General features: G+C 40.3%; 1 protein-coding gene across 4 annotated transcripts; it reads right to left on the bottom strand.

Moving 5' to 3' along the window:
• Positions 1-403: 403 nt before the first annotated feature.
• Positions 404-26,826, bottom strand: frmd4ba (FERM domain containing 4Ba). Of its 4 annotated transcripts, none has more exons than XM_085455803.1 (24): positions 26,568-26,826; positions 22,975-23,040; positions 22,767-22,861; positions 22,528-22,620; positions 22,172-22,256; positions 20,820-20,876; positions 20,413-20,435; positions 16,404-16,487; positions 15,576-15,641; positions 14,995-15,052; positions 14,480-14,566; positions 9,479-9,555; positions 7,943-8,081; positions 6,636-6,777; positions 6,404-6,537; positions 6,208-6,324; positions 5,588-5,816; positions 5,392-5,448; positions 5,169-5,304; positions 4,207-4,371; positions 3,348-4,111; positions 3,118-3,244; positions 2,511-2,743; positions 1,472-1,539 (listed from the first exon to the last, which is right to left on the bottom strand). In XM_085455803.1, exons 1-24 carry the CDS (start codon positions 26,727-26,729, stop codon positions 1,529-1,531), a joined length of 3,207 nt encoding a protein of 1,068 aa, XP_085311929.1. In that variant the 5' UTR covers positions 26,730-26,826; the 3' UTR covers positions 1,472-1,528. The 4 variants fall into 4 exon arrangements, with proteins under 4 accessions (XP_085311930.1, XP_085311929.1, XP_085311928.1 ...); XM_085455802.1 differs by having other exon boundaries at positions 1,476-1,539; positions 2,501-2,743; XM_085455804.1 differs by lacking the exon at positions 2,511-2,743 and having other exon boundaries at positions 404-1,539; positions 26,568-26,821.
• Between the last annotated feature and the right edge of the window lie 34,122 nt (positions 26,827-60,948).

Here is a 60,948-nt window from a genome sequence, read left to right as displayed (position 1 = left end):
ACTTGACTGTCATTATGAGTGATTGCAGCTCTGTATTCATTCATTCTTAAGATGCTCAAAAGAAAAAAACCCAGTACTTTAGAGTTATCTCTCTTACTATAATCTGCTTCCTTGAATGAACACCAGATAAGCAGCTTCCAAACCATTTATATGAGGAAAACTCATTTGTGTTGTGTTCTGCAGTCATTAAATGTAAATGACACTTTAGGTTTTCTACCTATTTTCCTTCTGGAAGTGGTGATTATTGCACTTTTATACCCAATTTCATTAACTGAATTGGCCCAGCAGACGTTCATTTAGCTAATTCAAAGGATTTGGATTTAAATCCTGTGTTGTCCTGCACTAAGGGGGATAAGACGCTTCGAAGGCTCAGTTTTAAATAAATATCACCCACAAACAAAAGCACTGGGAAATTCAATTTTTTTTAATCCAAACCATTGTAATTATACAAATTACTAAGAACCAGCTTAACAATAATTGTTTACTATATATTACATGCTTTTCAAATACATAAAAATGCTCTAAAATAATAAAAAAAGACTAAGCCAGTGTATTTACATACCAACATTTACACAGTTTTAATCTCTTGAGAGAAATTTGGAGCACCAGTCCATGATTTCCAGCATGGATGAAATAACCATGTTCAAAACAAAACAAAACTGGTTTTTCTGTCTTCCCACAGAGGCAGTAATATTCGAAACTGGTGACTCAGGTAATACTTAAGTGGTGCAACAAATAAGCATTTGGCTCAATTATGGTGCAAGTATTGACAGTGAAGCAAACTGAATACTTTGTAAATGACAAACGAGTGTAGAGACCGGAACGGTAACAGATGTTGTAATAGAAACGTGGATCAGGTGACTGCAGAATGTTTCCGGAAGTAGCCTTTTCTCTCGACTCCTATTTAACGAGTTCAGTGCTTCATTAATGACCTTATAAATCCGTGTCTAATCCTTCATGGTTACAGTGTTCATATGAGTGTGCAAGTAGCACAACAGGATCAGTCATGTTCTTTGTTCATTGCCGCTCGGTATCCTCTTAGAGAGACAGTTTTCGTCCTTGGTTCAGTATCTCTAAAGAGTAATGCTATACCCTTTGCTATACCATTCAGTCCACTGCAGGGCTTGGTATAGTTTCAGTGCACAGGTCCCATCACTACAAACACTCGCAACCCCATGATTAGACACTCCAATGGGGTTCTTGTTGTGATTTAAAATACAGGGATGGGCATCAGTTTGGCAACTGCGTTCAAGAGATCCAGAAATGAGAATACTTCATTTAACGTGCTGAGTTCCACAGAAGTTAAATTCCTTCATTCTTTGGGTTCCTTTTACAAGGAAATTACAAAACAGGTAAGTGCAGTTTAAGGCACAGTGACGTTTTGTCAAGGTGAAGTTTTTGCACAGTTGTAAGGTATCCGGCTAAACTATTGTTCCTGGTTTTGAGTCTTCATGCCAGTAAAGCTGTTCTTCGGGGTCCATGTTAGTGTGCATTTGGCTGTTGATGTGGGAGTCCATTTGGCTGACATCTATATAGGATCTGTAATGAACACACAAAACAAACACATTAGGCTGCAAACTGCTGACTGTGACTGACTACGGGGTTAGAATCGATTAACCCTGGGCTGTGCATCTAAACTACAAAGGTAAAATGTCAATATAAAACAGCAATGTGAGCCATCACCTGTGTTTCAGATTTTGTAATGTGAATGCTGATTTCAAAGCCAGGGTCAAACATTCTCACCCAGTTATAAGGCAGATGCACACAGACACAATAGCCGTCTATACACAAACACATGGCCTTCCAATGCAACAGTGCTCAGGGGTCACATTTTCCCTTTGCCACACAAGTGCTCTCCCACCACCACCACGAGGCACCAAAGTTCGTCAGTGAAATCAAATGATCTGGTGCTTTCTGTCAGTCCCTGCTATGCATAAAAATTAACACATCACCATCACCATGTGGGGAAGTTTTTACACTTTCTCACCCTTTCTTCTCTCCTGTGACTTTGATTATTGGGGGGGAGGAGATAATTTTCCTGGTCAGTAGCATAGGAAGCACCACCACACCTCTCTAAATACCCAGGGGGGCATGCCATCCTATCACATCCTCGCCACTCAAACTCTGGGAGACATCTGTGCATGAGAGGGGGGCAAAGGTCAGTGGTGAATGAAAGCGCATGGGCAAAGAGTGGAGGGAAAAAACAAACAAACAAAAACAAACAAAATCTTGACAGTAAAGGAAGACTGCGGAGAAATGTGACCACTGGATGACAATGTGGCAGTTGAGGAGGAAGTAGGACAAGCATATTTATATTTTTTTATATTTTTTCTTAAGGAAGCCATGCAATCACAGTATCAGACATGACACTGAATGATCAGTCAAACATCTCAAAAATGCAAAGTTCACTTCAAAACATCAACAAGCAGACTCACGAGTCAGACTGCGGGCACACTAAAAGAAGCAACTGCACGGGGTCTGGCCGATGCTGTTTACTTACTATGAGCTACCTTTAGAAAAAGACACCTTACTGAGCCTGTGCCCTCTGGAGGATTGTGGCTGCGCAGGGCTGGAGGCCACCTGCCTGACCCGACAGCCAGGGGAGTAGTAGGAGGAGGGGGAGGAGGAGGGAAAGGAAGAAGAGGGCAGGGAGGAAGTGGAAGGATAACCAGAGGAGGAAGAACTAGCAGGGATAAAGGCACAGCACCTCTGGCCATCAGGGCTGTGCCAGGAGTCGCCATATCTATAAGAGAGCAGGGGCCAGTGGACAGTTAGGGAGAGCAGAACCATTTTTAAGCTCTTAGGAGGAACTGACTGCGGGGAGCACAGATCCTCTAATCCCATCAATGAATACGGCTGTGAAATTAAACACTGGCCTGTTTGTGGATTCAGTTTCATAATTTATAGGTGAAGGTAAAGAAAAGATGAAATTGGCAACACATTATTTCACATTGCTGATGGGTGTAAGGGATAAAACACCAAATAGCAGCTCGTGTTTTCTGTAGCCATTCCCTCTAGGTAATTAAACACTAGCACTTAACTCTGAGGATAAGAAGGATCAGGGAGTGGCTTATTGGATAAGTAGAAGAGCTGAGGGCCAGGTTTTTCCCATCTTACCTGCTGTGGGTGGAGTGGGCGTAGGAGGCTGTGCTGTAAGAGAAAGACTGCGGTGCATGCACGGGCATGTCATATTCCAGCATAGCACTGCCGGTCATGTGACTGTGCCAGTTTCCACTGGAGGCTACTGAGGACATGGCAGAAAAATGGTACAAGTCAGAAAACAACCCACCAACATGTAGAACCAGTGTTAGAAACATAATTCAGAGGACATTGTGAAATTGTCTAACCTGACGAGTAGGAAAGGTTCCTGCTGCTGTAGGCTTGTGGTGCATGTGTGGTTGGATAGCCCAGACTCTGCTGGGAGCCTCTGTCATACTCATAGTCGTACGCAGCCTGTTTTTGTGCAGTGTTACGTTTGTACCAGCCTCTCAAGTGTTCAGCCACCAGGGCCTTCTGGATGTTCTTGTTGATCTGTTCGTTGCTTCGAGGCACTGGACGCTGCCTGGATGGCCGTATCGTGGCGTACACGTTCTGTGATGCACCGTCTATCTCGTCATTACCGTAGTGACCATACACGCTGGGGCTTTGATAAGCTGTTTGGGTGTGGTGGTAGGAAGGGTTAACATTATAGTGTCCCTCCATTTCATTGTCGTAAACATAGACTCCATTGGAGTAAGGCTCCGGTTCTGCGTAGTTGGGATAGCCTGTGACATAGTAGGCTGTTGTGGTGGGCCGAGCCCGAGGCTGGTAGCCATAGCACCGAGTGTCTGGCTGAGCCAGGTTGGGCATGCTGCCCGTGTTGGCGTACATGTCTTTTCTGTGGCGCCCGCGCACTCTGCGCCCGTGGGTGTGGTGGTTACCAGGGACGCTGTATTCCACACTAGACTGGCTTGTGTAGGAGGAACCGTCATCGAGCATCTCGGTGCTGTTGCTGCGTCGAGCTGACGGGACAGTCAGTGTTGGCATGGATGGTTTGGTCTCGATCATGAGCTGAGACTGTGACTCCAGACTCCCGCTACGCTGGCGGAAGTGTTGTGGAGAATCCTCTGATCTGCAATTAAAATTAAAGTTTAGTGAATGTAATGCATAAGAGCCGTTTATGAAGCGGGTCTTCAAAATAATGAAAGAACTACATAAAGCTCATACCTCAGCTGTGTGCTGCTGTATGCGTTGCGGGTGAGGAGGGGAGTGGGTGGCATGCTGCGTGCATCACGTGGCTGCCTGGAAGCTGCTTTACATGGGCTGCTGTAGACCGATAAGGTGTCATTGTGACTGTAATGGTGCGCTTCCTGGTCTTGGTCATAATGTAATCTAGAACACAGATAGGAAATATGTTCAGATGATTAACACCACTATCTTCTTGACAGTAAATCTAGGAAAGGAAGAAAAAAAAAAGGAAAAAACAAAACAGGGTTTGCTCGACTGCGGCACTTTAGTCATTCCTTACACCTGAATGAGTTCCACTGCATAGACCATTAATCTTTTCATGCAGCAGCAAGCATTATGACTTTTACCACCCTTCTTTTAAATGAACCTGAGAGTAAAACATCACCCGCACCACTCTAAACACTAACGCAGTAGCTGGTGTTTAAACAACATTTCCAGCACCGCCTTCTGTTTCCCTTTTCCTCTCAGCTTGGGATTGTTGTTTGCTCCTTTACAGGCAGAGACATGTTGTTTTTTCATCTATTTTTAAAGCCGGTGTGTTTGGGCTGATAAGCAGACTGTTGGAGAGGCAGGAGAAGGAGGGAGGAGGTTGACTGTCAGGAATGTAGCTCTGGATCTACTCTACAGGTCTGTACTAGCTTCACGCCCCTGGAGAAACAACAGGCATTGCGTATCTCCACAGAAAAACAGTTCAGCCATGTTTCCCTGTCATCAGTCATCATACCCATCAATCCAGTGGTTCTCTCAACTTGCCTACATGTATCTTTGTTTTTATTTTCTAGCATTTTACACGCATACTTCCAACTGCCTGTGTGTTGAGCTCTGCCTGTATACTGTGTCTGAACAGAGTTGTGTAGTTGCTCACATTCAGTCTCCTCTTCAGTCACAGTGTTAGGACACTAATAAAGTATGCTCCATGAGTGTGGGTGCTGGTCGCATACCTGCTGTCTGCGAGCTGGTCATTGGCAGAGGCTCGTCTGTCTTTATTGTAATGAGCATCCAGAGTGTCTGCGTGGTGTGGTCTGGGGGAGTATTGGACTGAACGAGACCGCTGCCTCTGGGAGCCAAGCTCATCATCTGGGAGTGAAAAGTCATTGTTTTAAGTATAACTCATTCATAAATGAGATGGGATTTAGGAAGCACATGCACACTGAGCACACTAACCATCATCCAGAGTGAGGCTGTCAGATAGCGAGCTGAGTTCTGAAGGCTGGGGATCATCTGGTCAGAGGACAGAGAGAGACAAGTGTTCTAAGAAATGTCTCTGATATTATTATCCACAGTCTTGTCTCACTATGACTAATGTTCTACAAGCTCTGATATGCAAGTATGTGTCACTGCCACTGTTCGTGAAATCTACCTCGTAAGATCAGTGAGGCTCTCTGAGTGGGTTTCTGTCCTTTTTTGACCCTGTAGTCGTTGATCTGTTTCTCAATCTCTTCCAGGTTTCTCATAGCGTCAAGATAGTTGTGCTTCCTTTTCCTTTTCACAGTCTTGCACAGGTCAGCCTCATTGGCTAGCTTCATGGCTGCTTCCACAATCTTTTGCTGCAAGGCAAACCGACTCTCCAGATTCCTCAGATGTGGATCCTGTAGGAAAACACAAGACTGACACAGTTAATGGGGACTTTCCAAAAAACACACAGATCTTGTTGGAGCAGAGGCACCCATATGAACAAAGAAACAGACATAAAGCACTCAAAGCTAAAAACACAAAGACATCAGTCTTTTAGAGTCATTTTATATACTCATCTTTAGTTAAAGACAGAAACTAGGTACAGCTCCCCATAAGAGTCTCATATGATATGTTACACAGTGTAGGCCTCAAAAACAGAACTGAACTCCAAAAGCCTCACTTTAAAAAGTCAGCTGATCTAAATGAGCCGTAGCTAAACAACAACAGTGGGGCACTAATGGTGTTTCAAGTGTCACAGCAGCCTCACACAGCAAAACCACAGCACAAACAAATATCTGCATTCACCTCATCATAGGGGAAAAGATCATCCAGTTTGAAGGCTGTCCCAACACGCCGTCGCACGTGAGGAACCTTCTCACCTGTGGCCAGGGGATATTCCTTAGGCAATCTTCCTGTAAGCTCCTGCAAATGAGAATAGCAGCCAGAAGTCAGCTGAGAATTTGACACTTTTGGAAACAAATCCAGTAAGACAGACACTCACAGCTTCTCTTAAGCAGATCTTTTTCAGTTCTTCAAGTTTCGCTGACAGTTTGTCTTGAAGTTCCTTTTCCTTCTTTTTCAATTCAGCGATCTTCTCTTTCTTCTGTTCCTCGCTGACTTCAGAGTCAGCAGAACCTGGAACAGGGACAAAATAAAATAAAAAAAATTAATACATTATCACCTATCAATCTGATGTAGAATAGAAGTCATTATTTGATTATCTGTCTGCTTACCAGTTGAGATTAGGCTTCCATTGCTGGCCATTATTAGGTGATTTTTGCTCTCAATACTGGAAAGTTTAGTGATCCGGGGGGCGGAGATCTCAGTGAGGTCTACTGCGATGTCTCCTGAACTCCTGGTAGTGGTCATCTTTGACTGTAAGTGAGGAAAGAGAAGATTAGGAGGAGAAAAGGGAAGGCGATAGTATTTAATTTTATTGATAGCACAGTGCATCATGACAGCTGCAGTGGCATGCTAAATATTTATCATCAATTGACTTCATTGACTTCCTGTGCATGGCATCAAACCTGACATGCCATGCGCCTCCAAGACATAGCCTGAATAACTTCATATAACTGCAACCGCACACACTCAACCATCTTAACTATGAAATGCACATAACACACATAACACCTGCCTCAGTGCTCAAGCCCAGTGTGCGTTTCCGGAAGAGTTGAACACTTGTTCCAGGATCTTTGCTTTTAATTCACAGTGTATTTTACTTTTCTGTGCTTTCCAAACTAAATACTTTCTTTGTGCACATGTGCCTTATCCCTTATCCCCCCACCTTAAGCTACAAATAAAACAAAAATACGTAAAATACTACAATTCTATAATGAATATTATATCCACAACATCATAAAAGTATTTCCTGGGGTGCAATTTCAAGCACTTTGTGCACTTTCAGTTTCATTTTGCAAAAGTGAATTAGAGAGGGTCTGGTTACATGAATTATAACAGCTTTTAAACTTAAGACCTAACAACCTTCCAACATAAAACTCAATGGCATGGAATCTGTTTACTTTAAAACTGGAAGCCCTCGATAAACTCTGAGTCAAGATATTTACACTAGTCACGAGTAAGGGACACGGATCAGGCAGTGTATCACATGAAGAACAGTCATTGTTGTAAAAGGCTGTGACACAACAAACCGTTTAAACATCATTCGGTCACTGTTCAAACTGAAAAAGACTGCAAGCTTTTCTTTGTTGCAATCCATCTAGAGGTTACTCCTTTTACAGCCTACTGAAAATAGGTCAACACCACAAGACAAACTAAAAACATGCAAATAACAAGAAGATTTAGCATTCAAAATTTAAAAACTAAAAACAAGGAAAAAGTCCATTATGGTCTCTTCAATCTTATGATTGACTCTACTCCGAGAAACCACCATGCATATTCTCTAAACACATCAAACAGTGTAAATTACTGGTGTAAACTGGTGTAGACTGTTTCTTTGTGTTTCACAATAGAAAAACTGGCAGACAGTGTGAACAAAGCAAAGTGAATCATGGAGGAGAAAAAACAGGCAGACACTCACTTTGCTTTGCTTCATGTCCAGGTAAAACTGGTGCTGACTGATGGCCATCACCCAGATGGTTTTAATTAGTGAATGGCTGGCATACCACGTGTGAATAACCAGGCCAGACTGTCCAAAGGTTCGCTTGGTCACTGCTCTTCTGTAGAAGATAAGATGGACATCCAATACTTGCTGTATTGCAGATACAATCTGTTTAATTGCTTAAATTCGAGTGCCTATAATATGTTCATTTAAAGATTCCTCATTTTATTTTGGGTGTGTACCTAAAGCCCAGTGTGCCCCAAACAGTCCCAGGAAATATAAGCCAAACTAATGCTGGTCTAAGATCTGTTGGCTGGTATCAACAGTATGAATCTGGTATGTATCCAGAAAAGACTACTCGTCATATCATCCCATAAAGCACAAGGTTTTAATCAACTTGTTTTTCATGTATTTATATTACAAATATATATTACAAGGGAATGACAGTAAAAAAGAAAAAAAAAATCCAGCCAAGTTTAGCTTCCACTATAGCACAAAGAGAAAAAACAGTAACCCACAGCCAATTCTTATTTATTGTTTTCAAATCAATCTTTAAGTCATTTTTGATTGTCCTTCAGTATTACGGTGCTCACTTAGCTCTGGCCTGTGGGCAAATGATCAAATGCTTACTTCAGCCACATTAGCTCGCAGCATAGTGCAACTACAGACTCTCCTATTCTTGTGAGGACACTGTCATCAAAAACTAATCCACCGGGTGCTCAGTTTCTCAGAGAGCATTAGAAACTTCTAAAAGTCAGCTCTTACTGGCAGCAAAAGAACATGCTTGTTTGTGGATGAAACATTTTAAAGTCAGACCTAGTGGACACAGCTCTAGCAAGTTGGCGAAAATGGAGAATGCGAGGCAGTCATTCTATGCTTAAGGGAGTGCCAAACTAGCTGCTAGCTAGTTAACCTGATTACAGAGCGATAACATGGATAACACATTTATATGGGTACATAAAGGAAGTAAGGGCTCAAGTGTCAACGAAGCATTTCACGTAGTTCAGCAACAGTGTTTGTTATCCAACTACAGAACCCGTTACATACATAACAGCTATATAACAAATCAAAGGAAATTAGAAATAACTAGACAGCACAAGGAGAACAAAAATATTATTAAATCTAATTAAAACTAATAATTAAAACTTCTAGATCTCTGTGTAATAATATACTAAGTAGATATGAGGAATAATTTTAAATCTGAAGCTGTCTGTTAGGTTTAATAATGGCTTTAACTGCTGGAAGTGGCACATTAAAGCTTGTGTTAAGGGCAGAGGGCTTATAACAACCTTAGAATAATAAACAGCCACTGAGCAGCAGGAAAAGACTCATTTAACAGACATGTTAAAAGGCTTTAACAAGGTGTCCTAAATGGGCCAGTGGCTGCAGATGACCTTCACAGTGTGTAAGGTGTAGGATAAGGAAGCAAGAGCAGTTGCTAAAATGGGAACACTTCAGAATACAAGGAAAGCAGCTATTAGGTTAAGTGAAGATAAAGTGGGTTTGTCTTCTGACCTGTGCGGGTCGTTCACTTCCACTGAAAACTTCTTCTCACGGAAATACAAATTCTCCAACTGCTTCCACTGAAACAACTGCAGAGACACAGAGAGGGTTCGGCGGAAAGGAGGGGAAGGGACAGACAGAGATAGATTACACATCACTGAGCACACATCAGCCAACACAACACTATAGAAATATGGATTTACATTACATGAACAAAAAAGAGGAATCAATACCACCAAAAGATACTAAGCAGAGAGGTGGGTATCTAGAAAACTGGCTTAGATTCAGCCACAGCAGCCTGCCTGTGAACACGGTTTATAACGTATACAAAATAACTGCTCAAGTCATGAATGGGACTCAGTGGGCCAGCCAGTCAGGTGTAAGTTCAGGCTAACAAAAGAGTAATTATGAAGCTGCTGCAACTGCAGGAACAAAACTGTGCCAGGCAGCAAGCCAGCTTTTCATTTCTCTCTGTTGAAGAGAACAGACACGACTTCTCTGTGTCAGAAGAAACATCTGTTCTACCGATACGGAAACAACTCAAACAGATTTAAAGTTTTTGTTGCCTTTCAAGAACTCTTTTCTGCTCACGTACAGGAAAAAACATAATAATAAGACCAAAACAATGGGGCTGCCAGTGTTCATAGAAACTGCTTTACCTGATACCAACTCACGAGACAAGGACTGAAACGCCCCATTGTACAAAAACGTATATATATACACACACACATGCTTCTCGGGCTAAGAATCCAGTATCCAGTTCCATTTTCAGAGTTTATTCTCAGTAAAACAAGTACAGCACATCACAGCAGTGACAGACACAATGCTTTACACATTACAGAAAGCACAGCACACTAACAATCTAGAGAAGAGCACAAAGATACTAAAACATGCCAACTTAAAGATTATTTAAATCAGCCTGACAGGTAACTAGTGGACACCACAACATGGCTTACCGTGAACGTTGTATCTGTGCTTATCAAATCTCTGAGGAATTCTCTGGACTTGTATTGAATCCTTTGACTTTCCCACAGGGCTTGAGCTTCTTCGAACAATACTCTCTCTTGTCTGTTGTGAAGCCAGATAGGTGTTGCAAGAGTTTTGGTTGAGATAGCCACGCCCCCCCACCCCCCTCCTTAACCCCAACCCCTCCTCCACCTCTCTCTCCTCCTACGATAGCAGGGACACCTCCTGCAGCCTCCAGTGCTTAGTACTGCTCTGCACTCTCTTTTCCCCCCCCCTTCTCTTCTACGCAGCTCTCTTCCTTTTTGGTCAAACCAGATAAGCAGGTTGTACACAACTATTTGATGAACCAGATATTTCACCTTTGCTCTGCTTACTGTCACTCACAGACATTTAAATGCCCCACACTAAATGTGGGAAGTGTTCTGCCGCCCTTACTGTAAACAGAAGACGGAGCACTGCCATGTATAATAATCCACTACAACCATCTCCCCCACCAAGAAAACATGCTGGCAATAAGTAACTTTGGGATAATCATTAATAGCAGTGGCTTTCTTTGCCATTGTGAGAGCAAGTGAGCACACAGCATGGCCCAAATTACCCTACAACCTGAGCCTACAATACTGAAACTGTACATAAATGCTTAGTTCAAACAGGGTATTCCAGCATGACAGATCATTCCACTAAATACTGCACTCCTAGCAGCTGGTAGACACATTTAAAGACCTAATTTTCTTGTGGAGGTCCTCACGAAAATTACCACTGTCTAGTCACCACCATTTAACATCAATCACACAGTAACAACTGATACTTGTGTTGGCTCACTCATTCTGCTAGAGAAACTTCACACCTGTGTGCCAGCGCATAATAAAACTCTAAGGCGGCTTCTGGTAGAACCACTGCTCGAAAAAATGTTAGAGATGTGACACACCTCAAACTCGGCAATCACGAGACCTCTCAAAGAGGAAACAGTCCATGAAATCACCCAGATCACATTTAGAGAAAGCAGAATCAGTTTGCTAAAACCAGAAAACTAACCGGAATTAACAGCACACAAAAATTTTCTGTCTTCATTTTCTGTCATCTTCCTTGTTTTTGCCAAATGTGTCATTACAGGCAGGTGGAAGTGTGCCAGAAATGCCTGTGGTTTCAGATGGGATCAGGCTGTTCTCATGGAGACACACCCACAAGCCCAAGGACCCCCAGGGCCACAAGTCCTCAAAAATCATACATGGATTTTAAAAAGGAGCCCTGACTCACATGCCAATACAGAAAAAGATCTGCCACACCCATCACAGAGTACGTCACATACCAGGGTTCTACTTGAACACTGTACATTTCCATGGCATGACACAACATGACACACAGCTCAAAGTAGTGATAAACTGATAAAAATGTAGCTCCTGGAACAAAAAACATCCTGTTTTATTTCATAACAGGAGTGAGGTGAGTTGAGTGAAAATAGGAAAACAACAAAAACACACACCATAGAAAAGAAGTTTGTTCAGTTTTTATTTTTCTTGAACAGAGAGTGAGAACACTTTTATACCCCCAGCTGACACTGTCTCGTAATGACCTGAAGACTGGTTTTGGTTCTGCTGGCTCATCGTACGTGTGGACCAGCATGAGGTCCCATTACATGAAGGGAGAGAGCCCAAGTGACGCAGAGAGAGAGAGAGGGAGACTGACTCCTGGTTTAATTTAAGAAGAAATTAAATGTCGACTTGCCATCTGCCTGAGTCCCAGAAACAGTTGTGGCACTCCAGTTTTGCTCCTTCATATTAAAGCATCACAGGCTTCCTAATTACAATTCTGCATCTTTTTCCTCCCATTCCACATTCAGATCTTTGGGATAGATAATCAGTGGGTGTTATCTACATGCTTATATACAGTTCCATTATGTATGCATAATGGAAGCGGGAGAGTATTCACTTTACTAAATATGTCACTTTTCTAAAGCACAGCAGGGAAAGGGGCCTTTTCAGTTTCAGGGTATTCAGTTAAAAGTGATCAAAGTGGGGTGTGTGGAAAGAAGATAATATTGGGTTAAGCTATCATAGCTGCTTTTTAGTTTTACTAGACTTATACAATCAAAAAATAAAAAAGCAGCACTGAGCAAATGTTTTGTCCTCTTTAAATCAGCACTACAACAATGGCAGCAAGTACTAATTTCCTATTATCTATTTAATGAAAAACTGTTCAAAGCAACATTGTTGAGAAGGGAAAATGTTCACACAGAATTGAAAATTACATTTAAAACTGCCGTGATGGTCAACTGACCTCCCCTTAATACTAAAATCCAGCACCTCACCCACATCCACAGATAACTGTTTTGTTTGATCAATTGTGTTCCCTCTGAGACACACACACACACACACACACACACACACACACACACACACACACACACACACACACACACACACACACACACACACACACACACACACACACCATAATGAATGCAGCATGCTGAGAGGGGATGGGCAGGAGGCAAGGAGGGATGGGATGGGTGGAATACAAGGGCTATGAACTAAGACAAGAATACTACCCGGATATAGAGACCTCCCTTCAAGGTAAAGGAAAATGAGGGAAACAGAGGCTTCTAATTACCAGCAAGAACAACAAAAAGAGTTATTAAGAAAAAAAAAGCCACATTCTCCCCCCCCAACAGGAAACTCTTATGAAGTTTTTATGCTCCTGCCCTGAGTAGAAGACTTAGAAAAGGCAAAAAGGCAGTCTTGCTTTGGATGAACATTTCCAACATCCCAAAATACAAATTCTACCTATCCACTTGGCTATCGAGGAGAAAACTCTGGTCCCAAAGCTTTGCTGCTTCCCTGGAGCACCATAATTACCCCTCCTATAGGACTGCTGGGAGAGCCACGCTGTGCGTCTGCCCATTAATGCCTTGCCTCAGTACTGCACACCCTGCTATGTCAACAGGTTCATACTGTATAAAAGCAGCTATGATGAGACTAAAGAAAGAGGCCAGTGAAAATGCCTGGGTAGAACATTATTAAATGACACCTCCCAGACAAAGGAGACAACAATCACGGACACAGCTACACATTAAGAACGTTTGCCCTATAAGCAGGGAATCTTTAAACTGCAATGGATACTATACAAACTACATTATTACCAGAGTGATGTTTTAAGACACACACCACTACAAATTCAGTACAAGTTATAAGTATAATTTTAAAGCCACTAATCTTATATAACTGGAGTAAGCTACAAATTATAGAAAAAAAACAGCTTTGCAAGAGCTGTTATTTTTATTTAACACACTGGCCTGGTGATATATTTTTAGAATTAATCAAAAAAGGACTATGACACTATTTTTTCAAAGTGTAGGTCTTTGTGTATTTTACCACTTAAACTTAGCAAGCAGATTTTATAATCCATACCACTCTGCATTCCACCCCTGCTAATACTGGTCCATACTGTATTTACTCCTGCAGCCTTGAAAGCACTACGCACATACTGACACTCCAAAATATTTTCCCCCCCCTATCTGTGTTCCTCTTTCTCCTGACTGGCATGGGAACCAGAGGCTTAATTACACCTATTTACAGTCTGGATGGATCATTAACCAGCCAGCAAGAAACACATGAGTGGAAGCAGAGTTGTCATCAGACAAAGTCTTTCAATGACCCTCAATGCATCATACTTCCACAAACTTAAGAGCTTTCAACTTTACATTCGATGAGTGACTTGATCAAGTATTAAATGGCACTTGTAAGAAAGCCAGGTCTATTTATAAAGCCCACACCCTAAGCTAGTCTGAGTAACTTTGCAAACCAAACAAAAGCAACAAACAAGTAAAACAAGTAAATTATAAATAGGAACGCAGATCCAAACCAAAATTTAACATATCCCTTTTTTAGTTCAGGCTCTGTGTCTCCATAAAGTTTCATGCAATTTGGCAAAGTAGATTCATCTGACAAACAGATGAATGCAGTACAAGTATACCTTCACCAAAGACAGGACAAGAGAAAGAAGAGCAACTGTGGCAAATACAGCAGCTATAACGAGAGGTCAACCCACCTGTCGAGGTTTCAGCTTATCCTGCCAATCGTACTGGCCAATGCCTTTATAGCTGACTCCCAGCCACCACGGTATTCCTTGCTTGTCCTGCAGGAAAGCACACACATGCAAATAAACCACACTTTCACTCCTTAGAGGTAACTTTATTGGTGTGTCTAAAAAAAAGAAAGAGGCCTGTTACCAAAGTAATTACCCTGTTAGGCTCACAACAATTGCAACTCAAGAAGAGATCAAATACATTTAAGCTCTTAAAACTTCAACACTGCTGTTTGATCTCCTCACACACCTTGATTTAATTAGGTTTGGTAAGGGAAAAATAAAACTGTGCATGAATAAGAAAGTGAGAAAAGCTGAATGGATAGATTGCTGTCTTAGCTGAATCAAAAAGCTCACATTTCAACCATCATAGGAAAAAAAAAGTAGGAATAGGGGTTAGATTGATGTGTTTAGACTAGATGTAGACGTAAGCTTGTTTTAATGTTAAGCTACTGTATGACACAAGGCACTGCCATTACCTTCACTGGGTAATAATGGACTCCATATGTTGGCAGGGACTCCACCAGGGCCAGATACCTTCAGTGAAAGAGGAACAGGTTAACAGGAATTCAGCCACTTACACTTCATCACTGTCATCTGGCTGTTGTAATACAACAGACTGAGTGGGATTTAAGCTACAGCCATTGAGAAGCCACAATCATTTGAAGTGGCAAGCTGATCGATTTGTTTCAGGGCTGTGACAGAGTCCATTGATCAGTTCAAGGGCAGAAATCATCGGAGTGTAAATGACCCAGGGTTGCACAGAATTACAGTCCTGGGAAAAACAGTGCAGGGCTGACACTCTCCCAAGGCTGGCTGGCAAACTGCCGACTCTAAGAGCACCTCCTCTAATTAATGACACATTCTGGCATGGTGACAGTCACCTCTTAAAACAACAGCCACCACAGAGCAGACATGTTAAGTTAAAGAGTAAGACCTGACGTAGAAGCTGCTGTAATGCAGAAGAGAAGTTCAGCCTTAAATCATTTTTAGTCTCACACACACACACACACACACACACACACACACACACACACACACAGTTGTTTTCATGACTTACTGAACAATGGCTTGCCCTCTGGTCAGTCCTATCAGCTTCTTGTAATGTTCAATCACTTTTTCCTCACTGTAAATGGATAGATAAAACATTTAATGAATAATCCATCAAGTGTAGCATATTGAAGCCACAGAGGGATTGCTGTGCGAGGGCCATTTCTCCAACACACTTTCTGACTGCTCATGCAGAAAATGCAGTCTGCCCTACTGGCTTGCTAATGGCTCTCATCTACCTCTCCTGCAAACGCCTCACATTTACATCCCATTGTAATCATTTCTTAACAGCCACACTGCAAGCATACTGAAACTTAACACACAGAGAAAGCGAGAACGACAGACGTGTACATGTGGTCACCCAAGCACCATAACAATGTAATTTTAATTAGGATATTAAACTGCTGTATCAGCTTCAGAGACTGTAGCAGCCTCAGATGACCAAGATAAGCAAGAGCAAAGTGGATTGAAGAGGCAGACAGTGATCTTTCAGACAGTCTGTGGCTGTCAGCACCTCCCAGTGCTCTCCAGGACTAATGAGCAAACGTAATTAACACGACCCAGACGCTAATGAGTCACACTGTCAGAGGAAAAAGCTTCTGACAATAAGAGACTAGGTCTGCATTCAACCTTGACACCTAAAAAAGCTCATCAGAAGAGTTAACTGCTGTGTTCAACCAGGCGTTGCTGACCAGTGAGCAGATTTGTTAGAGTCGTGAAGAAAGGGGCTGTGGTGTTGGCTAAAAGTTTCTTTGGTGCTAATCCGAAACTACTTAATCATTCATTATCCTCGTGCATTTTGTGGTTTTCTCAGACCACAAGATCTCAGATATCTTACCAGTAGTTGAGAGACGGGTGTTCCCTTAATACTCTGGTGGGCAGGACTGGTAGCTGTTTCAGGTCTGATGTAGCAGTTTCAGCACTGGAGTGGGGGAAAAAAATTCTGTTAATTTACAGTAACAGAAAAAGTTATTGTGCTATCCTTTATTGCTGGCAGTGTGACAGTAAACCACCAAAACTGCACCGATTATTGCCTGTTAACACACAATAGTGTACAAGACTTCCTATACATGGGAATCATGCTTAGAAGTCCAAGGTATCCTGTTTTGGCCTTAAAGTAAGTGGCCTGTGTTGACCATGAGTAAAGAAAATTTCAGTGTTTACGCAAAAATCTCAACCCAAAGTCTAAAAATGTGTCGAGAACATTTCTCCACATGTTCGGACTTTCACAGTGCGTTTTGGATTTCAATCTTAAGGCATGGCAGCAATAACTCACCCTTGTAGATCTTTAAAAAAGGTGCACTGTCAGGATATTGTTTTCATCTTTCTTATCTGAGGTAGAAAGAGTATAACGTCCCGCCAAGACAAAACTTGGGCTTTATTCATGTCTTGCCAGACTTCATTTGCGCAGCACATGCAGAGCTTTTAAGTCACAAAGGGCTTGGAGAAAAATAATCTCTTAAAAAATATCAAAGCCGTTCTATGCAGGTTCTCCGCAGTAAGCCACTTCAGTTATGTAATTTACTGCATGTAAATAATAGTATATCGATTCCTCTTCACGGGTAAGCCAAAGAAGGGGTGTTCTCATGCACAAACCAACCAACTGTTGTAATCACTTTATCTGTACAGAACTGTGGTGTTACTAACTGTCAAGGTCTCTGATACTGAACCATGAGTCACTGCAGCCTCTTGTAGATGGGAGCACTGGGTCTACAGTTTCTGTCAGACAAAAACGGCTCAGGCTTGGCGGGCCAGTCCACTGGAGACCTGAACAAAAGCCATTCACAAGCACTTGGCAGCCTCTGCCTGTGTTGAAAAGTACTGTATGGGCCAGTCCTATTACAAAACAATCCATGTCTTCTCAGACAGGCCTATAATATTAATATGTAGATCACACCATATTTAATATAAAGCTATTAGAACATCCTCAGCTCTTGTGCTATCTAACTAAATTACAATAACCTTGAAAATAAGTATTGAATGACTTTAAGATCATAACCATTTAACCTCAAGCTGACTTTGTGGTCATCACTTTAGCTCATCTTCAGAGAGTAATGGAATCAAACGGTAAGACGGAACCCTAACGATCCAGCTATGCGAACCTGCTCCCTAAACCAAAGGAAAAGAGTGAACCACCACAAGGACAGAGGCTCCTGACTCATTCTCCCCTGTAGTTACCTCTCCTAGGTTGACTGGGTTTTGCTGCCACGGCACTTAGCTGTGTGTTTGATGGCATACATTTTATGGGGAGCTGGGGCCTGGTGTTGTCGAGGTGATCTACTCTGCAGCCGCACTGCCGTGTCAGCAATCTGGAATTCATTACTATGTCTGTTATCTTCCCGCAGAATGCAGCGTGGGGGCAATTCCTACACCCAGTGCAGCCCAACCCGGAGCAGCCTACCCAGTGTGGGAGCGATAATGCTCATGTGTCAGCTGTTCCACAGGGCTGAGACATGGCGAGTTTGGAAGAGAGCACAATGAGAGAGCTGGTTGCTGTGAATCGACCACTAACTACAGGGTACACCTGCAAATAGAACTGAAGACCAAAACTGTCTGGGTGTAATGCCGGTTTATGCGCCGCACATTTTGAACTAAACAGACACTCAAGTTAACTCGAAATCATCAACAGATGAATAGACAAATGTCTGAAGATTACGTTTGAAGGTAATTACAATTACTCAAAAGAAAGAAAAAAAATCCCCAGCCGCTCTTTAAACTGTAAGGCATAATTAAAGCCATCAATCAGTTCAGTGATTTCCAATGCTTCCACCAAACCCCAGAGAACTGCTGAAACTTGTTGCTGTGAATTATACCTGCAGGTGCGGAGAGGACAGCAATAAAGTGTGAATCAGTATGCAATACTGCACAGGAAAAGGAATTCTAACACAGAACACAATGGGAGACCTGATGGCGCATTAATTCAAATCACAGCAGGGGGCCAGCCCACACCAAAACAAAAGCATGACTACAGTGAGTCCTCCTGACGCCAAGTTGTCTGCAATTGGACAGTGGGTCTGGCTCATCCCTCTTAAGGCAGCTGTGTCTGTATGCGGAGGGCTCCCTGACTCCTCCGCAGCTAATCTTTACTGCTCCAGGACCCTTCGCTGATACAGTATATGGGAGGCACATTCATATGCTTCCTGAGGGGATTTACTTGGCCTATTCTCTCACAGGAGTAGAAATAAAGGAGATCACTGACAGGGATGAGAAATACTTCCACAGAGAAGTGGGGGATGCACCAGGACAATAATAGTGGTAGATAAATGGGATGGGGGTGCTATGATCAAGTCAGACAAGGAAAAAAGTATTTTGCCACTGAGGGAAATCCATTCTATTTATTAATGTGTAAAGTAAACAAAATCTATTGTGTTTTACAGCCTAAAATCTAGCAACCACAATGCAAGTAGATATCCCTGCAAATACAGACTAACGAAACTCCCAAAAAACTAAAACAGAACTGTTTGATTTGGAAACTTCCCATCATCCTCTCTGATTCTTCCAGATTTGTTGGCCAGTTTTCTTTTATTGTGCTTTCAGAGTAAGGGCAAAGTACAGCCCATCCCTACACCCACATGAACTGAAAGTTCAGACAGTAAAGTGCATGTTACACTTTAAGGATATAACAAGCCTGAAATCAAAACACACTGAAATGAAACACAAGAGGAATAAATCTGCATTGAAGCTATAATAAATGGTAATTAATATTTATCAGGTCAGTCGCGCTTGTAAGAAAATGGAGCAAGTTAATGAGCACAAGCAGATGCAGCCAAGTTGTGTTTTTCCCTTTTTTTCCTGCAGGAGAACAAAGGCAAAGGTTTGACAAGAGGTTGAACTGCATTTTCAGCATTGCATATATATCGCCATTCAAACAACACAAGCGCACTCGCCTTACAAAGCACAAATCTTTGTTTCTGCACAATGGACGGAGAGGCCTTTAGAGGCAAAGCAAAGAGACAACACATGCAGGTTCAGGCTGCTTCAAGCTGCTTGCTCATTCAATCAGACAGGCCAGTGTTTACTAGTGGCAGCAAATGTCCTTCACTTCTATGACTGGAGGGGGAAAAAAACAAAAAAAAACAAACAGAAAAACAAACAACCCCCCCCCCACACACACTTTATCACTAGGCAGGCTTCTGAGAGCAAGTTGACTATGAAAGCATTATCACAACTAGTGAACAGATTATTGAGCTCTGGAACAGAATCTCCCACCAGTGTCATCGACCCAATCGTGTACACTACGTCCCATGTTTGTACATGTGTCATTCAGGCCATGTTTGTTAGGGTACGTGACATTTATTAATAGATGACGCCATCACTACATGCCAAAAAGTAAATCTGTAAAGTGTTCCATATGTTTAGAGCACAAACACATTGCATCATTGCAATTGCATACGCAAAGGCAGGAATTAATAGTAAATCTGTCTTTGAAAGCACTATGTGGATAATGCCAAGCCACATGAGGTTCAGGTAAATGCCACAAGAGCAACCAGAAAAAAAAAAAAAGAAAAGAAAAAACAAAATTATTAACTCAGATAAGTCCACCATAATACAAAATCTGAGCCAGCAAGTTGTACATTAACAGACAGCCATCGTTTAAACAAACAGAACTGACCAATGAACTTGGCAAACTCTGCTTCCTTTATAGATGACAGGAACAAATACTTTATAGATCATGCAAAGCCTGCATTCAAGTGCATAACTTAACTTATAAAAATGTGTATGGAAATCCGTTTATCCAATACATCAAAACATCTTTCTAAACTTCAACAGATAGTACTGTTTTGAATGAAAATCAACTTGATGTAATAAAGACCTTTGAGCCAGGCAATATTTCAAGGGGTTCTTACCTGCTGTAATCTCCTTTGGCCTCCTAAAAATGGGAAAACAAAGAAATTAGTGAAAATATTGCTAGAAAAGTCAAGACTTAATAAACTGTGCTAGTAGCTAACATTACCGCAGAGGTCAGTCACTACAAAGGCAACATTACATAGTAAACATCAACACGTTTAATTTTGAATTTCATTCATTTCAATAGCTAATAGCTAAAAGCAAGCATGTAGTCGAAGCATAAGGTGATTTTAGACGTCACTGTTGATATAAAAAGGCACAGTTTGGGTAACAACAGCTCCGACTGTAGCCCCCCCACCCCCTCAAGAGACAACTATTTTCAAATGTTGCGAGTCCACCGAGCGTCCTCGTTTGGGCTGAGTGACAACACTTTAGCCTGGAAAGGCTGCGACAAAATCTTTCTTACCTGCAATGCGAACGCGGCTAACTTGAACACATTTTCACTCTCCACTTCAATGGTCTCCTGTTGTTAAAAAAAGAAGAAGAAGAAGAAAAAATTGGCAAGGGTATTTAAAAAGACAATGTGTAGCCCGTTTGAAACACTTGACTTGAGAGAAAAACCTTCCCGTCCCGTACCTCGGTCCCACCGTTACCGACTGAACCACTCTCGCAAAGTCAACCCCGTGTTACAAAAAAAAAAAACTGCCCGTGAAGAGGATTTAACATGTTTTTCAGTCCCCGAATTTATCCTGTCGTTTACTCGTTAAAACTTAACGCACACACCGGAGTGCAGAGAGAGCCTGGGTTAATGCCCTGACTGAAGTTGCTGCCCCCTCGGCAAAGTGGTACGGTCCGAAAGCAGGTTCAACAGTCTGCGTCTCCCATGGAGATCAGTCTGCTCTCCCCGCGAAAAGAAAAAACGGCAACCGCAACGTTTGATCACGTGCTGCCTTCATGTGCTCCTCGTATACCCCACGTTCCCCTGTCCTCTTTTAGCAAATTTGCGCAGAACTTCACACATTTAAGTTTATTTCAAAATGATTAAAAATAATCAAACACCAGTATCTATTAACGTTTATTAACTCTTGTCAGCAAGTAGCACAATAATTTTGCTTAATTTTTTTTTATAAATAATTTAACTAAAATACAAAGGGAAAGTGACTCCGGAGCTCTGAGTTTTTCATTTCTGTGTTGAAACCTTTTGTTCTGTTTGAATGTACCCTAAACATTAACATTCGACTTTGATAACACCGTTAGTAAATTAGAACAACACTAGGTGGTTTCCAATTGCCACTGAAAGCAGCATTCTGCTCTTGAGCGGTGGTAGAGGGCCTACTGAGAGATATAACAGTATATTATGAATAAATATTACGTAGGCACAACAATTCAGTGTAAAGAACCATGAGCAAAGGAAATCAGCGCATAGCAGGCTATGGGAAGTTGTTACATCTGAAGCAAAATGATGGGAATTTGTGATTTGTCATGCTAAAACAATAGGGAATCAAAATGGGCAATATTAATTCTGTAGAAAAGTGCATGTTTTATTTTTAAAATGTGCATCATGTAGATTTTTTTTCTTAATATTTACTCAAAATTAAATTACCCAGAGCTGTTATGCACCTTCCCATAATGCAATCAGCTATTGTGTGCAATTTATTAAAATGCCAGTTTTGGATACCCTTATACAAAATATTAAAAATAATAATAATTTTTTAAAATATTTTGCTTCAGATGTAACAACTTCACATAGCCTGCTGTGAGCTGATTTTCTTTGCTCATATATATTATATAAAACACATTTTGCTCGCAAACACTTACATTAAACACTAGAGATTTAGCATTTAGGAAGAACAGCTCCACTGTTGTGTTGTCTTTCAAGAGGGTGATCTTCTCAATGTAAAACCTGTGAAAAGTTTATTTTGGGTCAGTAAGGCTTACTAGAAACAGATTGCCAGTGCAAGTCAGCCAGTGTTTGAGCATTAAGCACATCATCATGTTCAACACAGTAATGCTGTTTGGAAGACATACAGCTGGATTTAAACCATGTTCCATTACTGCCACCTGCTGGTCATGACGAAACAGTGGATGTTGCTTCAAAACGGGGCTCTCATTATTATAGTGTGTAGAACAATAAGACATGATAGGCTGATGCTTCCAGTAAAACACTCACTCACCTCACAAGGAACTTGAGCTCCAAAGGCCCCGAAGTCTTGGAGAAGTAATGATCGAGGACTTTACGATCTAGCTGGAGCCAGTTACTCTGGCCACTGAGCAGGGATTAATTGCAAAAGAAAAAAAAGAAAATCATTTTTGCAATACAGCTATTTTTCAATTATTTCCCTTTTATTGTTAAAGTAAATTTTCCTCAAGTGCACTTTTGCATTAAAGTGTACACATGTGGAAATGTACTTACGTGTCATCTATGAAGCACAATCCAAAGTACTCTTTCTCCTTCAGATTAAAATGTGACGCTACCAGATCTAGCAGTTCACGGGACAAAAGCTTGGGCTGTAAAGTTTTAAATAATATGCAGGAGCTCAGTTTAAACTACTACTACTATTATTTTTTTAAACATAAAACACCATAAATACAATGTGAAATAAATTAAAAGGGTGACGTACCTGAACCAGCAGCTCCAGCTTGCGGTCATCAAGGAGGTGAACTTGGCACAGGCGGCCCTCTGTCATCTAGAGGGGAGAAACAAAGACAACTCCTGTAAAACAACACCAGAACACCTCACTGTCTCCACATCCACCTGTGCGTCTCAGCTCAAAGCTGTGCCTCCACTGTTTCAGGCCTCTTTTCAGGTCCTCTTCAGTGTCACGATTGGCTTTGTGATGAAGGAGTGAATAGGTAAGAAAATCCACAAGCTAAGCACCCATTTGGGACCCACGCTCCCAAAGATCAAAGTCTTCACAAGATCATTCTCTTTACATGTCTGAAAACTATTGTTTAAAAGTCCACTGGCAACACTTTGGCCACAGGTCTGCTTTTTATAAGGCCACAGTGAATCTCAGAAAAAGACATGGAGATTCTTTTGCCGCCAGACAGGATCCCATATCCTGTCTGCTGGTGTGTCCTTTTCACCCACATATCCTTCCTCTGCATCAACACTAGTCCTATGAAAACATTTAAGATGTCGTCATCCCACTTTTTCCTCTGCTGTAAAGAAAGAGCAGTGAAAGACAATGATGTCCTCCTCCAGAGTTTAATTGAATTCCCAGTCTATTGTTTATGATGAATGGTTTGTAAGACTCATTATGTTGCAGTCAGCAGAACTGTCTTTCACTGCAGAGCACCGTAAACATTATTGTCTTGTGATAACTTATAACTTAATTTTTTAAGCTGCCACCAACACTTTGATCTGGTTCTGATCATTTGAGACGTGCACACTCCAAGTGCCATTAATACAGAAAAGGGATTTCTATGTAGCACTGAGGAATGCAGCGACACTGCTATATTCATTTCCTTGTGTTAACATATATTATTCCTTGCTAGTGGAGGCATCGGTCTGCTACAATGTACTATGAACACACTTCATATTTGCAGGCTTTATTCAAACACTCCTGTCTGTAGAGTAGCTGCATATAAGGCTGCCATGAGCAGCTGTTAGCTTAGCTTGGCATGATGATGGGAAACAATGGGAAGCAGCTAGCTTGGTACTGTCAAAAGGAAGTTCGACTACAAGCACAGCTGAAACATTGACATGGTTCAATGTTATTTCATCTTTCAAAAACTTCATTCCCTCTTAGTTTGACCAGCCCAAAGTGGTTTTTGTAATATCATGTAGTAGACTGAGCCTGTGAAACACACTAGAGGGAAGAAGCGCCAGCAAACACAATCTCAACATATAAGAAAGCTTATAGTGATAATGTTAAAGCTTCTCATTGGGGCTGGATCAGGTGATCATTTAGCTCATAGGGGTTGTCTGATTGTTGGGGGGTTTTCCTCTGTCATTGCAGGGTCTTTACCCTACTTGAGGTGACAACTTTTGGGATTTGGCCTCTTTGGAGGTAACTGAGGGTCACACTGACCTCCATTCAGGGAGACCACAGGCAGGGAAGACGTCTTGTGGCACTTTGTTAACCTTAAATGTACTAGGACATATCGTTCTCAGCACCACAACAGAGCAGTCATTTCACTTTTATACAGCACAGGCTGCTTTTCCAAGCTGCTGTTTTTCAACACCCAAAACCTCAGTGAGACTTACGCTTCCAGAGACAGCTGGATGTGTGTGTTCAGTTGTGTGTACGGTCATGCTAACTTTTTATTGTGCCATAATTTTGCTGAAAGCTGTAAAGTTCCAGATTTTAAAACGACCTCCTCAGTCTACTGTGCACGTGTCCAAAGGTTTAAGCCTCTGAATCTCTGCCAAAGACAAACATAAAGAATCACAGCAGCTCGACTGTATGAGAAACACATCTTTGGCAGCTTTGTTGTGGTCTGCCCATTATGTGGTTCTCTTTTCATACTTCTTTGTGTCTTGCTCTCTTTTGTCTTGTGTCTCCTGGGCTTTCTTGTCTGTGTCTGTCAGTGTTTCTTTCTTATCTTTTCGTGTGCGTCATGTCACGTTTTTACTCCCTCTTTTTGTTGTTGTTGGGGTTTTTTTTCTAGCCTTGTTATTGTCACATGCCTCTTGATTGCGTTGACCAGAGTCTCATTAATTCCCTGTGTATTTAGACTCCTGTCCTCCCTTTGTTAGTCATCAGTTTATCTGTTTACTGGCCACCTGTACGGTTGCCTTTCTGATTTGGTGTTGTGCTGTTTGACCTTCTGCTGGTTTATGTTTGAACTGTGTCTTGCAACAGTTTTGGTAAGTCTTATTAAAGCTGATATTGTTATATTACCTCTTAGCCACATTTTTGCATTTAGGACTCTCCTGAACTCCACACATAACAAGATTTGCCTTGATAAGAATTATAGTAGATGACAGTAATGTCCATTGTTTAAACAGGGATTAATCACTATAGCAACCCTTTTATGAGTTGTTGTTGCTGTCCAAGCCACAGTCCTTCCAAGAGCCTATCTATCAATGCTGTATTGTTGTAAGCCGGGGACATCAAAACAGAAAGAAAGGGACAAAGGTCTTTAGATAATGGTCCGATTTTAAACTCACAGCCAGTCGTTAAAGTGACCTCACTATCTAAAACTGCGTGGGACACAAAGCCTCTCATCCATAAGTTTTTACTCTCCGTGTCAATGTTTAATTATTTGTTAAAAGTGTCTATAACGGTATCCTGTCCTCCGTAAAATAATGTGCACAGCAGAAACAAGGTCTTGTATCGTTCTTTATGATGACTAAAATCAGGTTATCACCTCACTAAATTAACCCATGGTTTCCCAATCTAGTTATCAGTTCATTCAAATAATACAGGCTGTATTGACATGGATAAGTAGTGGTTATACAAAGGAAAACAAAATTATAATATTATAAATATATGAAGAGGTTAAACAAATAATACAGACTGAAAGCTACACAGACAGGCCCACTTTGATGCTTCAGAGATTAATTCTAGGAAACAACAAACTTTTCAGTGACATGGAGGAATGCTTACATTTAATTGTTGTATTATGTGCATTTTGGGGGTTGAGGAAGTCAATTTCAAGTACTATGAAAATAGCGCTGCTTTAAAATTAAAGGGATGTGATACCTGTCTTTTTTCAGAACTCCTTTTCAAAGAAGTCAGTGTCAGGTTTTCTGTTTGCTCTTTCAAAGACACAAATGAACTTTACCTTCACATGATAGCATGCAGGGAAAGAGCAAAACCCGAGAGAGAAACCTGAGTCTGCCCAGATGACGTCCATGAAAGTAAGATGCGTAAACCACGCAGACAGCGCTCAGGTGTTCCAGGAACCACGCATTTCAAAGAAAACTTTGGAAGTGCCCCTTGTTACCCGGACGCCGAGATCAAACGGCCGGTCACGCTGCTTTCCAAATGATTACCACGTGTCCTGGGAGAGGGACCCTTGTTAAAAAAACAGACTTTGTGACTCAGCATGAGGCAGCCTGTGCCTCCTCACGTTCACACAAATAAACACATGCATGCACTAATGAGCCAGATGAGGAAAAAGCACTGACTCACTTCAGTCAGAGGAAAGTTTGGCCATAAAAATCCAATACAGTAATTAATCACAAGTGCTGCCCAGGCAGCTAGTAAAATCAGCTTTATCTGACTTCCTCCCACTTGAGATATTTACACTAATGCCCTCATACCTGGTAGCATTTCCCAATCCTGAACCAGGCTTCTAGGAAGCGTCTGCATGGCATCAGCCCACGATTGTACCAGCTCCTCAGTGTCTGATGCGCCAGGCTCCAGACAAGCTGGCTACCCGATGCCACCAGATCCTCCATCCCACGTATGATACGCACAGTCATGTCCGAATGCTCTTTCTCTCCGCTGGCCACCTTTCTTTCTTCTTCTACTGGTGACACCTTGCACTTTCAGAATGAGTAGAAGAGCTGATCTGTGGACCACTTTGTTTTGCTTGAGAGCAACAAGCTTAAAGGGAGCACTTACACTCCAGTACACACAGACACACACACTAGTCTACTATGTCTCCCCCAGCTGATGTAATGTCAGTGAGAGTCGGCGCTCTGGAGAGGCTGGAGCAGAGCAGCGTGCCTCCGGCTTGGTCCTGGGCCCCAGTCCAAAACACTGCCTCACAGAGTGCAGGGGAGGGCAGGACAGAACCACAAAGCCCCTGCTGCAAAGGCTCCATCTCCCACCACATAAACACACTTGTATACTAATACAACTTACATGCGAACAAACCTCAGCTGGCCAGTCTAAAGTCCCACATTCGTTCATCTGTGGCTCACAGTAGTATAATGTTGAATTTTTTTTTTGAGGGGGGGGGATTGGGCAAAAGCGAATGACTACATCTCTCGCATAAATTTTTTATTTCAGCATTTATTTCAGTTTCATTGTCTGAGAAAGGGTGTGGGAATGGTCCGTCACTTTGTCTGGGATGTGGGGAGCAATTTCCTGAGGAGTCCAGACATTCCCACCCTCTATATTCTGCAGAAACACTAAAAATAATTGGTCCTGTTTGGATCAGCATGGCTGGCAAAACTGACGAGGCAAAACTAAAAGTGATACCGTCTGGGGAAAATCAGTTGGGAGGGCTTTGATGCAAACACGCCTTGTTTCTTCCTTTCATACGGCTGTAAATAATAGGTGAACTTCACGCGTGAGCTGAACACCTGAGTCAGACCTACAACTTGGAGAAGGTTGAGCAAAAACAGCACGAAAGGAGAGATGGGGGAGTGCTGCGGCTCACATCGAAGCAATATCCTGATGTTTGTCTATGTGATCCCAGTTTCTGAGAAATTTAAAAGTGGCCACAGACAACAAGGTGCCGTTTCAATGCACATGATCAATGTAACCGTCTGCTACATCTGCAATGACAACACAGAAGAAGGGTGGAGACAGAGGTGAGAGAAGGAGCCTATTAGTGAAAATTGTGTATTATTAATTACCAATGAAAAAGCAGGGCAGGAAGTGAAGGTTTGTGTGTAAACAAACACAACCTTAGCACCCATCAGGAGCCGCCATGTATCTAAAATGCATTGTGTGCGCAGCTATGCATGCACTGTCTCTGTGCAGGAAGTGCACAGGCTACTGTCTGTTTTAGCTCCCTTCCTACTTCATTTAAGTCATCTTTTTTCAGATTGGCAGCCCCTGGCAAACAAAAGATTGGTAATGTGCCATCACTGTACCGAACAGCATGCCAGGGATACACTTTCATTTTCTTGCATTCATTTCAAGCGTCCAGAAAGGATTAAATACATGTGATGTTGTAATCCATCTCACTTGAATCAGATGGATCTACTTCTAAGTGAAAGGATTCACTGTCCTAAATGTAAAGTTGCAGCTAACTATAATAAACACGGACAGGCGTGCAAAGCCACAGCTGCCTGGAGGGCAGCGGTCGAGAGAGCCAAACATATGGTGGACACTGTTGCTGCTGTTGAACACACACGTGCTTGCCATGTGTGCAAAGGAGGCCGATGTGTTCTGGTCCACATCATTCTGAAACATGAACAGGGGCTTATGCATCTGTGGCACACATTTCTGCCATGTAAACATCTTGACTTTCCACTTAGAGCATGTCACATAAACTGCCTGGTTAATAAGCATTTAAACTGCCTGAAAACAATTTCTTGCATTAAAAAAAAAAAAAAAGATCACTCTTTGATTCTTGCAAAATTAAATGAACCCATTTGGTAGTGGGTACATTCATTATGTAGAGTGAACAATAAATTAGCTAGGTACACTGGTTAAACAAACAATTATCAGTGTATAGACATGCAGATGCTGTCTTTAAGACACACAGTTTTACTCTCTATACCAAGTTTCAAAGAGGAACTAACTGATATGAACTTTTCCCGATAAAAGTCAATATCATCCGTTGGGTAGATACATATTTAGAATATCTATCTGATACTCTGTGACTCTGTGTGATCTGTAAGTAATGTTAAATCTTAAATAACTGCTTTTTTGGGCAGATGCAGTACTGTATACACCTTGTGACAACTACTCAAATACTAAATCTCATATTGAATAGTCATTCAGTCTCTAACTCTTAGAGGGGATGTGTGGCTAATTAGCACATAATTGCTCCATTATGTTCCCAAGTTACTTGCATTTTGGGCTCTGTGGTGTCGGCCAATCGTGACTAATGGCGCATCTTCTGCTTTTTGTGTCTGCAAACTCATGAGCACAAATGAGCTTGAAGCTTAAAAACAACATAAAAAGACAACAAAACCAGCTTTGATCTCTGCATGCCTGAAATAGGTTTCTTTGTCTCCTGGTGATCATAGTGACACACTCATTCTAACTTCTGAAATCTCACACAAAACAAGCTTGCAAGTACAAATCTGTCCACTCAGTTCAAGGTAAAGTGATTACTCGACAGCTAAATAAATGCTTTCACAGAGAGAATTTATCACCTGTGTTCCCTCTTATCGTCCACTGTCACAGCAGCCGTAAATACCATGAGGTCACAGCATGGTCCGTCACCCCCTCTGATGTCACTTGTGTGTCACTCTGAATTAGTCATGTGCTTTCACAAGGCTGTGCTCACTTAAAGGCTCATTCTTTTCCAGCTGCTGTTGTACTTCACCTCGGACAGAATACGATCATTGTTGCGGACGCTGCAATGCACCTTTATTGCCAGCAGATGGGGTAACAGGGTGTCAGACAACCCTTGGGGGCAAATGGAGGCAATCCTTTTGTGGTAAATTATTCTGTTTGGAGGGTTTTCCTCATGCTTTTTTTTTTTTGCCAATGTCACACCATTTCTCCTCACATAAAGCTCTTATTTCACTTGTGACATGTAGATTGAAAATGTAATAAGAGTACAGACAGGCAAGTTGTTACAATTTAGCCAAATTCTATCCCTGAAGCTTCGTGTTAATAGGCTTGAATCTGTAGAGAATACAAGGCAGGGCATGACAGGGGGAGCCACGCTGCCAAGATCATCACGGTTTCTTGTCCCGGGGCTCTTTTCAACATGGGATGGCAATTACTGTGTACAGTAAGTGGTAGATTAATAGTCTAAACGAGGTAGGCCTCCCGGTGAACAGAACAGAGCCGGAGCAGGGCAGGGAAACAGCTGTCACCCACACACGCCTGCAGCTGACGAGCTTTGCCACATACAGAGACTGCAGCTGACACACTGAATGGAAGACATTTTGGACAGTACGCTTGACACACATACAAACGCACGCAGGTCGGCACTCTCACTTACAGTACCGTCTCCTCACAGGACCCTACCCACACACACTTATCACGCTTCCCGACTGTCAGTTGTAGTTAGAAATTTAGCAGGTGGACACAGCTGTCTGAGATCATGACACCCGATCAGAGCATGATTTGTAATCATACATCACAGATGAACAAATGTGGAACATAAAACATTAAAAAGGCCATCTTTGGTCATGCATAGTCTATGTCCTACTTTTTAAAGGGCTTTAATAGTGCAAGCATGGCTACGCTGATTATCAGATGTTATGCATCTTGTGTGTTCTCACTGTTGTTAACCTCCCCCTGACACATGGCTTGAAATCAATAAATCAGAAAGAACTAATCCTTTAAAGACAAAAGCTTTCAGATTTGACAACCAAGGCAGCGTAAGTGAGAGATATCTATTATGCATCTTGACTGAAATTGTCACCGCATCTGTTTAAGAAACCACAAGACATCTTAATTACAGCCAATTAACACTGTGTGATAGAGCTCCATTTGGCAATCATTGGTGAGACAGAAAAGCTTTGCGTGTGTGTGTCTGTGTGTGTTTGGGCAGTGTGGGGGGTGGAAAAAGAAAAGAAGACCGGGAAAGAGGCAAGGGCCCGGGGCTTCAGGCTGCCACCATGCACCTATCGGCTTTTGGGTTGTGACTAGGGATTTGGGGCCAGCTCCTCTTGCTGTACAGGATGGCCCTTAGGGGCACGCTGGAGGCCACAGGCCACGACAAACCATGTGTGTGAATAACCCAGATGCTATGAAGAGGAGGAGGTCAGGAGCTGGGGGAAGGGTGCAGGGGGCCTAGAGGCCACAATATGAGTCAACAGCCCAACACTGACTGCCACGACAAAATGTTGCCTCAAGGGACTGCGGGTGCACAGATTTGCCCAGGCATTTCTTAGAAGAAGCATAAAGAGCCAGTGTCAGAAGTTTTCAATATCATATCCAAGTGACGAAAAACATGAATGGCCACTGTGCACATCACCACAGGCATCCCAGTGAAACAAAGAGGGACGGAGCAGAGGGCGGGGGGAGGGGAGGAGACACTATCAGTCTGTAATGAGCCTTGAGGCCATGCACGGGGTGAAGTTATTGAGAGGGTATTATGATCTAAATCTGTATTATGATCTGAAACACTAAGAACTGTTTTGCAAATACAAAAAACTGAAATATGATGCTTTGGAACCCCACGAAATCAGAAGTCACGAGTGAATTTAAAGAGAAATACAGCTGTTAGTCAGCTGTCAATCAGTTACTTTTGGACAATTTAAAAAGATGGCTCTGGGAAAATTATGACACAACTCATACAAATTTCATACACTTTACAGACAATTATTTGCAAATATTTAAAACAGCTCACCAGCTGGCTGAAAAATGCATTTCAATCTTTGCTCCGCAGTCATTTATATCTGAGACCCAGCACACTGACTAAGCTGGATACAGCATAACAGGGAGAGCTAGGTTGCAAGGAGAAGGTGGGTTGCCAAGCAGCTTGCAGAGGTACAGCAGCTGTCGGTGCCCTATATAAGAAATTTCCCAGAGGAATTTATTAGAATTATGTCAGCAGATGTGATCTGCTGGTACTGTGGCTGAGCCTGCCTGCATTAATGCTACTCTTAGTATCTGTGGTTACATTATTTGTGGATGTTCAATTTGATTCCTAATGTTGCTTCTTAATCTGATTTTCACCCCGGGTAAGTGATCTGATACTCTGATGTATTGGCAGGTTTTCATCTGATAACAGAAATTGTGCCCTTAACACACGTAAAATTATCGACACTAGAAATTCCTTTGAGTCTTCCCGTTCCCATCTGTTAAATCAAAACATTTCCGTTCTGAAGTGTCTAAATCCATTTTGTGGCCACGGTTCGCGATTAGTAGAGACCTGGCAGATGATATCTGCATCTGTACATGTGAGTCCCTCTGGCTTATCATTCCCAATCCAATTTAGTGACTAGATAATCAGATCAGTGATATGGCCTTATCTGGCCATATAACACATGTCTGAGAAACCACAACAGATGTGCAGCTGTGAAGTGCACATGTCTACCCCCCTGTCCTGCGCAGGCACACTGCAGAACCCGTGAGACTCACGGAGACATCACTTTAAAGTAAAGACTTATGGGAGGTCTTATGGGAATACTGTACTGTCAGTATTAAGCCACCAATATGGTAGAATACCTCTATTTTTATCCTGTCGTATGAATACAAGCGCTCTCAGCGGGCCGAGAGCTCCCAAAGGTGCTGGCATTGTCAGAGCAATTTCATGAGGTGCCTTGATTTGAAGTGGAGTTGAGTTCATTGCGAGTCAAATGGGGATTTATATGTGCATGGAGTTTGTAGTGCAAAGAGCCTAAATATAAAAAAAAAAACAGGGCATCTGTTTCTGCTTTACTGCTGCAAGTATGTCTAATTCAATACTTTTACTGTTTATATGGTCACAAATTCTGAAACAGCTGCTACACAGCAGATGGAAAACATGTCTCATTGCTTTTCAATATTTTATTGACTTGAAAACACACCACATGAGAGCAAATTAAAATTTTAACTGTAAATATTCTTAGGAGTTGCCATGAAGACAGAAAAAGTGCTCAAAGCTCAGACAAAGAACCCAGTTCTTGTGGTAAAGAAACACACAAGCATCCAAAAATTGAGATTAGGAAGAGAGATGAGCCAGTAGCTGAAAAATATAGTCCACTAGGCTGCATTGCAAAGCACAAAGCTGAACCAATCCGTATTTGCATTTTGAAACTGGTTTAAATAACTCTTTGGTTTAAAAATAAATAAATAAATAAAGAGGTCATAAAACAAACAAACCACCTGCCTCTGTGTTAAATTTGAGAATTTCTTAAGTTCATCGTTTTGCTTTTACAGCTTGAAAGTCCTCACTTGCTGCTCTCCTTCTGTGTATTTGCAGCTTCCAAAAAACAACTTTGCCAAAAAACTCAGAGAGACCCACAGAACAGAATGACAGACTGACCAAGATGCCAACAACAGCAAAAAACATCAGACGAAGTGAGTGAAGCAGGCGGAGACCTAAACTGAGCTAAAACCAGAGAGACCATTAAGTATGACATGTAACCGTTTTTGTGGTCTGCGAGCAAGAAGCAAGAAGAAAACAACACGAAGGGCATCAAAGCAGAAACATTAACAGGATCTGAGTCTTTCTGAACTCTAATTTTGTGGCTTGACTGAAAATGATAAAGACAACATGCAAAAGTTGTCAGCAAAGTGCAAATTATTTGCCCAGTCACCTTTTGAATTGAAATAACTTGTGAGTTGTAATAATAATATTGATAAAAGTAATAAAGGCAGAAAATGTTGCAAATGTTTGAATTTTTTTCTTTATGACATGAAATCAGAGTTGTTACCTGAATAAATAGCACAATACTTTTCAATATCAAAATTCTGAAAACACAGTGGTATATTATTGATATTGTTTTTTTGCTTGTCTTTTATTGCAGCGTTTCTACCAGGGAAGCAATTCTTCTGGAACTGAAGGAAGCTGCATACGGCCAGAGGTTAAACAGGCCTGGAATGACATTCTGACACCTTCAGTTAATGAGCAATTAAATGTGATGGGCAGGTTAATTCATACTGTCAAATGAGTTAATTTCTCATGCCTTTCCATCTGATGCCATGGTGATGTTTACTCGGAAAATAAGGACATAGCCTGCTTACATCTTCAAAACCTCCCTTTTCCCTCATCGTCACTGTGATGCATTCAAGGGGCAGATGTAAAGTTGCGGTAACAGTACTTTAGCAATATGCTAGTAGAACAGAAGAGCAGCAAATGTAAACGGAGCAACGTTTTTCTACGTGGTAGAATGTTAAAGTGTGACTGAGAGAGAAGCACAGGACAAGAGAGGAAGATGAGAGATTTCCAAAGGTGACGACTGCAAGTGAAATTTTATAAACTAGAAATTTAAATCTTCTGTTTATATCTTGATCTTGATCTTTTTAACAATTTTTTTTAACAAAGTTTCAGTCCAGTATTCAACAAAATCCAAAGTATTATCCTGCTTATGTTATCTGGAAATACACTTTACCATATTGACAGCTAGTGTTGCCCCTAGCTGCTGCAGTCCATACGCTAAAATGTTTGTAATGACTAACATTAAATGCGTAAGCTAGCTTAATGACGCTAAACTTGCTAACGCTACAGTACAGTACCCAGTCTACTTTTTTTTTTTTTTTTTTTTAACAATTATTAAGTACATGGGATAAATTTTGGTTTGATATCGAGACTCATGCAGTTCTACTGGTACTACCACAAACTACCAAATGTCTGGTACTTCTGGCATGCCTAAAATGTAATGTGATTAATTTTGATGATATTCAGAAGTCCATTCTGGAAAACCATTTAAATGTAACCACACAAATTTTAAACCACTGATCATCTTCGCCACTATGACAACCACCGCTGCCCCTGAGGACACCGAGTGTCATCTTTCTTCCCGGTGTGCTCGACACCTGTTATAACTGTGCCCTGCACACAACCCCCATATCAGCTTTCCATCCAAGTCCAGTGTAGAGTGTCATCAAATGCTGTCCTGACATCATTTATTTCTAGTCCAGGTCTGATTCTGCAGGTAACATTGCTGAGGGAAGACCTCAACTTGTTGCTTAGCACACTTTTGTGAAGTGCTTAGTAAGCACACGGCTGATACAATAGTATAAAGTAGGTTAAAGGGTACTCTCACATTGTACAAACCCAGTACACAAGCCTCTTAGGAACACAATGCAACCTTGAAAATAAAAAACCCTCTAGATCAAAGTCGTATTTTTCTATTGAATTACAGGTTTTCCCCCTATGACGCAGTTTCCTTGTCATTGTGTCACACTCCTAAATCTTTCCTGCATGTTAGAGCTAAAATGCAGACGCTCATCCATGTCCGAAAGCTCAGTCTGATCTGTCTGAGTGAACCAGCAGGATGCTCGTTTTCGGTCCACAGGGCAGGTGATAATTACTTCCTGCAGATTGCTCTAACCCACCCTCCACCCCCTTTGCCCCCAACTCCTCCCCTCATCCCAAGCTGCCATGGTGAAGGTGACCGCAGCTGGATGATTTCTGTCTTTCTAAACTCACGCGATCTGTGAGCAGCTAGTGTCTGCATGTGTATTAGCTGGAGCGGGGGCGTTGCTTTCCACTATTAACCCAGTACAAGAGGAAGCTCAGGTAACCCCTCTATTAATGATGAATGCTACGCTCTAGTGAGCGAGCACCTGCAGTATCCAGCCATCAATATATACACTCTGTACGGCCACAGACCCACACAAAATAAATTTATAGAGATATGATTTGAAAAAAAAAATCAAACCAATTCAGCAGGAAATTACTTTGTGAGGAGTTATGAGGGCATCGCATATTCACAGAAGTCTCCAGTGTGTGTCTTTAACATGCCTCTAACCCTTCTGGCACTAAATGTGTGAAACACTCACATGGGGTTTTAAGAGCTGAGGAGTATTGATCATTGTGGGTATGAAGCTGTGGGGTATGTCTGCTTGGGAAGCACGGTTGCTTTTTTCTTTCCAGCTCCACCACCATGTACCTCTCCATTTGTGCCTGAGAGGATAATAATAGCAACTCAAGCCCTTTCCGTCCATCCCTCCGCCTTTACCTTACACACATTTGCCGGGCAGGGACTCTCATTCTGAACATTCAGGCTTTTAAGCACCCGCCTTTACATCACCACCTCGCAGCTCTCCTAATGTGTAATTTGGGTGTAGTGTGTATTCAGGAGTGAAATACAGAGAAATGGGGAATGATTACAGGAGAGGGATTGTTGAATAGATAGAGAGAGGTGCACAAGCGGCATCATTTCAGGGAGAGTCACTCCCCTCCATATCTCCAAAAAAAAAAAAAAAAAAAAAAAACCTCCCGGGCAAGCCGACAGCAGCAGCACAGATAGAAAGAAAGGTGGTGGAGGGCTTTGCTTTGTTGTTATTTTCATTTTCTCAGCCTCACAGCAATTATATTCTAGTCGGAAAAACAGGCAATGATGAGGAGCAGGAGGAAGAACAGAAACGGGGGTGTTCACTTCTGGAGCGGAACTGTGCACTGAGCTGTTGGGTTCAAGGTTCCCTTAAATGCCCGAGGATGTGGCTGAAACTGGGAGGAGGAAGGCGCTCCTCTGCTCAGGTCTGCTAGAAGATCCACATCTCAACTGCACACCTGAGCAGCAGTACACAGTGTTATGATTCAAGAAGTCTTATGAATACAGACAGTTGGGAAAACCAGGAAATGTAAGTGGATGGAGAGACATTGTTTAAAAATGGTTATTTGCCTATCCTGATACCAACGTGGCATTCAAATGCCTGTGTCTGTCTATACCAGGGGTGTCAAACATAAGGCCCGGGGGCCAGAATTGGCCCGACAAAAACTCTAATCCATGAAGGAGTGCAACGATTTCCTGTTGATGAAGACTGTTCACTCCCATTACCATTCATACTCCACCAAATTAAATAAAAGATAAATGAACAAAAACTTTATATTTTATTAAAAAGGTCCTGATAGTTCATTGCACAGACTTTCCTACAGTCTGTGGAATCAACTATTGTGACTTTTTTCTGCAATTTTACTCATGGTGGCTGTATGTGGTTGACATCCCTGGTCTATACACTCAAAATAAATTATTATTAATAATAATAATAATAAATATCTGACTGTACTTGTGTAATGAAATTAGTTAAAATCAGGTCAAATGAAATGTACTTAATTGGTATACATTCAGATTTTCTTTCATTATTAATTATTTGAATAAGTAAATCTTTGATTTTTATATATTTCAGTTGCATTTTGCATTTTAAAATTAGGATGAAGAATCATTACTTTGAGTTTATGTGTTTGTATCTGGCTCAAATTAACAGCAACGCTTTTTCTTTAAAAATAATCAGATGATGCCAAAAAACTGGTATCCACTGCTTCATAATTTCCACATTTGTCATAAAATGAGTGAGTCCGCTCTAGCTTATGCATCTCCCCGGAAGCTTTATTAAGGACACCGGTTATTCCCGAACACATTTATGTGGGTTTTACTGTTTATCCTCTGGAATAAATGGGAACATTACTGACCCGCTTGCTGTTGGAATCATAGTAAAAATAATAATAATAATAATTCCACGACAGGGTTTTGCAGCAATAGAAACAAGTATCACTGAAACTGCTTCTTCTGTTATCTGTACACCCTCAGTTATTCTCCGAATTACACAAGGTTGGCAAACATTATCGCTGGCTGGATTATGGTCACAGGCAATGACTTTCTTTGGATAAACAAAGCATGTACCAAAGAAATGTTAGAGGGAAGAGGATGAGGCTGACGGTGGATGAATAAAGCACTGGACTGTGACACCAAACAGTGGAGTGGACAACCTTAGATCCTGAACAGAATCCTTTCATGACCCTTAAAGGTGCAGAAATATAACCATAAAAATGAATTAATAACACTTTTGGTGATACAAGTAGACAAATTGCAAGATGGGATTTTTGGCTTGTATTCACTGACACTTTAGTGATACTGCAACATTTCAGATGCCTAATTAACAGCACCTTGTCACCCTATCTCTTTAGATACTGTTGGGACCCCTTGTTGTCATTTGTTAACTCACTGGGCTCCCGTACAGCCTGCAGGGTTATGCTCCAGATAAACATCTTGTCAAATGAGGAAGTAGAAAAACTGACAGGACAGCGGTGTCACCCAGAAAGCAGGAGTTTGAATGTAATGCATCACAGCTAGTTTTTGGACTTAACTGGGAGTTTGAACTGGGACTGGAGTGTATATACATTAGCTGTGTGTAAAAAAACAAAACAACAACATTATATAGCAATATCTAATAAAGATTTTTAAAAAAAGGTGGGCTGTGCTATACTGTGCAAAAGTCTTCTGAAGTGGACCAGCTTTCTTATCAAGACGGTCGCCAACTGCCTGTTTCGCCCAATTTGAACACACTTATGTTGGTATAGCCATGCACAGTTGAAACTGTGATTTATTTTACCACAAATGTTACCCTTTTATTCTGTGCCTGTCCCTGGTTCAGTAGCCACTGATACGCGTGGGTAACCCGTGAATATAACCTTGTGTCCATCCTTTAAATAATTCATAAGGAGGTGGTCTTGAATGATGCATTTTGAGGGGGAATTTGTCCACAAACTGGGAAGGGCCTGCCCTTAAACAGATTGGAGCTTGTTTTAATGCAGTCTCTTTTATCTAAATGATATGGAAACAGACTCCCAGAGGAATACCAAACCCAGCTCAGATCCACTCTCCAAGGTTGATGCAAGTGTTTTCTGCTTTATTCTGAAGGGAAATAAACACACAAACAGAGTCTGAGCACACCGCATTAAAGGACCGCATCCCTCAGCAACCAAGCGAAAACTATCACTGTACACATGTGGCATTTTTGGTACTGCAAATTTTGAAACTGGCAATTAAAGTGGGAAATTTCCCAGTGTCTGTGCTTTGAATGCGAAACTGTGGTCCAGACTCTTTGTTTTACTCAGGATGTCCTTTCTGAAAGGAAAAGAGATGTCTGCACACTGCGTAGCTGTTTCACTACCAATGAGGAACAGATTCCTGTTGACACAACTTTTCAGTGATTATGTTATGGAAAGAACTAGAGTCATTTACTGCAAACACTGGAGGACTGACACATTAGTGATAAAACATTTAGGACTAAATATTTTCACTAAACGTCCGCATGACCTCTTCATTCAGATGTCCTGAGGTCTGGTGATCTGAATAGATTTCCACTGTGAATATAGATTACTGATGACCCACAAACACTGAACTGAAAAACACTCCAGCGTCTGACCTTTTAATTAGGCCTCAAGCACTCCGAGAGGTCTAATCAACACACATTTTTTGCTTTAGTTATGAGAAATCTTTTTGACCCAACACTTGAATACTGTCAGATGATCAAAGGGCAACATCTATTTTATGTTTGGAATTTCAGCAAAGCTAACTCTCGTTTTACAAATGAAGAATTCAGTTTCACTCATTTCCCGTTAATGCAGTCATTGAGACTCCAGAAGTCCCTCATGCAGTAGCAATTAAAGGAAATGAGGAGATGCACAAAAACAATGCATTTTAAGGCCACGAGTTCAAGCTTCCTTAAATTTAAAAGAAATATCTGAACACAAGTCACACAAGAGACTCTTCTGTGATTTGTTGCTTTTAACAGAGGGAGAAAACAAAGTTAGCATAAACACAGAGATTCTGCTAGAGTTTCTGTAGACTGATGCTACCTACCACAAATTGGTAGATACAAATCGTAAATGGCCGGCAGCATCTAAACATTTCAGTAAAACTATGTTAGCTAATGCTATCTAAGCATTGGATTTACACACGTTTAGTTACAATGAGTGAAGAATGCATTCTGTACCTCTGAAGTGTTAAAAAATGTCATGTCAATACAGTCCTAATGCACTAATGCAGATTTTTGTTGGTGCTCAAACGATACTAGTTAAGATTAAGATGGCACCTGCTCTGTTAAATATACTTTACGTTAGTTTTATGATATTTTGTCTGAATCTCGTGCCCTTGAAATACCTGATGTCCGCTTTTAAAAGTTTTCACAAGCTTGCTAAAGGAGCAAGCAAACTTTATACTTCTGTATAAAATTTGGAAGAATTGCTGTTTACATCATCATGTCACATGGCACTCTTTGATAGTAAGTTTGATCTCCCAGAGTGGAAGACATCTCTCAGACCAGTCTGGCAGGATTTCTGCTTGCTGAAAGTGCTGGGTTGCATGAACCTGCATGGTGACTGTATCACATAGTCTAACTGACAAATGTTATCATTCATACCTATGCATGATTAGATGCGTGGGAAAGAAAAAAATGCTGATGAGCAACTTTTAACACAAAGCAGGTTCATTGAGGAGAGGTGAGAACACGTCTCTTCAATGACGTGCACCTGTGCAGCTTAGGTCACACTGCACAGGTGGACTTGACGTGGTGTTTATTACTGTTTACCCTTTAAAAAACCGGCCCTGTGGTTAAGGCTGTTAATGGACTCTAATGGGCAAATGACTCCTATGTGCCGAGGCAAGCGTTGGAATATTCTGCGACAGTTAATAGCTTTATTGAATCAGAAGCGCTGACCCCATTAAAAGCAGCTGAACATCCTAGACTAAAAGTCAACACAAAGCAGCGCTGCCTTTGCAGTTTGCCTCTGTATGTGAGTCAAAAGAGAAAGACAGGCAGCACATGTTGCACTCATGAGGCACAATTTCAATATAGTCACCTATACAAAGCAGCCCCGTGCCTTTGTTCTGTATCACTCACACACTTCCTGTCACTGGGTTTCCTCATGCCAGAGCTGTATCATCACAAATGAATTCCACTTTAAGAGAAGAGAAACTCTTGCCTTGACTTCTTTTCTTATATAGAGAGGCTCAGTTTAAAGTATTTTTGTTTTTCACCATCCACACACTTACACAATACACTCATATGAGACCCATACAGGATATCACGTGCTTGGATAACCATTGTTTGTTTTGGCCAGGAAACAGGATATTCACACACAGGAGAATGACCGGCTGACCACAGAGTACTTTAAGACTTTTGCATTTTAAAAAAAATGTTCACGAGTTCAGTTTTATGCTGACCTGACGGCGCACCACAATTGTTACTGACTGGGACACACTAATCATTGACAACGTCATAAACACACCAGCAAGTCACTCACGTTGACATGTCAACAGTTCAGCACCCAGCTGACACTGGGTCAGTAGTAGTCACGGAAAACGCAGGCGGGTTGCACAGTCATAGGATCCAGTCATAGTCACAGTCATAAGATTTGTGTTTTTAAACTTTTGCCACACAATATAGTTTTTCAAAGAGTTGATGAAGTGTTTAATTTACAAGCTTGGAGTATGGTGAAGAGCAAACATCTTGTCAGGTGTCACATGAGCACATACTGATAATCCAAGACAAACAAAACAAACGGTGTGGCTGCCAGAAAGCCTGTTACAGGTCCCCTCACACTGTGTTTACATTAGATTATTCCAGAAAAAAAACAAACGGTTCTAAGCGGTATGTTCCCGTACGAATGAAACCATTCTTACCGTATTTCTTTTGTTGTGATGTGATCGCTCCTACTTATTGTCTGTCCGCAGAGCGTCTGAGCGCACACCGGTCAGTTTGAAAGGACAAAAAAAAACGCGCTCCTTATTAAAAGCGGGTGCTTCTTCACAATGAGACTTCTTGCTAAAATGAGGAGCCGCTTCAGAGGAAGTCGTGCTGAAAAGTCCAGGAGGAGAAGAGGCTGCTGCCTGCTCGGCATAGTAACCTTCTGTACCACACTCCACGCACACGGCGAGTCCCATCCATTCACACTCCCCGCCTCCTGCCGGCTTCCTCCTCCTCTTCTCTACCTTCCACTGATGCCCTGATGGGGCAGATGAATTTCCCACTGCTGCTGTTGGGAGCCAATAGAGAGGCGCTCTCTGCTGCCCAAATCCACCATTGCTCAGCGGAAGAGACAATTAAAAACAAAACACTGTATCAGAGTAAGCCCAAGATTAACTACTTTCAGTAATGGAGATTTAAAAAGCGATTCAGCAATTTATGTTCGTAAGACCGCTGTAATTTTAAATGTATTCCCTATTGCACCAGACTTAGCCAGTTTTAGTCCATTAGGCATAGTTAATCCCTTCGCACTGGCGGTTGTACCTCCCCAATATATTTATGTTGTTGTTAACTGTGCACAATAGACACACAAATAGCAAGCAGCTTTTATGGCGATCATATGAGAGTTTTACCAGAAGTCAGAGAAGCGTTTTGTCGAAGTGGAATAAAGTGTTATATATTTCCCACAGCTCAGTTTTTACACGACGGAAAAATGAATGTGAGTTTTAGAAAAGGATCAGGGATGCAAAATGGCCCACGACCAGCTAAATGTCTTCTCCAACCGATCCAAACAGGTTGCTGTACAAAACACCACATGACAAATCAATAAAACAATGACAACAACAACAATACTTTGGCGGTGAGAGCTGAAAAAGCTCCACAGCACCAGGTTTTCAGTAGATTTTGGGGACGGCCAGGTGCAACAACTTCTGATATAACCAATCATTCATTTTTATTTTGCTCATGTTTGCTCATGTTAGTTGCTCATGTCAAATGGAGCACCTGCAGTGCCAAATTCAAAGGGAAACCCTATCCAAACCCCAGTTTCCCACAGCTCCTCTCCTTGGAGCCTTTTAGCATGTTTTTACTCACCGTTTTGCTTTTCTGACAGGCTGCTTTAATGCTTTGGTTCACTCTCATTCATCACATCATGTTTATCCATCTGACATCACAATATATTTGCAATACTGTGCAGGGAGTTGAGGTTAGATTGCAGGCCTGTAAGAACACCAGTGTATTATAGACTTTCCAGTGATCACAGGAAAGGAAAGGAGTGCCACACTGTTGTGCCTACATGGGGTTGGCTCAACAATAGGAAAGCTGAGTAATCCACAGAAACTCCAGGAGAAAGGAAATGGGAGGGATGAAACTGTCCATTTTATTATGAACCAGCTGAAGTACGTGCTGGTGTTGCTATAAGGTGACGTTCCCTTGGCTACCTCAGCCTTGTATATGCATGGAGGAGAGAACAAAAAAAAGGTCCTCATGTTTAAACGAAGGCGTGCTGTGCTACTGGAGCTAAATGCCCACCAAACCTAAATGAGTAACCCCAGGGACATCCCCAACCCCCCTCCTATTTGTGAGGATTTCTGTGAGCTTGTGATTAGGCTCACCCCAGTGCCATGTGTGCACCAAACCCCCCCAAACCTCCTCACATGCACACCAAATCTCTGCTTGGCCTTGGCTCCCATTGAGATTAGCCCACTATTGTTCTGATGACACTTCAAATAAGCTGTACTCTCATTATGGTAATACAACAGCACCATTGTGTTACCCAGTTATTTAAAAAAGACAAAGAAAAACAGTAACAAAAAAATGTCCTATATGGAGTACAGAGGGAAAGCAGATACATGTAAAAAGAAAATGGAATAACCAAGATAAGAAAACCCTTATTTGCAGTACATGAACTCATTTTTACCTCACAGAAAACTGAAGATCTGAAAACTGAAAATGTATCTGTTTAAGCCAAATAAATGCGAAGCAGCTGATTTGAAGCTGAAGTTAAACAACTGACAAGATGGGGAAACTCTCTAAAGAGGGCCTTAGTTTGTGCACAGGGAGGAAGCCATGGATTTTAAACACAAAGGGATTATGTTGTGCTCGTGGAACAGATGTTAGCACGTAGACAAGTCTACCCTCCTGAGAGTGGCCTCTGACTGACATACTGTCACACAGTTATTGGCCCATTGTTGGTGTGCATCCTGTCCTCTGGGTCTTTGGTTGCATTTTGCCCCCACCCCCTCCAGTAAAGCTTAACTCACCCAACACCAACCTTGACCTTGATGGGCTGCTAATGTCATCTTCCTTTATGTTCTGACAGACATTAACTCCGGCCAACTTCCAAGATCCTCTCCAAGCAAACTCCACATGCTCATGAATAGGTTGATATGAACAAAGACTGGATGACAATAAGTAAAGTCAACAATAAACGAGCACTGACCCTCCCGTTCCCCTCTTTTAAACCTTCAAGCTGTTGTGCCGTGGTCCTGTGCCACCAGTTATCATTCTTCCTCACAGCTTGGCTTTTTCAGCGTGTCTTTAGTATTTTCCAGGTCAGGGTGAATTAATTAAGTGGGTTTTCACTAAATGAAACCCAACCCCCACATATTCTGTAAAAATGAAGGGCTTTTTAGTTCGTTGTTGTGGGGAAAAAAAGATCATAGAACACAGACACTGTGTATAGACAGTGAAGTTTAAATTTAAAGAACAATCAAAACCAGCCAAGAAAAAGAAAAACAAACCTTTTTGCATTTTTAAATATTATGGCTGTTTTTATTATATTCCTCAAACCATATTGATGATTTGCCAACATCTGCCACGTTCCTTTCTGCTAGCTGTTCAACGTTCATGGCAAACATGCAGTTTATAGGCTGTGTAATTATTTCTTTAGGGAAGGGGAGATGACTCTTTAGGGTAAAATTAGGCTTCCAGCAATCTTCATGCACAACACACAGGTAGATAATTTGAGTTGCTCCCTTATTTCCCGAGGCGTCACCACAGCTGACAGATCTCCAGTTTGATGTGGTACAGATTTTCTGTCCTTGCTGTCACACCGCTTCCATTTATCCAATCTTGGCACCAGTACTATGAGTACACTAGCTTGTGAGTCCATCACAGTACCAACACCGTGTTTGACTGTTGATATTGTGTTCTTTTTATGGAGTATTGTTTTTATAACAGACATAACGGGGCTCAAACCTTCAAAGACGGTCAGCTTCTGTCTTCTCAGTCCACAGAATATTTTCCCAAAAGTCTAGCGGATCATCAAGATGTTTGTTTTCCGGCAAATATAAGGCAAGTTCGTATTTTTTTTGGTTTGTTTTTGTTCTTTTGTGAACTCCTGGATGAATTGTCAGTGCAGTCTTGGAGTAATTTTGTTATGTAACATTAACAGTTGTTTAATAATTTAACAAAGAAAGGCAATTACTTTTTTGCACAGGGTCAAATAGCTTTGGACAGCGTTTTACCCTTAACAAATGAAGTAATCCCTTAGACGCTGAATATTTACTTACTCAAGTTATCTTTGTTTAATATTATAATTTCTTTGGTGATCTGAAACATGTAAGTGTGACAAATGTGCATAAAAAACAAAACCCTGAGATATGAGGATGCCACTTTATGTAGCGATGTCCTAATGTATTTCTACCCCTTTATTAATGTCTTCTAGTGTATGTTTTTCAGGCTATCTATGTATTTGTATCAAGAAAGTCATGTTTTATATCTTGTATAGTTGCTCAGTGAGACTTAGTTTCTCTTTTAATTGAATTAGTTATTTAATTAATTATTTTACTTTTCTTTTATTTGGTTTTTATTTATATCTCATGTAATTTTATTTATAGTTCCAATGTACAGCACTTTGTGTCAGCTGTGGTTGTTTTAAAGTGCTTTATACATAAAGGGGATGATGATGATCATCATGTAGTAAAAACTAAAGGTAAGCCAGTATGGGATGGGTAATTTCCCCTTGAAAAACATCTTTTTGCTTTTTCTTTGTCTTCAAAATCTCATGTGATCACACTGGCAGAGAATCGAAACCTTTTGCAGGTTTTTGAGATTATTAGGACGCAGCTGGAGAGATACTGACTCAACAGGAAGCCAAGTAAAGACAGAGCACTCACACTGACAGGACAAAATCACATGCTGTGTGTTATAATGTTGTTCAGCCCTATGTACAAATGTGTTCTTTTTCTAATTGTTTTCTTATCTAATGTGCAACACTAGATTTTTTAAAAATAAATTTTAACTTCAATCCAACAGCTGTACTGAGAGAAGCAGCATTCACACGCTGTTGCAGTGCCACTATGTGGACTAGATGTGTAATGCAAGCTTTAAATGTAGATAGGAGCTTATCAACACAAAACACAAATCAGTTCCTATCACACACTTTCACTTCCAAAAACGTTGGCATGGTGCGCAAAATCTCACTTAAAACAGAATCCAATGATCTGCAAATTTTATAAGCTCATATTTTATATTTTTAAAGAAACAGCTGGAGGAAAACTTTACTGTTAATCAGGTTAAGTGGAAACAGATCAGTAACATCACTGGATATAAAAAGAGCATCTAAGAGAGGCAGAGGTTATCAGAAGTAAAGATGGGCAAAGATTCACAAATCTGCAAAGAAAAAAACTGCAAAACAAATTGTGGAGCAATTTCAGAATAATGTTCCTCAATGTAAAACTTAAATAAAATCAAAATGCCTTATCAGCAGAAGTACATAATATTCCAACAACTCTCCCTGTTAATCTTGAGAAATCTCTTTGTGCAATACCAAAAATCAACATTGGGGATCTTTGAGTTCTCAGGTGACACTTTATGAAAAACACGCATGATCCAGTCATGCAAATCACTGCATGGGCTTGGGAACACTTCCAAAAATCGCTGTGTGTGAACGCGGTTCCTTGTGCCATCAACAAACGCCGATAAAAGTTCCATTATGCAAAGAAGCTTATTATCAACATTCACTTAGCCTGCGTTTCTGAAGGTATGGGGGTAAATGTTGATGTAATTAAATGAATAAGCACACAATTCTGTTTATTTTCTCACTTTTTCCTCTGTTTGCTGCTACTCTCTTTTGAAACAATTAATCAATTAATTGAAAACAAAGTCTTTTTTAGGTCCAAATCCCAAGAGGTCATATTATTCAGATACAATATTAAGAAAACGTAACCTAGACACTAAACAACATTCCAGGTCAAAAGGAGTGAAGTTGTTCGGCTTTTTTTTGGCTTTGTCGCCCTCTAGTGAAAATTGACCTGAAACTGTTTGTTTGACCTACTCACTGACACAGAGCTGCTTTATTCTAGTACTTCTGTACCAGTTGAGTAACCTCACACAGCCTTTAACATTATCTCCTGACTACAAGATAATGTGCACTGCAGTCAGCTATGTGACATACCAACAGCGGTCTTACACAACAACCTTTCACACAGTAAAAAGAAAACATGCCAGTGGGTAATGAAGAAAAATGAAAAGTAAAAACTGCTATTATGCTCTATGCTTGTATAGTGGCACCTGAATGCTTATAAATGTATGTCCCACATATCTGTTTTAGGTTTTTCAGCTATCACATGTCAAAATGTAACTTATATTTGTTCTAAAATTCAGTGCTTATTTGAAAGATGCCAAAAAGCAGAACATTTTTTTCTAATGCAACATGAGATCGATGTACTGTCTCACTGTTCTTAAACATATAAATCATGGTGAAGTGTTACAGCCTAAAGAGGTTCAGCCTTTCTAAAGTATTCTCAACATGTTGTAAAAGAAATGAAGAAATACAACAAAAGGGAAACAGCCGCAGTAATCAAGGTGAGTGGAGATAAAGAGTTGCTTTAAAATACTCTGCAGGTGATTGGAGAAGCAGGTGATTGCTGAGAAGTCAGCTCCTGGGAAGATTGGCAGCAATGACCCACTTGAGGATAATCTTTCTCACGGTGGAATGATGGACTTCAAATGACCTCATAACTCATCCCAGTTTGATGGCCTGCAACTTACTTCCCCAAGATCATTGCTGATATCTTTCATGCTTGGGATTATTCCTTCACAATAATGTGAGACTTTAAAAGTCAAACAGAAAATGATTACTTCAAATTCATGATGCAAAAGCTACGGAGTCGTGTGGTGTATTCAGTTTTTTCTTAAAATATCAAACTATATTGATGCTCACAGTACAATGAAACTGTAAAATATTTTGCAATAAAAACTTGGGGGGAAAAAATCAAGAAATAATATCGTAAGAATTTATATTTATTATAGATTCTCACCAGAGAAACACAAAGACTTTAGACAGTGTAAAGAAGCACTGAGTCTGACGGCTCCTCCAACAATGGCAACATAAATCCGTCCAAAGTCTATAAAAGCAGAAGCTATCACTTAACAACAATTTCACTTTTTATTTGTTTTTCCAAATATATCTGCATTCGTGAACATTTACCAGCGGGTGTTACTGAATGTCTTGGCCTTAAAAACCACTGCGTAAATGGAAAGCCCTGAGAAACTGCCCGTGGCCCCAGACACCAAGTCAGCAGACCAGCTGATGGCTTCGTGGATTGGTTACAACAAAGAAATCCTCATTTTAAAAAAAAATACCGTAACTGTTTAACTCTTTTGCTCCTCATCATACTATTTTTGAGTATTTAGTAAGTGGCAAAAGATAACATATATATTTGTTCTTGGCTAATATATACTGGTACCTTCTTTTGCTTTACTGACTGATTGCAGCATTACAAATAATGGACTACAGGAGTTCAACAACTTCAAGGAGGGAAAACAGCCAAAATGTGATGTGCTTTGAAACCCAGCGAGCATTTAGTTTGGCTTGTTATGTATTCATGATATTGTTCCTGTCATTGCAAGAAAATGCAGTGACAACGGTCATGTAAAACACACCTACAGCTGCAACCTTCTTGGCAGGAAGTTCCTAAGACACCGATTGGTCTTCATCAAGGTCATGGGCTTTTGTTTCCCCAGTGTCGAGTCTTACCTTACACTTAAAAGTCAACACTAAGAAAGGTGTCAGTTGGGTAGTTGGTCAAGGTATAAATATTTGTTAAATTAGCCTATTGCACTGTGATCCTGTAAGAGTACTGATACCATGGTAACAAACTCAAACTGATACCATGGTAATTATGGGTAAATAATTAATTAATTAATAAAACATCACTCTTCTTCCTTTGGCTGTTCACTTTGGGGGTCACCACCAGTGTTGGTCAAGTTACTTCCCCAAAAAAGTAATCCCATTACTTTACTGATTACTTATTTTCAAAAGTAATTAATTAGTTACTTAGTTACTTTTTAAAAACACAATTTACAACCTGAATAGGTAATAAAGCGATAGATCTGTCAGCCCAATTCTACTTTTTCTGCATAATCCATCATACAAAATGTAATCAAAGGGAAAAGTCTCTTTTTAAAACTTGTTTTATTAGTTTTAATCTTTTAACTTTATGCATCCAGCAAAAATTTAATTATATGCACCATTCACTGACTGGAAGAAGTTTGTTTAACATTTAAACTTATTTTCTGCACATTCCAGCACATAAAATATTTTTTTTGTGTGTGTTTACACTCACTCTTTCAAATAGATGCAAGTAAAACACAGCAGAAAATAAATAAAGTCAAAGACTAACGGTCCTGTTGCTCTATTTTCACCTGTAAAGCAGGACTGCGGTAGGCGGAGGTTTACCCTGGTGCAGGTGTGCCGCAGCGGTCAGTGGAAGAATCCGCGAGTTTCTCTGTGAGTTTCCCATTACGTCAGTGTTTGCTTGGAAGTTTAGGGGTTTTTTCGCTTTAAAAAGAAGTTTTCTTCCCACGCACAATGGACGCTAATGTTTTTGTCACTTTTTATGGAATCAAACTTAAAGTAAGGTCAGTACTTCCACGCTTTAAACGCTGCACGCTCATACTCTCTCTGCACTCGATATGTGATCCATTGTTGATCTGCACACAGCTGTTGTCACGAACGTCGCACTCGCTTACGTCACTGCCATGAGACATTCTCGCAAAAAAAATCACGGTTTTAGTAACGCAGTAACGCAGCGTTCCTACGGGAAAGTAACGGTAATCTAATTACCATTTTTGCAAATGGTAATTAGATTACCGTAATCCCTTACTTTACTCGTTAGCTGAAAAAAGTAATCAGATTACAGTAACGCGTTACCCATCTCTGGTCACCACAGCCACCCCCATCTCATCCTATCCTTATCCTCTATTACACCAACCCTCTGCATGTCCTCCTTCACCACATCCATGAATCTTGGCTATGCTCTTTTTCTTTTCCTCCAGCCTGGAAGCTCCATATTCAACATCCTTTGCCGAATATATTCACCATTGCTCCTCTGCACTTGGGCAAAACCATCTGTTCCTCACTACTCTAACTTTGTGTCCAGCCTGAACTGTCCCTGTGATATGCTCATTTCTAATCTTCATCCATCCAGGTTCATCCAGGTAACCCCCAAAGAACATCTTAGCATCTTCAACTCTTAATACCACCTTGTTACTTTACCAAAAGAAGAAGAAAATCCCTTTATCAATCAAATTTCTAGCTCTACTCTCATTACATGCTTCAGATACACTGTACTTCCACTTTAGTACAAACAGTACAGCTTACACTCTAATTTATTTGCTGTTTCACTTTGACACATGGAATGATTAGATATTTGGAGTGTACTTGGAGTCATGACATTCCCATAAACTGCTGCTGAAACGTGACCGAACCTTTAGGGAATCCTAACACAGGAACTAAAGATAAAGAGGACAAAGAAGGGTCTGTCTGACAAATGAAAGATGCATTTTACTGTATTCTTCTCTATTCGACTTGAAATTTAGAAGACACTTCTGCGCTACCTAAGGAATTACAGCACAGTGCTTGCTTGTGGCATTGTGTGTTACGAGACCACACACTGATGGGCTAGGAAAAGGAAGCGTTATCTGTGCTATTCTGCAATAGATCCTGTGAATAACCCATTATCATTGGGGAAGAACACAAGATGTAGCTTTGAATTGTCCTTTTGTGTGCACACAACTAAGCTTGTAACAAGTTGCATCCTCACACACCAACAAGTAAAATTCATTTGTATGCTTAACTCAGTTACGCATGGGGGGTGGCGGGGCAAGAAGCAAAACACATCTGACAAACCATATTTACAGTTTGTGGCTAACTTAATGTGCTAAAGGGCAAAACAGCAGGATTTTGTTTGCACCAGATGTGTTTTTTTTTTCTTCTGACAATTGATCCCAAAAACTAAACCATAAATCATTTCAAGTTATTTTCTCCACAGGATACCAGGCCTCCAAAAACTCACTAGATAATTGTTGTACTCACACAGATTAAGACAAATGCTGGGTTGTAAAATCTTCTGTGAAGGTACTCAACAGTCAGATCATCCAAGTGCAAGAAGGTGATGAAACAGTCAGGGAAGGAAAGCACCAATTTTAGATCCAAGTTACAACATGGAAATGGCTGAATCACAACTCATGCTTCCTGTTTCTCAGCGGCTGCGCTGCAGCGTTTACAACCTCGGAAAATTTGGGCTTCCACAGGAAGACTAAGGATAGCCTCCTGCCATATCATTGTGTTCCATATGCGTCTGTCATTTAACACATGTGAGTGAGAGTCAGAAATCTAATTATACTTCTTACTTGTAATAAAGCACCAAAAGACATACTTCGAATAAATTAGATTTCTAAGAACACAACATTTTTTCCCACCTTTGGTTTTCATTAGTTTTAGTTCACTGTTGGAGCACACAACATGATGTCAAGCTAGAGACAAGACTTTCTATTGATAATGAAGGAAATGAGGACACTGACCCCCGTGGAGAAAATGTCATGGTTCGCTTGGTGGTTCAGAGCTACCATCACCACAGAACTGAAAAGCTGTTTGTAACGATACAGCAGATTTTTATGAAGATAGCATAACGTAACATGGTCAATTTGCCTTTGGCACAAGTGCTGCACACTGTATGGTACGAAGACCTACATAAGCTATCCTGCTACATAACACAGTGCAGAGAAACACACACTGCTTAAAGACTAGTGATCAATAAGCAAGCAAATATGAAAACAATGTATATATCAATATAAAATACAGTAAAGGACAGACATAATGATCTTCACTTAAATTTTTAATTTGCTCCTAAAACGCCTGTGCACTGATGAGCACTTCTTACGTATCGCCTCCTCATTATCAAATCGCTCTTCAGCAGTTTCTCAGCATGTTTAACACTAAACTACTGTACAGTGCTTTTCCTGTCACACATCTGCAGCAGCTGTGTTGCTTGCATTCTATTATGTGTGTAATGTTACGATCCAATGTTGTCAGTGTTTTGTGTTAGGCGTGACTGTTATGTGTTTCCTGTTTTACTTTGAAGGTCTGTCTTATCTCAGTGTGTTCAGTTTACGCTTCCTTGTCTCGTCAGTTCTGATTTGCCCCAGGTGTGTCCCTCCTGTTGTCCATTCCCTGATTGCTCCCTCTATGTATTTAAGCCCTGTGTTTCAGTTTGTCATGGGTCGTGATCATTGTGGTGTTGTATATAGCTGTAAATAGATTTGTAAAGTAGCAATTGAGTATTTTTTTCCCCCCCACCTTGTATATATTGTTCACTGCAGCAGCCTAGTAGGCGTGAGAAGCCATTTTTGTTGATTAAGTTTTCTCCTGTTTTTCATGTAGTGAGTTAGGTAAGAGAATTGTCTTTTGTTTGGTTTTCATTTTTTTGTAGGGAAGCGTAGGGACCATTAGGGAGTTTTTTGTTATTTTTGGCACTGCTCACTGCTGAAGCAAATAAATGGCTGCTTAGCATTTTAAAAGATACTATTGTTTGGGTTCTTGTTTTGGGTGGAGTGTGGTGGGCCAATGTTTTGTTGCGTTCAAGACATTCCTAGACTTAGAACGTAACAGTAACCTTTTCCTAATATTAGAACATTTGTAAAGTCAGCCATTCAATAATAAATAATCAGTGTAATTTGTCACATGCTGCCAGTTTCACACCTTTAATGTGAGTGTACTCATACCCAGATCAGAAAAGCCTGTGTGAACTCAACAAGCTGCCGACCGGCTTCGTATGACCCCGTATCCTGATTGGCAGTGTTAGGGTTAGTGAATCAAGATAGCAGGAAGATACCCTGGGTATGCTCAGCTTGCTTTGAGTCTCTTACAACAGCAACACACTCAAATCACAGAACTAAAGGTCAAATTCCAAACTAAACTTACCAAATAATCAGTACTTTACAGCACTTGTGTGATTATAAAACCAAAGAAAACCATCAGAAACAAATAAACAAAAACAAAAAAATCAGCAGCAAGTCCTTAATCTTCTTATTGATTTTACACTTGTGTCTCAAAGGTGCCGTATAAAAAGGGGTTACTGACTTATACTTAAAAACAAATTTCCCACGTGTGGGACTAATAAAGGTTATCTTATCTTAGTGTACCTAGTCTGGTTTTATTTCTTATTCTTTTTTGATTTCTACTGTAATAAATAAAATTTTATTTTACTCTTGGTCCTTGGACCAGCTCATCAAAAAGGACCCTTTTAAACGTGCAAAATTTCTGTTTCAACATTTTCTGTTACCTACTTTCATATTAAATTGTCAGAATGATAAGAAGATCTACTGAATTCTGTCATTTTATGCAGCCTCTGCATTCTTGATGTAAATGGGGTGCAAAACTGTTCACCATCACAGCTCTGAATGGAAAAAATGTTGCCTGATAACAGTACTATTGCAAAATTCCAAAATTGCTCATTCTCCTTCCCTAAATCAATATGTTCAATTCAATCACGGAAGTGGAGACATCTGTCACTCGTCTTTAGGCCAGCTCATGAGTGAGACAGCGTTGTGTCACTTCTTACATTTTAGAGCTCTTTAAAAAAAGAAAAGAAAAAGGAAAGGATCTAATTTCTCAATCTGAAGCAGTGGTAAAGGGTGAATCCTGGAGTCACTGTCATGAAAATAAAAAGGTAAGAAGCGTCCTTGATTCTCTGTAAATATATCTTCTTTTATTTTGGGTCGATGCGCCTCTTGGGTTTAGAATAAAATTCAGCTATGTTTCCCTTAATATTATGTTTCACGTGCCCATTTTTTCTACATTTAACTGAAGCTTGTTTATCATTAACTAAATTGGAACTTCATACCAACAACTGGCAACACATCAGCTGTGTGTCTGTGCTGCACATGCATGTAAATCTTTTTCTTAAATGCCGATTGTAGAGAAATGGCTTGTGGTTATACAAAATCAAAAGGCAAAAGGTTTTTGGAGACTTTGAGATCTTAATTTCACAAACAACTCTGTGGGACTAATTTTGCTGTAGACATGATCCATTTATTTATATTTGTGATGCATCAGTTCATTATTGTTTAGTCAAATTTCCACGGTGGCACTAAATATGTGTTCAATCAATTTAGGAAACACAGGTGTGCAATTATAATAAGATAAATGATAATCTGCTAGGGCATGTTTATGCATATATGCAATTACAAGTCACATTTCTTAAAGGTTTAGTTATGACAGATAGTTGGTTCTGTATTTAAAAGTGACAAACACATGCAGATGTAAGGAACAAACTAACCACAATGGAGAAGCAAAACATGACTAATGGCATTTCTCTTTTTTTAAACCAGTTAAGCTTAAGTATTGTTACACAGTGGCCATATTCACTTTCTGGGATCATTATGACTGGTGAAAATATGTATAAAATGTGTCCTTAAAGTTTTATCAAAACTCTGCTGTTCCAAAACATGTTTAACAAAACATTTTCGGGGAGATTTATTTTAGCTGTTTTTCTGTCATCTTGTTCCATACTGCAATAAGGAGAACAACCCAAACACAACACACCTATAGAGTGAAGTCTGAAACATTTGCACCAAGAAGGTCAGTCACTGTGGCAGAGGGGCAAGTAAAGCAAAACAGTCCAAAAAACTCAACTAGGAACATAAGGAAACTAAGTAAAATGCAAAAACTCATACCTGAGCAAGAAAATGGAAACAAAAACTTAGAAAAGTTTGATGTGGAACACTGAAAGACAATTTTCCAACAGTATATGGTGTAACAGTGTGAATAAAGCTAAAAGACGGAAGCAAACTAACCAACATTCAATAAAATCAGAGATTCCAAAATAAAGTAGGAACTAAACAGAAACCTCAAACTATGACACATGAATGCACATCACATGACTATCCATGTACACTGTGCATCAGCATGTTTTTGTAAATGGGAAGAAGATCATTGTTTCCTTAATTATGACAAAACACGTAGGATATTGAGTGACTGATAAGATCCACTTGTGCATCTTATCAGTGGGTGAGAATGTGGGTGTCTACATGTTTGTTTCCAATAGTCTTTTTTTGGCCTGTCTACACTTAAACAATGTAAACAGTGTTTTAATATCCTCATCCTTTAGCATTTCATATCTTTGAAAAAAATACATTGTGGTTTGTCAGGGACTAAGCAGTAAAGCATAAAGGACACAGGTGGTTTTAATTCAAAAAACGGGTTTTATTGACCCAAAAATCTGAAAATATATTTAACAAAGCCAAAACTTAAACAGGCAGACCAATAAAAGAGGTCAACTCAAGATAATAATTAACAAAACCTCAAACAAACATATGACAAACTGACCTGCTGAAATGACACACAGGTGACCTTAAATACTGGTTTAGCTAAACCAAATGACACACACGGGGGAAACAAGATGGCTGCCATATAACCAACTAATACAAAACAATTAGACAAACATGAAACACCCCCCAGGCAATGAAGCATGTGGTGCAATCCAATTAGGCTGTCAGTGGTACTTCAGGTCTCCCAGCCCTTTGCCACACCTTTGCCAGACAGGAGGAGAAGCCAACCCCCAGGTAACTCAAACAAAGAAAGATGTATTAATATAACATAAAACAGAACTTTGACCTTGCAAGGTTAATGTGTGCACGCCATATAAACATTGGAAGGTGTGATGGAAAAATAAATACATTTAATAAAGAAACAATATTGAACAATAAGTAGAATATTTTAAAGTAGTGACTGTAAATTAAACTAAAGTGAATCAACGGGTGGTGAGGTGTGGAGCTTACCATGTGTGGCATGGTCCAATACCGATATCATAAATTTGGATACCTGCTGATACTGATATATATCTAATATCCAGTATAGAGTATTTTATAATCAATAAAACCTTCTCTTTTTTTAAATATCTTGCTGCATTTTGTATAAGTTCAAACTCAAGTTTAAAAAATAAAACTAAAGCTATTCTGGTATACCTGTATGCAAAAAATACAGTGTACCCAAAATATTTCATAGTTCAGCAAAACTGATCAATCTAATACTCCATCCTCCCTATTCTGGTATTTTAAAGAGTACTTAGTGGAAATATTAAGCAACCTAACTAATAGGGTTCCAACTCCCAGCAAAAAAAATAAATAAAAATAGGGACACCCCCCCCCCCCCCCGCCCGCTTCATAATGCTTAATTGACGTAATTGATTTTAATTTAATGCACGTGTAAAAAAAAAAAAAAAAAATGCACAGAAATCGATAATTTTTCTACAATGATTGAACATATTCACCATCTCTCTACAACAGAACTGCAGACTGCACAGATGGTATCTTCCCGAAGTAAAAAGTACTATAGCTTAGGGTATATTAGACTTAATAGTTACTATATACAGTAATGGATTTTGATACATTTTACATCAGATAAAAACTTTGGTTGTAAGATTCAGATAATTATTTATTAAAAGCTAGACATGACAATTTGAAAGAAAAGCATGGTTTTGTGCCCTCCCTTCCCCTGTTAATGCCCTACCTGCCCCCCTGGCTAAACTTTGCTAGATCCGCCCCTGCACAGTTACCAGCTGTCAGCTAAATAGAAAAGGATCCTGGTGTAGAAAGTAATATTAAATAAATTCTAACAACAGCTTAAACGTGCTACTGTTGTTTATCCGCTGGTTTCCTCTTTCTGGCGCAAAGTGGGCGCTAAACAAACAAGAGAGACGGGAGTCGCGACAGAAACGCTGATCAGCTGATCATTGATCAGTTTCATGATTGAAGTAGCAGCAGGAGGGGGAGAGAGAATGAGAGGCAGTCAATCCATATATCGGTTGTTAAGCTTAGCCTGGGAATGCTTTACAAAAATTCAGAGATGAACTTACACACTTGCTTTACCTCTCTGGGATAACGTTCTCGGAGATTAAGTGCTGGTTTGGAAGCACGTATTGAGGCTCCAAATGCTCAACCAGACCCCGTAGGGTGTACATTTTAGGACATCGTCAGGTCTCAGGAAAAAAGTCATCAGGTCTCAGGCAAAAAAATCGTCAGGTATCAGGAAAACAAGTCGTTGGGTCTCAGACAAAGAAATGTCAGGTCTCAGTTCTCAGGAAAAAAGTCGTCAGGTCTCAGAACACGAGCTATCAGACGGAGAGAAAATCTTCCTACAGGTGGCGCTGTTGTCATGTGCCAGCCGAATTGATTTCCAAATACGTCATCAACGTGTGACAGTGAAAGAACGAAAAGTCATAGACTATGTGCACGTTAGCATATGCTACTTCCCCTGCAGAAACTTTTTTTTTTCTTTTTCTTAATTTTTTTCTTAATTTTTTTTTTAATATGAACTTTATTTAGAACAATAACAATGACAATCTCAAAGAGACAAGCGACATATTAAATCAATCAGAACAGAATCACATCTCCTATACACCACAATGAAATCGACAGTAACTGAAAGTAAACATACATACATACACACACATATATATACATATATATGCATATACATATGCATACATACACATCCATATTCACACATCTACATAATAATAATATAAAAAGATGAATAACCAATACAAACATAAATAAGAATAAAAAAAAGAATGAAAAACAAGGAACAGAAATAAAGAAGACAAGGGGGATCGTAAAATCTCTAAAAGTGAGGTTCCATAAACAAGACTCATAACTTAAATAAGGGGCTAAGAAAAATCAAACTCTTCTAAAAATCTATGCAATTTGATTGCTTGGGGCTTATTTATTAGCTTAAGAGATTTACGGAACAGGGAGAGGTCGTTTTTAAGAGCAGGCCATGAAGGGGGGGATTTAGCATATCGGCATTTATGTATGTAATACTTTGTTATAATAATGAGATTGTTAATTAAAAACTCACTATTTTTGTCCTTAAGGATTACTCCAATTTGAATATTTTGAAAAGACCAAAAATCTATATATCCATACTGGGACAATATTAGGACATGGAGAGATTTCCATAAATTCTGGATTGTCACACATCCATAGAACATGTGCTCTGTTGTTTCCGAAATTATTTTACAAATATAACAGTTGTCTAACACAAATTTAAATCTTTCTCTCATAAATTCATTGGAGGGGTAAATATTTTTTGTAGTTCTAAAATGGACTTCTTTAAATTTGGGGGGAATTGGAAATGTTAAATATTTGGTTCTGATCAACGAGATCTCAGATTTTTTATAATCTTTAAAGACGAGTGAATGTTTTGTCCTACCTGGATATAAGGTGTTAACCAAATACCTCCTCAAAAACTGATTATTGCATTTTCCATTAACCAATTCAAGACCATCTAGTTTAACTTTATGCAAATTTGGAGTCTGTATATTTGAAAAATTGTTCTTTACCGTATTTACAAGGACTGTTGGGATATTCTGTGAAACCTTTTTATAGAGCTCAAACGAGCAACTCATGTCATATTTCTCATTAAGCCTGTTTAATTCAAGTATATCTCCATTTTCATCCATTATATGTGTCACAGACCAAATTTGTTTTGTCATCCATTTAGTATTTATTTATTTATTGTCATTGTCAAGAACAATGAAATTGCGTTTGGGGCTTCCATACAACCCCAAAAAAAGAAGAAAATAATAAATACCCCTTAAAACCCAAGTGTACATATTTAACCCAGTGTGACTCCAATGCAATAAGACAATCCTTAGCAATAATGTTCGTAGAAATTCAGACAAAGACCTGAGAAACATGACAAAATACAACAATGCAACCCATTCAATATTATTGTACTGTGAGATATGATATCAGATATGATAGTTATCTATTTAAGAAAGAGGGGGGGGGGGGGGGGGCAGGAGGGGGAAGAGAATAAAGATATGATGCACCAATGCAGACCAGTTCATTGCTATTAAGAAGTTGGATATGGTTATTGTCCGTGAGAGGGGGGCAGAGAGTTCAGGAGCCTCACAGCCTGTGGATACAGGCTGTTGGCCAGTCTGGATGTTCTGGCCTGTATAGACCTGTACCTTCTCCCTGAGGGCAGCAGATGGAAAAGGTGGCGCGCAGGGTGATGTTGGTCCCGCAGGATACTGTGCACCCTCCTCAGACAGCGAGTGGGGAAGATATTACTGATCTCTGGCAGACTTGTTCCAATAATTCTGCCAGCTTCTTTCACCACCCGCTGGAGTGCTTGCTGATCGGCCTTGGTGCAGCTGGGGAACCACACTAGAAATCCATACGTCAGAACGCTGCTGATGGCACAGTTGTAGAAGTTCAACATCAGAGATCTGGGAATGTGTGCGCTCCGCAGTCTCCTCAGGTAGTAGAGGCGCTGTTGGGCCTTCCGTACAACTGAGGTGATATGGTTGCCCCAGGACAGGTCCTCGGTCACAGTTACCCCCAAGAATTTAAAACTGCTCACCCTCTCCACCGCCTCACTGCCAATGAAGAGAGGCAGATGGTTGTTATGGCCCCTCTTCCGGAAATCTACAATGATCTCCTTGGTCTTTTTGGTGTTTAAGACCAAGTTATTGTCGTGGCACCATGACTCTAGTTGTTGCACCTCTGTCCTATAGTTTGTCTCATCATTGTTGGATATAAGTCCGAGCACTGTAGTGTCATCTGCAAACTTCCACAAACATAGATTTCCCCCGATTCAATATCACCCTATTATTCCACAATGGAACATTGTGGGGACTAAAGTTATGTTTAAACATTAATTTCCAATTTAACAAAACTTGTTGATGAAATTTGGAAAGTTTTATGGGTAGTTTAGAAATTTCAAAATCACATACTAAAAGGAATTGGATCCCCCCAACTTTGTTGAAAATAAGAGATGGTATCAAGAACCAGATCTCATTATCATTTTTCAAGAAAGATCGTAGCCAATTAATCTTTAAAATGCCATTCATTATTTCAAAATCGATTGCTTTTAAACCCCCCTCTTCATAATCTTTTATCAAGTCCCTGTTACTAACATAATGATGTTTATTTTTCCATATGAAATTAAAATTCACCTTATTGATGTCTTTTATAATTCTTGGTGGGATGGCTAGGGAATAAGCTGGATAGATTAATCTGGACAAAGATTCAACCTTGGTCAACATTATCCTGCCGAACAACGTTAAATCTCTCTGTAGCCAATGGTTCAGAGTTTTTTTGCATTTGTCAATTGTATTCTGAATATTCTTTTCTTCACTATCAGCCATGCATTTAGTTATCCAGATTCCAAGATATTTGATTTCATTTTTGACAGGTATATCATACAAAGAAGAGTGAGAACAATTGTGGATACTCATGAGTTCACATTTGTCCAGGTTCAGGCGTAGTCCAGAAGCATCAGAAAAGATCTTTATTGTATCTAAGGCCAATGGAATTTGTTCTTTATTTTTTAGAAAGACTGTTGTATCATCGGCAAGCTGACTTATTATTAATTTGTGATTATTTATGTCTAATCCTTTGATGTTTGAGTTTATGACAGTAATAGCAAGTAATTCAGTGGCTACAATGAATAAAAGAGGTGAGATGCTGCAGCCCTGCCTGATACCTCTCTCCACCCTGAACCTGGGACATGTGCCTTCTGAAAGAGAAACACAACTATTAATATCAGTGTATAACATAGTGATCATATCCAGAAATGCATCACCAAACCCAAAATGTTTAAATGTCTTAATAATAAAAGTGTGTTCAATAGAATCAAATGCTTTATGGAAGTCCAAGAACAACATAAAACCATCATCCTTAATTAGGTAATTGTAATCGATGAGGTCCAAAACCAAGCGGATATTATTTTGGATCAACCGTCCTTTGAGAAATCCTGATTGTGTTGGGCTAATTATTTCAGAAATACCTGTTTTTAGTCTTGTTGCTAAAACTTTTGTAAAAACTTTGTAGTCTGTATTTAAAAGTGTTATAGGTCTTAGATTACTTAGTTTTTTCTTATCTTTCCCCGGTTTTGGAATTAATTTTATAACTCCCTGTTTCATTGTTGTCATAAGCTTCTTTTGATTTATACATTCATTTATCGCACTGAATAATAGTAATTTTAGGTCTTCCCAAAAGTGCTTATAGAAATTAGTTGTTATACCATCTGGTCCCGGTGAGCGATCAGATGCCATGCTCTTAATAGCAAAATCAAATTCTTCTATAGTTAGGTCTTCATCACAAATTTCTCTAAAATTATCATCAATTACTGGAATCCAATTACTGATTTTGTCAAAGAAGGAGGTGACATTTTGTTCTGAGTATGAAGACTTATAAAGGTTACTGTAAAAAGTAAATACTTCATTTGAAATGCGTTTAGGGTCTGTACATTCCTCTCCGTCGATTATTAGGTTACATATTGAGTTATATTCTTGTCTACGTTTTTCTAGATTGCAAAAATAGGCAGTGTTCTTTTCACCCTCTTCTATCCACTTGGCTTTGGATCGCAAATAAGCAGCCTTGGCTCTATAAAGGTACATTTCGTCCAATTTA

The sequence above is a fragment of the Copadichromis virginalis genome, linkage group LG5 (genome assembly GCF_057382275.1).
Source record: "Copadichromis virginalis isolate Kocher_CV1m ecotype Utaka linkage group LG5, C_Virginalis_male_GT1.1, whole genome shotgun sequence".
In the NCBI taxonomy this organism is placed as follows: Eukaryota; Metazoa; Chordata; class Actinopteri; order Cichliformes; family Cichlidae; genus Copadichromis; species Copadichromis virginalis.
The sequence above is the reverse complement of the archived record's forward strand: the minus strand, read 5'-3'. Positions and strand labels throughout refer to the sequence as shown.

Excerpts from the sequence above, each read along its gene's own strand:
- frmd4ba (XM_085455803.1), bottom strand. The coding sequence starts at position 26,729 with ATGACTGTGCGTATCATACGTGGGATGGAGGATCTGGTGGCATCGGGT. Across the intron at positions 22,621-22,766 it reads TTGTGCTTCATAGATGACAC|TGGCCAGAGTAACTGGCTCC; the intron begins GTAAGTACATTT and ends ATCCCTGCTCAG. Across the intron at positions 8,082-9,478 it reads GAAGTGAACGACCCGCACAG|AAGAGCAGTGACCAAGCGAA; the intron begins GTCAGAAGACAA and ends TATCTTCTACAG.